The 72089-nt window shown below is 43.5% G+C and overlaps 1 protein-coding gene across 1 annotated transcript; it reads right to left on the bottom strand.

Annotated features, from left to right (window-relative positions):
• Nucleotides 1–50530: 50530 nt before the first annotated feature.
• LOC123748953 (spidroin-2-like) lies at nt 50531–52231 on the bottom strand. The gene has a single exon (XM_045731068.2). The coding sequence runs from the start codon at nt 52229–52231 to the stop codon at nt 50531–50533; it is 1701 nt and encodes a 566-aa protein (XP_045587024.2).
• Nucleotides 52232–72089: the final 19858 nt, after the last annotated feature.

Genomic DNA, 72089 nt, shown 5'->3' with positions numbered 1-72089 from the left:
AAAAGCCTTTGATACAGTACCGCACATGAGACTGCTGTTCAAGCTCGAGAGGCCGGCGGGGGTGGGGGAAAGGTCCTAGCATGGATATGGAACTACCTAACAGGAAGGAGCCAAAGAGTTACAGTAAGGGGCGAGAAGTCGGACTGGCGAACAGTAACAAGTGGAGTACCACAAGGATCGGTGCTGGGACCAATTCTATTTCTTGTATATGTTAACGACATGTTTACAGGCGTAGAGTCTTACATGTCAATGTTTGCGGATGACGCAAAGTTGACGAGAAGAGTTGTGACAGCTGAGGATTGCAGGATCCTCCAAGAGGACCTGGACAGGTTGCAGAGATGGTCAGAGAAATGGCTACTGGAATTCAACACGAGCAAATGTAAAGTTATGAAAATGGGACTAGGAGATAGGAGACCAAAGGGACAGTACACAATGAAGGGGAACAGCCTACCTGTGACGACGCGCGAAAGAGACCTGGGTGTGGACGTAACACCTAATCTATCTCTTGAGGCACATATAAATAGGATAACGACAGCAGCGTACTCTACACTGGCAAAAGTTAGAACATCATTCAGAAACCTAAGTAAGGAGGCATTTAGGGCGCTTTACACTGCCTACGTGAGGCCAGTCTTAGAATATGCCGCCTCATCATGGAGTCCCCATCTGAAGAAGCGTATAAGGAAACTGGAAAAGGTTCAGAAGTTTGCACGAGACTCGTCCCAGAGTTACGAGGGATGGGGTATGAGGAGCACCTGAAGAAACTGTGCCTTACGACACTAGAAAGAAGAAGGGAGAGGGGGGACATGATAGGAACGTATAATACTCAGAGGGATTGACAGAGTGGACATAGACGAAATGTTCACACGGAATAGTAACAGAACGAGGGGACATGGATGGAAGCTTGAAACTCAGATGAGTCACAGAGATGTTAGGAAGTTTTCTTTTAGCATGAGAGTAGTGGGAAAATGGAATACACTTTAGGAACAGGTTGTGGAAGCAAATACTATTCATAATTTTAAAACCAGGTATGATAGGGAAATGGGACAGGAGTCATTGCTGTAAACAACCGATGCTCGAAAGGCGGGATCCAAGAGTCAATGCTCGATCCTGCAGACACAACTAGGTGAGTACACACACACACACACACACTTATATCGTGATGTTTACTCTGGTAGGCAACGGACGACGCTCGTCCCAATCCCAGTAAGACACTGAAGTTGTTACCTTATGGTACATGGATCATTGGTGCTCTAGTGTCCATATGTTCATGGGTTGCTCTAGTATTTATATGTTCTTGGGCTACTCTAGTGTGTATAGTTATTCTTGGAGTTCTCTAGTGTGTATATGTTCCTGGGTTCCCCTATTGTTCCGTAATCCCCGGTCTCCACCTTCCCTTCAGATATATGCCCCCTTTCATATGCCCTCCTCCTCCTCCTCCTTCCCTCTCTTCCAACATCTCCCTCTCCGCCTGTCACCCACTGTCTTCAAACTTCCCTTCCTTATATTTCCTTCTATCGCACTCCAACCTTTCTTACTCTCACGAAAAACGTGTAACGATTATTTTTATTAACACATTTAAGTACATGTGCATTTGTGCAGCTGACACAAATAACTATATGAAGGGGGAGTAAAGTGTGTATCAAGAACTAGCTACGTGATGATAGCTAGTAACTCCCCGTCAGACAGGATCGTTAGTCATAGAGGGCCAGGCATGTGATAAGTAGTCTGCACTGCAAACTGTGGGTGTAGTATGTGGATATCCTCAAGAACACGAGGGTTAATAAATTGCAAAGCTCCAGGTACCTCATGCCCACGGGTCTTAATGGTCTAATAACTGGGCATTCAGTGATGTAGTGCGGGAGGTTATTCCGTAGTTCCTGCTCACAGAGTTTGCAACTGGAGTGCTCAGGATTGGGAGATCCGTCACCTGTAGCCACCTACCACAGGTAACGGTAACCCACCCTGATCCTGGCAACCACTGTGTCGCACAGTCTGGTGGACGTTCGACGTTTTGTGCTGCCCATAGATATAGGTTTCAGATCTGAACAAATCATAGCTTTTTATACTAGTACTTTCAGGTCGTTAGGAGTCAGTAATTTCTTTCCTATCAGACCTGAGTGTTTGTACCAATACAGTTTTGACAGCAGAGATGGGGATACCTAGATCTAATTCAACTTCATCTTTGTTGCACGCTAATTTGGCTGCAATGTCTGTCTCATTATGATGGGTTATACTTATGTGTGAAGGTATCCATACAAAGGAGATTCGAGACCTTTACTCTGTGCAGCAATCAGGTCATTTATAATTGCTAGTATGAGTGAGGTTCTTGCTGTCGATCTTCCAGAAGAAGTTTTCGATTGCTTGAAGAGCAGACTTTGAAACAAAATATTATTCCTCCTCCAATGTTTTTTAATGTGCTGGTAGCTAGTTGAATGCTGCTTGTTCTGCTTGTGTGGAGGTCAGCCAGTTGTTTAACCTGACATTGACAGTCTTTGTGCAAATATTATTTCTATAAAACCTACATGCTGCTCCAGTCCGTCCAGTAGAGGATTGGACTGAGCCGTCGGTGTAGACACAGTGCTCGTAAGGTCTTAAATTCTCGATGGAGGAGGCAATTGTTTCGAGTGTGACAGCTTTGAGAAGAGCAAGATTCTCATTACCTTTCTTGGTGACAGGTGTGTATGATACTTGAATGGTGGCGTACAGATAAAGAGGAATATCAGTTAGGTAGATTCACTCAAAAAGGAATGTTGAGTTTAATGAGATTGTAAGCATTGTTGCTCAGCAAATTATCATAAAAGGAGTGAGTTGGTATGTCGGCACCAGTCAATAGGATGTTAACAGCACTAAATAATTTGTCTCTGAGCAATGCAGGAGATGTAGGATCTCTCATGACTTTAAGACAAAAGGTAGTGTTGACTTGCATTATTCTCTCTAGTATGGTTGGAAGCTTTAGTTCTTCCCTCATGTTGATGATTCTTGTGCATCTTGGGGCACCAAGAACTATCCTCATGGCCTCATTCTGTACTACTTCAAGTTTGTCCAACACAGAGGCAGAGAAGTTAATTAAGTACAAAGCATTACAATCAACGAGAGATCTAACAAACATCATATAGAATAGTCTAGCATATTTAATATTGATACCAATATTCTTACCAGTAAGTGTTCTCAATGGTTTTAGTCTTGCTTTTAACCTACGGTGTAGATCATTTACAATGTCACTGTTAATACCAACTCCAAGGTATTTGTGCTGCCCACACGTTTCAATGTTCTGGTTGTTGACCTTGAAAGCTATAGGGACATGAGTTTTCTCTTGAGGATGCAGAACTCTGGATTTAGTTATAGAGATAACAAGACCACATTCAATGCTTTTAGCAGCGAGTGAATCAAGTTGAGCTTGCAGTCTAGTTTGGGAATTTGCAACAATGCATATGTCATCGGCATAACAGCTGACGGCTTCGTCAGGTAGTGTGGAAATATCAATTGTTAATTTGTGCATCAGAACATTGAACAGTGTAGGACTTAGCACTCCACCCTGGGGTGTACCCAACTCAAAGGGTGCACAAAGTTTACTTTTGACTCCCTTGAAAAGAACTGAAGCGGTTCTGTTACTCAGGTAACCCCTGAGCCATGTCAACAGTCTTCCCTTAACTCCAAAAGAGGCTAGTTGTTCTAGGATTATTTCTCTGTTTGCTGTATCAAAAGCAGTTTGGAGATCAATAAATGCTGCCTGAGAGTTTGGTCCCTCTCTGATAAAATATTCAGCGAGGCAAGTTTGTGTGCTTCTTCCAGGAAGGAAACCATACAGGTTAGGGGCAAGGTGGGGCTTGATTTGAAACATTAGTCTGTCAACTATAATTCTTTCAAGAATTTTACACATGCACGACGTCAGAGAAATGGGTCTGAATTTTTGTAAATTAGGCTTGGTTATAGGTATTATGAATCCCTGTGTCCAGCGGTCAGGTAAAACACCCTGCCTTAGACTTTGATTAAACATTTCTAGCAAAGGGCTATTTGGCAGCTCAGCAAGTACTCTCATGGTGTTGTATGTGATGCCATCCTCTCCAGGAGAGGTAGCCTTACCTTTCTTGAGTGCATTTTTAATTTCAAAGTGGGTTATGCCATAGTTATCATCAGGCCCTATTTCACTACAGGCAATTTCAATATTGAAGTTACGATTTATTTTAGTACTAGCCAGATGGTTTTGTACATCTAGGGGCAGGCTGCTTATACTGGCAGGGCTTGCATATTGCTGAAGCAGCATGTCGACATAGTCTACAGGTGAATGGTGATCAAGTAGACGACTGCTAGGACGAGAAATCTTTTTAATTTTATTCCACATTTGGCATGAGGATGTTGCATGATTGATGCCTTGCAGAAACTGTTCCCAGTGCTGGTTATACACATGTGCCTTTAGCTCTCTAAACTCTCTGCTGGCCTTAAGAATTATGTTGAGGGTGTCAGCTGTTTTATGTGTTTTATACTGCTCAGCGAGGAATAGAACTCTGTCATGCAGGGGCTTAAGGCGTGAGTCAGTGAAACACCTCTGTCCCTTCCTCACTGGTTTGGGTCTTGTGGATTTTACTACATTGTCATAAAAAGCGGTTACTTCAGTGACCAGGTCCTCATATAATGCGTTGACAGTAGTAAAACTATGAGTGTTATACCATTCAGAAATGCGGAATTTGAAGTGCATGTGTAAATTTTCAGGGATATTAATTTTTTGGCAAAGTTTAGGGGTTTGACATTATTGATAGTGTATGAACTGAATATGACAAAGTGATCACTAACTAATTCATGAACAATTGATCCTCCGACAGCATTATCAATGAGACCGTGACCAATGACATAATCAAGCCTGCCACCCCTGAGGTGTGTGACGTTAGAGGAGTCAAAGTTGAACAAGGACAAGTTATTATCTCTTAAGTATTTTACAAAGACTCTGCCATTTCTGTTTGTTTTGGTGTCACCCAGGCTAGTGTGTCTAGCATTAAAATCACCCATTACAATGGTTTGAGAGCTGCTGGTGATTTTTGGAAGAGAAGCTTCCACCATTTGATCGCACCTTACATATACATTAACTTAAGTTAATAAACCCGGTCGCTGTAGCAATCTGAAACTGCTGGTAATATGAGTCGTCACTTTTGTTGTTTTTAACATGTTTACACACTAGGTTACTTTTAACACAGGTACCGAGGCACTGGAACTGCTGAATACGTCGACGGGCAATATAAGCAATATTTCAACATTGACTTCATGAAAATCGTACGGGAGGTGAATGTTATATTTTTTTGTTTACAAAAGTTTGTTTTTCTCTAATACAGTTATGCCTGGTGGTCTCTGGCTGTTATTTTATCATCAGGATGATCCAGTTTAAAGCAAACAAAATTATTTGAATTTAGTGGATAATTTAGCGAGCGAATAATAATGGAATTCGACTCTACAATTCATTAATATTTCGCGCGTGCACCAATACGGCGTCCTGCTTACAGGATCCGTCACTCCCAGGACGAAGCAGTACACCAGGGAGAGTGCGGGAGCCAAATGCTCTTGGCAGAAATAATATTGTTGGAGAGGTCGTTTTGTACGGAGAGGAGGGTGGGGGGGGGGGGGGGAGGGGTTGTTTTGCTGGTCAGATGTTGTGTAGTCAGATGAGCCGCCAGACACATGGGGGTTTTTTTTGTCGGTCTTATTGACAGTCTTAATTATGTTGGTTTTCAAAATGAATTTTTTTCTTTATGCTGGAAAATGAGAGCGAGAATGTTTTACTATTTATTTTATTTTATTTATTTATATATACAAGAGTTCTTACATGTTTGTACAGACACTAGCACGCATTGCGTGTCGGGCAAGAACGTGTGTGTGTGTGTGTGTGTGTGTGTGTGTGTGTGTGTGTGTGTGTGTGTGTGTGTGTGTGTGTGTGTGTGTGTGTGTGTGTGTGTTTCAAACAAACAAATGTATGTGTGTTTGTTAAGCAATGTGTAGCAGAGAGAGAGAGATAGACAAACAGATAGACAGACACAGGAAAAACCCGCTGCATCAGCCCCAACCACCGCAAGCCGGAGTCAAGACCCAGAAATATGTCAGAGTACACAAATAAATCTCTCTCCCTCTTCAACCGTATGCAAATTGTCTCCTCAACATGTGCATCAGGAATCTGAGCCCAGCTTCCCGAGGCTGTGTCAGGTGTATTGTGAGAGAGAGAGAGAGAGAGAGAGAGAGAGAGAGAGAGAGAGAGAGAGAGAGAGCGAGAGAGAGGTAGAGAGAAAGAAAAAAAAGAGAAAAGAAGAGATATAGAGAGATGAGGGAAATTTTAAGGTTTACAAAATCTCATTCAAGAACAGTTAAAGAGAATTAACAAATGATGAAGTGATGTATTCCCTGACTGCTTCAGAGCCAAATATATTTACGCTAAATTCAAATTGTAATTAAATTGTTCTAAAATTCTCTGCATCTAGAGTATTTAAATATATCTAAGAAAAAAATGAAGAGTGAAGGAGGCTACGTGTTCTTTAAAGGAATAAAAAACACCTTTCATTGTGACATAACAATTATGGATGAAGACAGCGACTCTCTCCATTTTCCCTTAACAATAACAGGTGATTCTGTGCTGAAGAGCCAACAGTACGGGGCGCCCGACCCCCTCTGGGAGTTTGCAACACCTGCTGATGTAGATCTGACTAAATGTAAACTCTGTCAGCAGAACTATTCGCATACTTTGCGTCATTATATAACGGAATGTGAACAAATTGCAGAATTCAGAGAACACCATCAATAGAGTCCAAGAAATGTGTAAGTACTTCATTTATAATGATGTTCTGTCAGAAATCTTAGCGAAGTATCCAAAATTTGCTGACTGTAGGTGCAGCCTGCACATGACTGTAAAGCTGCCGCCCAGTTGGGTGGGTGTGCAGCAAGACTAGTAACTGTGTGACTCACCATAGATGTAAAGTGCCTTGTACAGTGACTGTTGTGAGCCTCATATTGAATGACTTGTGATTTAAAAAGATTATTGATATGAATTTGTGTAAATTACTGTGTATATATATATATATATATATATATATATATATATATATATATATATATATATATATATATATATATATATATATATATATATATATATATAAGTATATTTGGGTAGCAGTCTTTCCTGTAGACATATATTATTAAATATGACCGAAAAAGTAAGATTAATAATTCTAACACGAATTTTCTCAATCTTTCGTACATTTCTTTTCACTGTTGGAGGAGATCCAGCCTGTACTCCTCTTGACATACCAGAAAATATCCTAAGGAAACTACTCCAAGCTTGTACTAAAGAGGCACCCTTCTTGAGCCCGGATGGGCACATGTATAAGCAAGTAGATGGGGTCGCCATGGGTTCTCCCCTAGGTGTTCTGTTTGCAAACTTCTACATGGGCACCATCGAGCAAAAAGTCTTAGTCGACATGAACTTGAAACCGGCCATATACTGCAGGTATGTTGACGACATTTTTACACAGGTTCCTGATGTCAGACATCTGCAGGAGCTGAAGGAGGCATTTGAGCGGAGTTCCGTGCTGCGTTTCACTTACGAGATGGAAATGGATGGGAAGCTGCCCATTCTAGATGTAACAGTCATGGAAAAGAGCGGAGGTTTCCACACTGCAGTCTACACTAAGGAAACGAACATAGGAATGTGCCTAAATGCCAAAAGCGACTGCCCAGATAGGTACAAGAGGAGTGTTGTTAACGCATATGTCGACCGTGCTCTCAGCCACAGCTCAGAATGGAAGCAAGTCGACGAAGAACTCTGTAGGGTAAGGCAGGTCCTAGTCAACAACGGCTTCTCCAATGGTTTCGTCGAAGACATCATAAGAAGGAATGTGAAACGCCATGCAACCTCTGAAGAGACAACCAACTCAACACCTATACCCCCTATTAGACTATTTTACAGGAACTTCTTTTCCACAGCTCATAAAACGGAGGAAAGGGTCCTGAAAGATATTGTTAATAGAAACGTTATCCCTACAGACAAAAATCAGAGGATACAACTGACGATTTACTATAAAACCAGAAAAACGGCCAGCCTACTCATGAGAAACTCTCCAGACACAAAACAGAACGCTTTAAAAGAGACCAACGTCGTCTATTCCTTCAAATGCCCTCTTGGGGACTGTAAGCTCCAAAAAACCCAGTATATAGGCAAGACAACAACATCTCTTTCTAGGCGTTTAACGATGCATAAGCAACAGGGCTCCATTAAGGAACATATAATCTCTTCCCACAACCAAATCATCGCCAGAGAAATCCTAGTAAACAACACAGAAATCATCGATAGATACAGCGATAGCAGGCGGCTTGACGTTTGCGAGGCTCTACACATCAAGAAGTCAACACCAGCAATCAACAGCCAATTAATGCACAACTATATTCTACCCACCTCAAGACTCCGCTCCTATATAGAAGCATCAAGAAATATGGACCAATAGGCTTTCTACAATCACTTCTATTCAATACTCATTGTTTCGTGTTCTGTCTTGTGTTGATGAAATTAATACCTTATTAAATACCACCTCACCCCATCCACCTCACTCAAATGTAGATATAAACAAATCGGAGATGTGTAAGTTCTATTCAGTTGTATATGTTTAAACTACAGTCTTTGAAAATGTAATAAGTTTTACGAAACGCGCTCAAGTGTCGCGTCAGACTAGAAATAAAAATGAATTTTGGAGAATTGATTTTTGAATTACCTCCAACAGTGAAAAGAAATGTACGAAAGATTGAGAAAATTCGTGTTAGAATTATTAATCTTACTTTTTCGGTCATATTTAATAATATATGTCTACAGGAAAGACTGCTACCAAAGTATATATATATATATATATATATATATATATATATATATATATATATATATATATATATATATATATATATATATATATATATATATATATATATATATATATATATATATATTGGTGTATACTGGCAGCAGGTTTTCTTTCAAACATGTTTCATTGAATATGACCGCATATTCTGTATTTATTATTTTCTGGTTTAGGGCTTCTATCCCTCTAACTATTTTCTTAGCATCAGGGCTTAATTGAAATAGGAGTTCTCCAAAACTCATTTTCGTACTTTTAAGGTGAAGAAAAGAAGTGATTTACTATAGAGTGTATTACACTAATTTGTATAATTTGCACGACGTTTCGAACCTCCATGGTTCATTCTCAAGTGAACAGATCTTACAATACTAGTTGATTTTATACCCGCATTAGGTCAGGAGAAAATACAATGAAGGTGAAAACATGGGGGGATACATAAGGGATAAACATAGGGGCTGCAGAAGGCTTATTGGCCCATACGAGGCATCTCCTATCTAAACACAAAGATTAATCCAGTGTAATTGGCCTGTTATGTTGGACATTGTCTTCTGTGTTGGCATCGATATGTTCTTGTCTTGTCCTTACTCTCATGGTGGGTAGAGTAAATAGTTCCGTGATTTGGGTGTTCATGGTAGTGTAATACCAGTGTAATAGTGTTACATCACAGTGTAATACACTCTATAGTAAATCACTTCTTTTCTTCACCTTAAAAGTACGAAAATGAGTTTTGGAGAACTCCTATTTCAATTAAGCCCTGATGCTAAGAAAATAGTTAGAGGGATAGAAGCCCTAAACCAGAACATAATAAATACAGAATATGCGGTCATATTCAATGAAACATATATATATATATATATATATATATATATATATATATATATATATATTAGTATATTTTGGTAGCAGTCTTTCCTGTAGACATATATTATTAAATATGACCGAAAAAGTAAGATTAATAATTCTAACACGAATTTTCTCAATCTTTCGTACATTACGCTTCACTGTTGGAGGTAAATCAAAAATCACTTCTCCAAAATTCATTTTTATTTCTAGTCTGACGCGACACGGGCGCGTTTCGTAAAACTTATTACATTTTCAAAGACTTCACAAATACACAACTGATTAGAACTTACGTTCTAATCGTAAGTTCTAATCAGTTGTGTATTTGTGAAGTCTTTGAAAATGTAATAAGTTTTACGAAACGCGCCCGTGTCGCGTCAGACTAGAAATAAAAATGAATTTTGGAGAAGTGATTTTTGATTTACCTCCAACAGTGAAGCGTAATGTACGAAAGATTGAGAAAATTCGTGTTAGAATTATTAATCTTACTTTTTCGGTCATATTTAATAATATATATATATATATATATATATATATATATATATATATATATATATATATATATATATATATATATATATATATATATATATATATATATATATATAAGTTTGTGAGGGTACCACCTCTGGTGCCAATGTGGGGACCCATAGCCTCGGAGAAGAAAATAAAAAGTATTCAGAGGAGACCTTGTGGTTTCTCACTGAACACTAATATTATCTTCTCCTACCACCCCCATTCTTTTGTATGTACACATATATATTTACTTTATTTGAACTTTGTTACAAAAAAGGAGTTACATATGGGTTACAAAGATGGTTGTCATAGGTTGTCGAGTTCCTCCAGCTCCTCAGATGGCGGGCAGGAACCCTGGATGCAGTGCGCATTTCCCCTCTGTATCGCCACACTGAGGCGCTGGAAAAGAAAGCTTGCAGCTCTCGTGTCCCTTGTTGTTTCAATGAGCCTAGAACCCAGTTCCTTCAAAAAACTGGTAGCACTTTTACCCCAGGCGCCGAGCATCTCAGAAGCAATGGGGACAAAATTGTAGTGGTGATCCAGTTCTCTATACTTACGGGATTTGGCTGCTTCCCTGTGGGTGGCAGCGCCACCTGGTTGTGCAACACTGAGGTTAATGTAGGTGTTAGCCAGGGTTGATACGCACGTGTAGTCCCATACCAACTGCTTGCCATTCTTCCAGGGGTTCACTGTGATACCATCCGGGCGACCAATAAGAGCATCAGAGTTACGGGGCGTTAGGTAACGGGGCTCTCTTTCAGCTAGGCATCCAGCTGTGGTGAGGCTCCTCTTGATGATGTCGTTAACTTCACTGTGCCTCGAGTGCCATCCCCCTGTGCTTTGGCAGAGTAGGCCATGGTGACCGTACCTGTCAGCCACCACCTCGCCGCAAATACACCTATATCTGGTGTGGATTGGGGCAGCAAGGCGGAGGGCCACAGCAATTCGGAGGGCGTGTGGTGTGAGACGCGTGCCAGTTGCCGACATTGGGGTTGCTAACAGGAAATCCCCTGCATGTGGTGCTGCTACTGCTGTGAGGCGAGCAATGTCGTGTTGTGTTGTTGCAGCACCCAGGCACTCTGCAGCAACTTGGTCTACAATGGGACCATCCCAGCTGGATTGCTTGTGGGATTTTGGGGATGGTGGTTGAGGTGATTGGCCTGCACGAGAGGCCCACTCTGTGGCACAGCGTGTAAAATTGGGATCATGTACACCTGCCAGCTGATGTAAGTGGGCAGGTAGAATTTCCTTCACAAGGTCGTCGGATGCTGATAAGGAGGACAGGAAGGCTGGAACAGCGATTTGCGTTGCTGTTCGAACTCCGAGGCCCCCAAGTCTTACGGGAAGAGAGGCTTGTTTCCACTGTAGGTCATCGAGAGAGAGGTTAAGGGCTTTTTCTAGCATTGATTTCAGTAACCGGTCATACTCACCTAGTTTTTGGCTACTGTAAGATGGTGAACACCTCAGAAAGTAGGTTAACCTGGGGAGGGACAGACATCTGGTGATGAGGTAGAGTGCATCATGAGCATCAATATCCTCAATCCTCCCATCCATCCTCTTAAGGTCGGCGATTTTCTTATCAAGGACCTCATCGATGGCTTTCAACCCCAGGGGAGCTCCTAGGAGTGTGCTGTCTTCAGGTTTAGTTTTGTGGATATTTGGCAGAAGACCCTCTATTCTCTCTACGATGCCCTGGTTGGAACATATTATTTCACATTTAGAAGGGTTCAGGGTGAGGCCTAAAACTGCACCTTGCTCCTGGATTTTTCTGATGTCCTCCAGGAGGGAGTCTTGGGAACCAGCTAGGGTACCATCATCCAAGAACCAGATGTTAAGCTCGCTGGACAGGACCTCTGTGACTTGTTTGATGACTAAGCAGAAAAGGAAAGGAGCGAGGGGGTCACCCTGTTGGACGCCTTCTCGCGAGTCAATTTCATGTTCGCCAAAAAGTAGCTTAAGATCCATACTGTAGCATGAATGTACAAAAGGGTAGAGGGAAGGGAAATGACTATGAACCGCACGGAGTACAGCATCCCTCCGCACCAAATTGAAGGCATTTTTGAAATCTAGCTTGATAAGGGCCTTTTCGTCTGTGATGTTGGCGATGAAGGCTCGAGCTGCATGGGCTGCCGCCTCACACCCTTGTGGAATGCCAAACCCGAGCTGTTTTGGCTTCAGCATGTTGGCCGCTGCATCACTAACTGTTCTTGCAGCTGCCTTTGCGACGAGACGCCGGAGAGAATTGCCCACAGCTATTGGCCTGATCCCTCCATCCTTTTTCTTTAGAGTACAGAGAGATGCTCCAAAAAAGATAGGTCTTATGGACGCTGGTATGTTGCCAGCTAGACATGTGTTGGTGAATCTGGTTAGTTCCACCAAGAGGTTCTTTGCAATGTCACCCAGTGCAGGGTTGAGCATTTGCTTGAGGTGGTTGGGTTTTAGTCCTGTGAACCCACCTGCTGATCCTGTAGGGAAGGACATGGCTGCTTTATGGAACACAGATTCAGCCACCCAGAGAGGTTCTGCTCCGGTAGCCCCCACTTGTACAATGTCGTCCTCACGCGGAGCCCTGGGTGGGTGTTTCTCCCTTAGGGCTTGAGCTGCTGCGGCATCTCTGTCGGCAATTGAGTCCTCACTGGTGATGACTCGTATTGCGCCAATAGTGTTTCCTTCTTCTATTTTCTTGGTGACTGATGTTCTGATTTTTGATGTCTCGGATATGGCACTGTTGCTCTTCCTGCCGTGGGTGTTTCTCGCGCGAGTGGGAAGGCGCACCTGGTTGTCCTCCCTGGGAAAATCATTTATAGCTTTGATGACTGAGGCAGCTAAGGTTTTGTCTCTCCTTGCAGGGGTGGCTAGACATATGTTGCCAAACATTAGGAGGTTGTGCCATGCTTGGGTCGTTCCAGGAGAGTCGTTGACCTTTCTCAGGAGGGCAGATAATTTGGCTGCTGCATGGGGGCGGGCTGCTTTAGGGATGTGTTGCAAGGTTCTGGCCGATGTTGCTTTGATAGCTTCTAATAAATTTTCTGTGGGAATGAAGGTCTGGGAGGTGTTTTGCCTTACGGGCGGTGTGGGCTGTTGATTGGTGTTCTCCCTGGGAGCGCGTCCAGAACCCAAACACCTGGCTCCGTTGTGGTAATGAATGCGCACATTATCGTCACTCAACCGGATATAGCATACCCGGTCACACGTCTGACATCTACCTTGTCTACCCCTGTTTGATGGCTCATCTTGGCTTGGAGAAGCCTGGCTATCTGTTGGGAGCTGCGACATGGGCGGGCGCTGGGCTGGCGCTGGGCGGGCGCTGGGCGGGAAGGTGGACGGCGGGTGGAGACTGGAGGGTGGGCGGCGGTTGGAGGCTGGGGGGGTGATCAGCTGGCCGTGGCACTTACTACTCAGGTGAGTGATAATACATATACCACCTCTATACAAAGTGTGGGTATACACCCACTACACCATATGTGGGTATACATTGGGTGGGTGGGTAGCGTAGACACACATGGGAGCCTCCCGGCTTCTATGGGCGGGTGGCAAGGTGGCCTCGTGGGTGGGGAGGCGACATGGTGGGGTGGGTAGGAGGTGGAAGAGCAGGTACTTCCCGGCCTGGGCGCTGGGTGGGGGCGGGGGTCAGGGCGACACTAACCTACAACACCTATATATATATATATATATATATATATATATATATATATATATATATATATATATATATATATATATATATATATATATATTTATATATATATATATGTGTATATATATATATATATATATATATATATATATATATATATATATATATATATATATATATATATATTTATATATATATATATATATATATATATATATATATATATATATATATAAATTTATATATATATATATATATATATATATATATATATATATATATATATATATATATATATATATATATATATGCAAACAAGCCTGAATGGTCCCCAGGACAATATGCAACTGAAAATTATGAGGTGATTTGGTAAAATGCTATGCCCAAGATTACTATCCGAGTGCCGGCGGTGGGGTGGTTCAAATAGCCTCGGCTATCACCTCATTTTGTCCGGTCGTGATGGTCAAGTGGATTAAGGCGTCTTGTACATACCAGTTGCGTTGCTTCTGGGAGTATGGGTTCGAGTCACTTCTGGGGTGTGAGTTTTCAGTTGCATATTGTCCTGGGGACCATTCAGGCTTGTTTGCATTTGTGTTCCTCACGTGTGCCCCAAAGAATGAGGTGATTTGGTAAAATGCTATGCCCAAGATTACTATCCGAGTGCCGGCGGTGGGGTGGTTCAAATAGCCTCGGCTATCACCTCATTTTGTCCGGTCGTGATGGTCAAGTGGATTAAGGCGTCTTGTACATACCAGTTGCGTTGCTTCTGGGAGTATGGGTTCGAGTCACTTCTGGGGTGTGAGTTTTCAGTTATATATATATATATATATATATATATATATATTATTAAATATGACCGAAAAAGTAAGATTAATAATTCTAACACGAATTTTCTCAATCTTTCGTACATTACGCTTCACTGTTGGAGGGGGAACTCTCCAGACACAAAACAGAACACTTTAAAAGAGACTAATGTCGTCTATGCCTTCAAATGCCCACTTGGGGACTGTAAGCTCCAAAAAACCCAGTATATAGGCAAGACAACAACATCTCTTTCTAGGCGTTTAACGATGCATAAGCAACAGGGCTCCATTAAGGAACATATAATCTCTTCCCATAACCAAACCATCGCCAGAGAAATCCTAGTAAACAACACAGAAATCATCGATAGATACAGCGATAGCAGGCGGCTTGACGTTTGCGAGGCACTACACATCAAGAAGTCAACACCAGCAATCAACAGCCAATTATTGCACAACTATATTCTACCCACCTCAAGACTCCGCTCCAATATAGAAACATCAAGAAATATGGACCAATAGGCTTTCTACAAACACTTCTATTCAATACCCATTGTTTCTGTTCTGTCTTGTGTTGATACTTTTAATACCCTATTAATATCCCCTCCTGTTCTGTCTTGTGTTAATGCCACATCACCCTTCCCACCTCACTCAAATGTAGATATAAAATCAGAGATACGTTCTAATCAGTTGTGTATTTGTGAAGTCTTTGAAAATGTAATAAGTTTTACGAAACGCGCCCGTGTCGCGTCAGACTAGAAATAAAAATGAATTTTGGAGAAGTGATTTTTGATTTACCTCCAACAGTGAAGCGTAATGTACGAAAGATTGAGAAAATTCGTGTTAGAATTATTAATCTTACTTTTTCGGTCATATTTAATAATATATGTCTACAGGAAAGACTGCTACCAAAATATACTAATATATATATATATATATATACACATGCGTATGTAACATTACAAATTGTGTAACTAGCTTCAAAAGATTGTCACTTGCTTACCTAAACGAACTCTGGGGTTCAGTTCCTGAACCCATTATGTGCCTCTGTAACCCTTTCCACCACCGCCCACGGGATGGGTATGGGGGTGCACAATAAAGAAAGAAATTGAATCGTCCCATTAGTTGAATCAGCCTCCCTCCCTCCTTCCAAGCCTCGCATTTTACATCCCTAAAAATCATCACCAAAAATCACATCTTTTAAGTCCCTAAATGACGATTTGTTGTGACTAATGTATTTACAGTCCCGCGAAAATTGGATTTTTTTTATTTAACTTTATTGGTATATATGAGAGTTTGGAATGTTTTAAAATGGGTTGTTGAGCGGGGGAGGGAAGGATTGATCTTTTGATTACAGGTGGGAGAGGTGGGTGGTGGCGTGGGATGTGGGAGGAAGGGGGAGTGCTTGGTGTCGGGGGAGGGGGAGAGATGGGGGAGGGGCAGGAGAGGGGGATAGGGGTGACAACGTGAGGAGCACTGATGTCCAGTTTCTTGCGTAGTGAGAATATCCACTTCAGGGTGGGAGAGGTAAAGGGAACGAATGGGAGGGGAGAGAATAATGACAAGAGAGAGAGAGAGAGAGCGGGAGGGAGAGGGAGAGATCATGAAATTACACTTATAATAGAACTCAAATTAGAACACTACACCAACAGTCATATGACAATGTCATTCTCCTACACCTGCAACACCTACACCTGCAACACCTTCACCTGCAACATCTACACCTGCAACACCTACACCTGCAACACCTTCACCTACAACACCTTCACCTGCAACACCTACACCTGCAACACCTTCACCTGCAACACCTACACCTGCAACACCTTCACCTACAACACCTTCCCCAGCAACACCTTCACCTGCAACACCTTCACCTGCAACACCTCCACCTGCAACACCTACACCTGCAACACCTACACCTGCAACATCTACACCTGCAACACCTACACCTGCAACACCTACACCTGCAACACCTGCACCTGCAACACCTACACCTGCAACACCTACAACACCTACACCTGCAACACCTCCACCTGCAACACCTACACCTGCAACACCTACACCTGCAACACCTGCACCTGCAACACCTACACCTGCAACACCTACAACACCTACACCTGCAACACCTCCACCTGCAACACCTTCACCTGCAACACCTACACCTGCAACATCTACAACACCTACACCTGCAACATCTACAACACCTACACCTGCAACACCTTCACCTGCAACACCTTCACCTACAACACCTACAACACCTGCACCTGCAACACCTACACCTGCAACACCTTCACCTGCAACACCTACACCTGCAACATCTACACCTGCAACACCTACACCTGCAACACCTACACCTGCAACACCTGCACCTCCAACACCTACACCTGCAACACCTACAACACCTACACCTGCAACACCTCCACCTGCAACACCTTCACCTGCAACACCTACACCTGCAACACCTACAACACCTACACCTGCAACACCTTCACCTGCAACACCTTCACCTACAACACCTACAACACCTGCACCTGCAACACCTACACCTGCAACACCTTCACCTGCAACACCTACACCTGCAACACCTACACCTGCAACACCTACAACACCTTCACCTGCAACACCTACACCTGCAACACCTACAACACCTACACCTGCAACACCTACACCTGCTACACCTACAACACCTACACCTGCAACACCTTCACCTGCAACACCTTTACCTACAACACCTGCAACACCTACACCTGCAACACCTTCACCTGCAACACCTACACCTGCAACACCTACAACACCTACACCTGCAACACCTTCACCTGCAACACCTACACCTGCAACACCTACAACACCTACACCTGCAACACCTACACCTGCAACACCTTCACCTGCAACACCTACAACACCTTCACCTGCAACACCTACACCTGCAACACCTTCACCTGCAACACCTACACCTGCAACACCTACACCTGCAACACCTAAACCTGCAACACCTACACCTGCAACACCTGCACCTGCAACACCTACACCTGCAACACCTACACCTGCAACACCTCCACCTGCAACACCTTCACCTGCAACACCTACACCTGCAACACCTACACCTGCAACACCTACACCTGCAACACCTACACCTGTAACACCTCCACCTGCAACACCTACACCTGCAACACCTCCACCTGCAACACCTCCACCTGCAACACCTACACCTGCAACACCTACACCTGCAACACCTACACCTGCAACACCTTCACCTGCAGCACCTACACCTGCAACACCTACACCTGCAACACCTACACCTGCAACACCTACACCTGCAACACCTACACCTGCAACACCTTCACCTGCAACACCTACACCTGCAACACCTACACCTGCAACACCTTCACCTGCAACACCTTCACCTGCAACACCTACACCTGCAACACCTACACCTGCAACACCTACACCTGCAACACCTACACCTGCAACACCTACACCTGCAACACCTACACCTGCAACACCCACACTTGTATCTCAAATCTTCCAACACTTACACCTGCAACACCTACACTTGCAACTGTACTCTTCCAACACAACTGTATACTGTTGGAAAAGTATATCCGCTACATACACTGTACACCTACATCCGCTACACACCCATACCCGCTACACACTGTACACCTACACCCGCTACCCACCCATACCCGCTACACACTGTACACCTACATCCGCTACACACCCATACCCGCTACACACTGTACACCTACACCCGCTACACACTATATACCTACACCCGCTACAAACTATACACCTACACCCGCTACACACTGTACACCTACACCCGCTACACACTGTACACCTACACCCGCTACACACTATGCACCTACACCCGCTACACACTATATACGTACACCCGCTACACACTGTACACCTACACCCGCTACACACCTACACGCGCTACACACTGTACACCTACACCCGCTACACGTATATACCTACACCCGCTACAAACTATACACCTACACCCGCTACACACTGTACACCTACACCCGCTACACACCTACACCCGCTACACACCTACACCCGCTACACACTATATACCTACACCCGCTACACACTGTACACCTACACCCGCTACACACTGTACACCTACACCCGTTACACATCTACACCCGCTACACACTATACACTTACACCCGCTACACACTGTACACCTACATCCGCTACACACTATATACCTACACCCGCTACACACTATACACCTACACCCGCTACACACACTATACACCTACACCCGCTACACACTATACAAATACACCCGCTACACACTATGCACCTACACCCGCTACACACTGTACACCTACACGCGCTACACACTGTACACCTACATCCGCTACACACTATATACCTACACCCGCTACACACTATACACCTACACCCGATACACACCTACACTCGCTACACACTATACACCTACACCCGATACATACCTACACTCGCTACACACCTACACCTACTCCACACTGTACACCTACACCCGCTACACACTATATACCTACACCCGCTACACACTATACACCTACACCCGCTACACACTGTACACCTTCACCCGCTACACACCTACACCCGCTACACACTGTACGCCTACACCCGCTACACAATGTACACCTAGCTACAACCGCTTCACACTATACACCTACACCCGCTACACACACAATATACACCTACACCCGCTACACACACTATACACCTACATCCGCTACACACACTATACACCTACACCCGCTACACACTGTACACCTACACCCGCTACACACTGTACACCTACACCCGCTACACATTATGCACCTACACCCGCTACACACACTATACACCTACACCCGCTACACACACTATACACCTACATCCACTACACACTCTATACACCTGCACCCGCTACACACTATACACCTACACCCGCTACACACACTATACACCTACACCCGCTACACACTATACAAATACACCCGCTACACACTATACACCTACACCCGCTTCACACTGTACAAATACACCCGCTACACACTGTACACCTACACCCGCTACACACACTATGCACCTACACCCGTTACACACACTATACACCTACACCCGCTACACACTGTACAAATACACCCGCTACACACTGTACAAATACACCCGCTACACACTATACACCTACACCCGCTACACACTGTACAAATACACCCGCTACACACTATACACCTACACCCGCTACACACTGTACAAATACACCCGCTACACACTGTACACCTACACCCGCTACACACTATACACCTACACCCGCTACACATGTACACCTACACCCGCTACACATGTACACCTACACCCGCTACACACTGTACACCTACATCCGCAACACACACTATACACCTACACCCGCTACACACTGTACACCTACACCCGCTACACACTGTACACCTACACCCGCTACACACACTATACACCTACACCCGCTACACACACTATACACCCACACCCGCTACTCACACTATACACCTACACCCGCTACACACTGTACACCTACACCCGCTACACACTGTACACCTACACCCGCTACACACACTATACACCCACACCCGCTACACACATTATGCACCTACACCCGCTACACACACTATACACCTACACCCGCTACACACACTATACACCTACACCCGCTACACACTATACACCTACACCCGCTACACACTGTACAAATACACCCGCTACACACTGTACACCTACACCCGCTACACAATATACACCTACACCCGCTACACACTGTACACCTACACCCGCTACACACACTATACACCTACACCCGCTACACACTGTACACCTACACCCGCTACACACACTATACACCTACACCCGGTACACACACTATACACCTACACCCGGTACACACACTGTACACCTACACCCGCTACACACACTGTACACCTACACCCGCTACACACATTATACACCTACACCCGGTACACACCTACACCCGCTACACATTATGCACCTACACCCGCTACACACTGTACACCTACACCCGCTACACACTGTACACCTACACCCGCTACACACTACACACCTACACCCGCTACACACTATACACCTACACCCGCTACACACACTGTACACCTACACCCGCTACACACTGTACACCTACACCCGCTACACACTATACACCTACACCCGCTACACACTACACACCTACACCCGCTACACACTACACACCTACACCCGCTACACACTACACACCTACACCCGCTACACACTATACACCTACACCCGCTACACACTGTACACCTACACCCGCTACACACTGTACACCAACACCCGCTACACACTGTACACCTACACCCGCTACACACTACACACCTACACCCGCTACACACTACACACCTACACCCGCTACACACTACACACGTACACCCGCTACACACTACACACGTACACCCGCTACACACTGTACACCTACACCCGCTACACACAACACACCTACACCCGCTACACACTACACACCTACACCCGCTACACACTACATACCTACACCCGCTACACACTGTACACCAACACCCGCTACACACTGTACACCTACACCCGCTACACACTACACACCTACACCCGCTACACACTACACACCTACACCCGCTACACACTACTCACCTACACCCGCTACCCACTATACACCTACACCCGCTACACACACTGCACACCTACACCCGCTACACACTCTACACCTACACCCGCTACACACACTATACACCTACACCCGCTACACACACTGCACACCTACACCCGCTACACACTATACACCTACACCCGCTACACACACTGTACTCCTACACCCGCTACACACTCTACACCTACACCCGCTACACACACTATACACCTACACCCGCTACACACTATACACCTACACACCTACACCCGCTACACACCTACACCCGCTACACACAATACACCTACACCCGCTACACACCTACACCCGCTACACACCTACACCCGCTACACACTAGACACCTACACCCGCTACACACCTACACCCGCTACACACAATACACCTACACCCGCTACACACCTACACCCGCTACACACCTACACCCGCTACACACCTACACCCGCTACACACCTACACCCGCTACACACTATACACCTACATCCGCTACACACAATACATCTACACCCGCTACACACAATACACCTACACCCGCTACAGCAACATTACAGCAGACGACAAAAAAACTCACAAATCACCCGTTTATTTCCAAATCTCCACAACGTAAATTAAATGCCTGGCAACGCGCGCTGACTGACTCGGGAATACATTGAGGGAATGACTTTTGGACTGGAATAAGCAGCATAGAATTGACTGAATAGACCAAACCTGCAGAAAGCTCTTGTGTGTGTGTGTGTGTGTGTGTGTGTGTGTGTGTGTGTGTGTGTGTGTGTGTGTGTGTGTGTGTGTGTGTGTGTGTGTGTGTGTGTGTGTGTGTGTGTGTGTTAGTGTGTGTTAGTGTGTGTGTGTGTGTGTGTGTGTGTGTGTGTGTGTGTGTGTGTGTGTGTGTGTGTGTGTGTGTGTGTGTGTGTGTGTGTGTGTGTGTGTGTGTGTGTGTGTGTGTGTGTGTGTGTGTGTTAGTGTGTGTGTATGTGTATGTGTGTGTGTGTGTGTGTGTGTGTGTGTGTGTGTGTGTGTGTGTGTGTGTGTGTGTGTGTGTGTGTGTGTGTGTGTGTGTGTGTGTGTGTGTGTGTACTCACCTATATGTACTCACCTATATGTGCTTGCAGGATCGAGCATTGACTCTTGGATCCCGCCTTTCTAGCTATCGGTTGTTTACAGCAATGACTCCTGTCCCATTTCCCTATCATACCTAGTTTTAAAAGTATGAATAGTATTTGCTTCCACAACCTGTTCCCCAAGTGCATTCCATTTTTCTACTACTCTCACGCTAAAAGAAAACTTCCTAACATCTCTGTGACTCATCTGAGTTTCCAGTTTCCACCCATGTCCCCTCGTTCTGTTATTATTACGTGTGAACATTTCATCTATTTCCACTTTGTCAATTCCCCTGAGTATTTTATATGTCCCTATCATATCTCCTCTCTCCCTTCTTTTCTCTAGTGTCGTAAGGTTCAGTTCCTTCAGCCGCTCTTCATATCCCATCCCTCGTAGCTCTGGGACAAGCCTCGTCGCAAACCTCTGAACCTTCTCCAGTTTCTTTATGTGTTTCTTCAGGTGGGGGCTCCATGATGGCGCGGCATACTCTAAGACGGGTCTCACGTAGGCAGTGTAAAGCGCCCTAAAAGCTTCCTCATTTAGGTTTCTGAATGAAGTTCTAATTTTCGCCAGTGTAGAGTACGCTGCTGTCGTTATCCTATTTATATGTGCCTCAGGAGTTAGATTAGGTGTCACATCCACTCCCAGGTCTCTTTCTCGAATCGTTACAGGTAGGCTGTTCCCCTTCATTGTGTACTGTCCCTTTGGTCTCCTGTCACCTGATCCCATTTCCATAACTTTACATTTACTGGTGTTAAACTCCAGTAGCCATTTCCCTGACCATCTCTGCAGCCTGTTTAAGTCCTCTTGGAGGATCCTACAATCCTCGTCTGTCACAACTCTTCTCATTAATTTTGCGTCATCTGCAAACATTGACATGTATGATTCCACTCCTGTAAACATATCATTTACGTAAATTAGAAAGAGGATTGGTCCCAGCACCGATCCTTGAGGTACTCCACTTGTTACTGTTCGCCAGTCCGACTTTTCGCCCCTTACCATTACCCTCTGGCTCCTTCCTGTTAGGTAGTTCTTCACCCATACTAGGGCCTTTCCGCTTACTCCTGCCTGCCTCTCAAGTTTGTATAGCAGTCTCATGTGCGGTACCGTATCAAAGGCCTTTTGGCAGTCAAGAAATATGCAGTCTGCCCAGCCTTCTCTGTCCTGCCTTATCCTTGTTACTTTATCATAGAATTCTAAAAGGTTTGTTAGGCATGATTTCCCTGTCCAGAACCCATGTTGGTGCTTGTTTACAAACCCAATGCTCTCCAGGTGCTCAACAAGTCTTAGCCTAATTATTCTTTCAAGTATTTTGCAGGGGATGCTTGTCAGTGATACGGGTCTGTAGTTAAGTGCCTCCTCCCTATCACCCTTTTTGAAAATCGGTACGACATTTGCCTCCTTCCAGCAACTGGGCAATTCTCCCGACATAAGTGACTCATTAAAGATCATTGCCAGAGGCACGCTGAGAGCGTGCGCTGCCTCTTTGAGTATCCACGGTGATACTTTGTCTGGTCCAACAGCTTTATTTGCATCCAGTGTTGTCAACTGTTTCATTACATCCTCTGCTGTCACCTCTATATCCGATAGTCTTTCATCTTGGGTAATCTCTTCTAACAATGGGAGCTGCTCAGGCTCGGTTGTGAACACTCCATGGAATTTTGCATTCAGTACCTCGCAGATTTCCTTGTCGCTTTCTGTATATGCCCCTTCTGTTTTCCTCAGTCTTGTCACTTGGTCATTTACCGACATCTTCCTTCTTATATGGCTATGTAGTAATTTTGGTTGCTTTTTCGCTTTGACTGCAATATCGTTCTCATAATTTCTTTCCGACACTCGTCTTATGTTAATGTAATCATTCCTAGCTCTGTTACATCTAATCCTGTTGTCCTCTGTCCTTTGTCTTCTGTACTTCCTCCACTCCCTCCTGCTTCTCACCTTTGCTTCCTGACACTGTCTATTAAACCATGGGTTATTATATTCCCTCCTGCTTTTTTCCTTTATTGTTGGAATAAATCTATCTTCAGCCTCCTTGCATTTCAATATGACTTGGTTCATCATACCTTGCACTGTTTTTCCTCTAAGTTCTTCCTCCCACTGCACTTCTCCCAGGTAGTCCCTTATCCTTCTGTAGTCCCCTTTTCTGTAATCAAGTCTCCTTTCCCGGACCTCTTGTCCTTTGGTCACAATTTTAAGCTCCATCATGTAGTCAAAGACTAGGACACAATGGTCACTAGCTCCTAGTGGTATTTCATGTTCCAACTGCTCGATGTCTTCTACATTCTGAGTGATAATGAGATCTAATAGGCTGGGCGTATCCCCTCCTCTTTCCCTAGTATCTTCTTTCACATGCTGTGTTAGGAAATTCCTGTCAATAACGTCTACCAGCTTCGCTCCCCAGGTCTCCTCCCCGCCATGGGGATTCCTCGTTTCCCAATTTATCTCTCCGTGATTTAGGTCCCCCATGACCAGCAGCTTCGCTCTCATTCTATGCGCTAAAGTTGCTGCCCTCTGCAGTTCATCCATACATGTCTTGTTGCTGTCCTCGTACTCCTGCCTGGGCCTTCTACTGTTTGGTGGGGGATTGTAGAGTATCAAGATTACAATCTTCTTCCCATCCACTGTCAGAGTTCCATGTATGAAGCTTGTGCTTTCATTGGTACCCGGATTTTCCAGCTCATCAAACTTCCATTTCCGCTTTATTAGTAGTGCCACTCCTCCTCCCTGTCTCTGTGTCCTTTCTTTTCTTATCACCTGGTACCCCTCTGGAAAGATTGCATCCGAGATCATGCCATTTATTTTAGTTTCCACTATTGCCACTATGTCTGGGTCTGCCTCACTAACTCTTTCTTTTATCTCTTCTGCTTTATTGGCTACCCCATCAGCATTGGTGTACCAAACCTTGAGACTCTTCTTGGAAACTCGGGTGTCAGAGTTCCCCCTTTCACCAGGGGTCTGGGGGGAACTGGGGGGTGTCTGGGGGGCAAGTGGGGGCTGTGGGGGTGAGTGGGGGGGTGCTAGGGGGGTGCCTGGGAGTGCCTGGTAGGCGAATGGGGTCTGGGCATCTAGGGGGGTAGGAAGGGCATAATGGGTCTGAAAGTTAGGGGTCTGAATAGCATAGGGGGGTTGAGAAATAGAGTGAGACTGAGAGTCAGATAGAGGTTGAGAGGTTGGGGGGAAGAGGGATACTGAGGGCGGAGAGCTGAGATGAGAATGGAGCATGGGTGCTGGGAGTGGAAGAGAGGGTATATTAGTTAGGGGGGAATCGGGGGTAGGTGGGGGTTTTGGGGTAGAAGAGGGGAAGAGGGAGATGGGGGAAGGTGTTAGGGGGTCACAAGGTGAGGGGGTTAAATGTGGGCTGGAGGTGCATAGGAGGGGTGAGGGTTGGGTGGGGTTTGGGGGTGAGTGGAAGAGGGGTGCAGTGGAAGCTGGGATGGAGTAGATGGAATTGAAGTCAATGGGGTAGAAGGGGCAGGGGAGTGGGAAGGGGTATTTGGGGAGGGGGGATGGGAAGGTGGGTTTGGGGAGGGCATGGCTTGACCCACTGGGGTCGCTGACAAGTGTGATGTAGCAGGGGCAGGAGAATCGTTGTGGAGGTGCAAATGTGGAAGGGACAGGGGGGTTGTGGGAGGCTGAGGCAGGGGGGATGTATAGGAGGGCTGAGTTGGGGAGGATGCGACCTGGGAGGTGACCTGGGAGGTGCCCTGGGAGGTGACCTGGGATGTGACCTGGGAGGTGAGACTACCTGAGAGACTATTTCGGTGTCGTTGTTGCCATCTATTTTTGTGGGCTGTTTGCTCATCTTTCGTCATAAACCTCTCTATAAACACATTGTAATGGGTTTCACTTCCTCTGAGTAAATGCTTGCTCCTCATTATGTACTCCACTGCCTCCTCATTGGACAATTGCACCAGAACAGGTCTATTCTTGGTACAATTGTAAGGTCCAACCCGTCGATTGATATCCACCTCGCGTTCTGCCATCTCTGCTCCAATACACCTCAATATCTCGTGCAATTCGTATTTTTCTGTTTCTATTCTCTCTTGTCTTGTTGGTGCCCTAGATTCGAATAATCCATGTATTATAATAGACCGTCTCCTCAGTAATTCATTGTCATGCTGGTAGCCTGTCCCCTGGGGATTCCCCATCCCAACCGCAGTCACTAACCCATCCCCCATTACTCCTCTATCCTTAGCCATGCTGCTAATCCTTCCTAATTCGTTTGTGATACGAGCACATTCCCTCTCCCAGTCCTCTCTTCCCTTCCTAATCTCTTCCTGAACATAGAGCATAAATTCTTGTTTCTGCCTCTCTACCGCATCCTGTATTTGCTGAAATACCTCACTTTTAATCCCCTGGATTAGATCCTCCAACCAATCACTCCTTCTCTCTACAAATTTCCCCTATTAATTTGTCTATAAATCTGTCCTCCTCCTCATCCCTGCTGGTGATTGACCTTGAACCCCTTCTAGTCATTGCAGTAACAATCTAGCCAAAAAGGCGCTCCTCAATACCTTGCACAATCTGCCAACACAATAGGTGAGTGAATCTCCAATCGTCGTCCCACGTGGTGGTAGAAGGGTTCCTGCGAGGTGAGGTCACGCGGTCAAAGGCCGGTGATGTCTGCTGCTTCCACACTGCACAGTATTTCCTCACTATTTTGAATTACGCTAATTAAACTGTTTTTCTTCACTACCTTATGGCTCTGGTCAAAACCCAAGTTTTTTTCATTCACTTGTACATTCACTTATAGTCTTTTTCACTTCGAAGTTGCCTGATTACCCCTCCCACTCCACTAGTGACCCAGGAGCTCCCAACCCACGTCCACCCATCACGATGGTCACAAGACAAGTGTGTGTGTGTGTGTGTGTGTGTGTGTGTGTGTGTGTGTGTGTGTGTGTGTGTATGTGTGTGTGTATGTGTATGTGTGTGTGTGTGTGTGTGTGTGTGTGTGTGTGTGTGTGTGTGTATGTGTGTGTGTGTGTGTGTGTGTGTGTGTGTGTGTGTGTGTGTGTGTGTGTGTGTGAGTGTGTGTGTGTGTGTGTGAGTGAGTGTGTGTGTGTGTGTGTGTGCGTGTATTCACCTAGTTGTACTCACCTAGTTGTGTTTGAAGGGGGTTGAGCTCTGGCCCTTTGGTCCCGCCTCTCAACCGTCAATCAACAGGTGTACAGATTCCTGAGCCTATTGGGCTCTATCATATCTACACTTGAAACTGTGTATGGAGTCAGCCTCCACCACATCACCCCCTAATGCATTCCATTTGTCAACCACTCTGACACTAAAAAATTTCTTTCTAATATCTCTGTGATTCATTTGGGCACTCAGTTTCCACCAGTGTCCCCTTGTGCGTGTTCCCCTTGTGTTAAATAGACTGTCTTTATCTACCCTATCAATTCCCTTCAGAATCTTGCATGTGGTGATCATGTCCCCCCTAACTCTTCTGTCTTCCAGCGAAGTGAGGTTTAATTCCCGTAGTCTCTCCTCGTAGCTCATACCTCTCAGCTCGGGTACTAGTCTGGTAGCAAACCTTTGAACCTTTTCCAGTTTAGTTTCATCCTTGACTAGATATGGACTCCATGCTGGGGCTGCATACTCCAGGATTGGCCTGACATATGTGGTATACAAAGTTCTGAATGATTCTTTACACAAGTTTCTGAATGCCGTTCGTATGTTGGCCAGCCTGGCATATGCCGCTGATGTTATCCGCTTGATATGTGCTGCAGGAGACAGGTCTGGCGTAATATCAACCCCCAAGTCTTTTTCCTTCTCTGACTCCTGAAGAATTTCCTCTCCCAGATGATACCTTGTATCTGGCCTCCTGCTCCCTACACCTATCTTCATTACATTACATTTGGTTGGGTTAAACTCTAACAACCATTTGTTCGACCATTCCTTCAGCTTGTCTAGGTCTTCTTGAAGCCTCAAACAGTCCTCTTCTGTTTTAATCCTTCTCATAATTTTAGCATCGTCTGCAAACATTGAGAGAAATGAATCGATACCCTCTGGGAGATCATTTACATATATCAGAAACAAGATAGGACCGAGTACAGAGCCCTGTGGGACTCCATTGGTGACTTCACGCCAATCGGGGGTCTCACCCCTCACCGTAACTCTCTGCTTCCTATTGCTTAGATACTCCCTTATCCACTGGAGCACCTTACCAGCTACACCTGCCTGTCTCTCCAGCTTATGTACCAGCCTCTTATGCGGTACTGTGTCAAAGGCTTTCCGACAATCCAAGAAAATGCAGTCCGCCCAGCCCTCTCTTTCTTGCTTAATCTTTGTCACCTGATCGTAAAATTCTATCAAGCCTGTAAGGCAAGATTTACCCTCCCTGAACCCATGTTGGCGATTTGTCACGAAGTCCCTTCTCTCCAGATGTGTTACCAGGTTTTTTCTCACGATCTTCTCCATCACCTTGCATGGTATACAAGTCAAGGACACTGGCCTGTAGTTCAGTGCCTCTTACCTGTCGCCCTTTTTGTATACTGGGATCACATTCGCCGTCTTCCATATTTCTGGTAGGTCTCCCGTCTCCAGTGACTTATTATACACTATGGAGAGTGGCAAGCAAAGTGCCTCTGCACACTCTTTCAGTACCCATGGTGAAATCCCATCTGGACCAACAGCCTTTCTAACATCCAGATCCAGCAGGTGTCTCTTGACCTCCTCTCTCGAGATTTCAAACTCTTCCAAGGCCGCCTGGTTTACCTCCCTTTCTCCTAGCACAGTGACCTCACCTTGTTCTATTGTGAAGACCTCCTGGAACCTCTTGTTGAGTTCTTCACACACCTCTCTGTCATTCTCTGTATACCTGTCCTCGCCTGTTCGAAGTTTCAATACCTGTTCTTTCACTGTTGTTTTCCTTCTGATGTGACTGTGGAGTAGCTTTGGTTCGGTCTTGGCTTTGTTTGCTATATCATTTTCAAAACTTTTCTCTGCTTCTCTTCTCACCCTGACGTACTCATTCCTGGTTCTCTGGTATCTCTCTCTGCTTTCTGGTGTTCTGTTATTCCGGAAGTTCCTCCACGCCCTTTTGTTCAGTTTCTTTGCTTCCATACATGCCCTATTATACCATGGATTCTTCTGTTGCTTCTCGGATTTTTCTCTTTGGGCCGGGATGAACCAGTTTACTGCCTCCTGACACTTTTGGGTAACATAGTCCATCATACCCTGTACAGACTTATCTCTGAGGTCTGTGTCCCAAGGTATTTCACTTAGGAAACTTCTCATCTCCTCATAATTCCCCTTTCGGTATGCCAGCCTTTTGATTCCTAGTTCTTTTTGGGGGGAGATAAGTCCTAGCTCTACCAGGTACTCAAAGTTCAATACACTGTGGTCACTCATTCCCAAGGGCGCTTCCATCTTAACTTCCCTTATATCCCACTCATTTAGGATAAATATCAAATCATGCATTGCTGGTTCATCTTCTCCTCTCATTCTTGTTGGTTCTTTGATGTGCTGGCTAAGAAAGTTTCTTGTTGCCACGTCCAGCAGCTTAGCTCTCCATGTTTCTGGTCCTCCATGCGGGTCTCTGTTCTTCCAATCTATCTTCCCATGGTTGAAGTCTCCCATAATTAGTAGTCCAGATCCATTCCTGCTAGCAACAGAAGCTGCTCTTTCTATTATGTTAATGGTGGTCATGTTGTTTCTATCATATTCCTGTCTAGGTCTTCTGTCATTTGGTGGTGGATTATATATGACTACGACTATAACTTTTTTCCCTCCATTTGTTACAGTACCTGCTATGTAGTCACTGAAACCTTCACAGCCCTGAATATCCATCTCCTCAAAATCCCAGCCCTTTCTTATCAGCAGAGCTACACCACCCCCACCTCTTCCTTCCCTCTCTTTCCTCATAACATAATAGGCCTGTGGGAACACTGCATTTGTTATCGTTTTCGTGGTCTTTGTTTCTGTGAGGGCTATTATGTCTGGGTTTTCCTCTAGTACCAGTTCTCCAAGCTCATTTGCTTTATTTGTAATTCCATCTATGTTAGTGTACATCGCTTTGAGGCTCACTTTCTTCTGTCCACTCTCTCAAATCGCCTCCTTGGTGAGTGTTCTGCTGGTGGGGGAGGCTGTTCCATGGGTGTGAGGACCTGTGAGGTGGATAACAGGGTCTCAGAGGATACTGAGATGAGGGGCGGGGGATCCAGTGAAGGGGGAGGGACAGGGAGGGTATGGGGTGAAAGGGGAGGGAGGACAGGAAGGAAAGGGGGGGAGGGAGGATTCGGGAGGAGGGGAGGGGTAGAAGGGTGGGGATTGGGTGTGGGGGGAGGGAGATTTGTCTGAACATTTGAGTGGGGGCAGGGAGGGTTTGGGGTAGGGGGTTTTCTATGCAGAGGAGGGAGGCGGGGTTGTCCTCCCTTCTGGTGTTACTGGGTAGCTGGTTGTGGGTTCCCCCCTCGCCTCTGGGGGTGTTGTGTTGGGAGCTGTGACTTCCTGGTTTTCCCCTCTCGCCCTGCGCCTCTTCCTTGCTTCTGCCGCCACGGCTCTCTCCTCCCTTGTCATGTCTCTCTGGAGGAATACATTTTTGAATTTTCCCACGTTTTTCAGGGAGCTCTTCCTTGATAGGATCTTCTCCTTTGTGTTCTCGTTTGCAAACACTATCTTTATCATTCGGTCTCGGTCTTTGTTGTACCAACCTAGCCTGAAAACCTTCTCAATGCTATGCTCAGCCCCTTCCATGTCTAGTGCCTTTAGTACTTCATTCACTGCTGCTTTGTCCTTGTCATTCCACTCTGTCCTATTAGAGCCTTCCTGCTCTCTAATACCCTGCTCTTTAATTTTTTAAATTTCCTGCTCTTCTGTGTGTGTGTGTGTGTGTGTGTGTGTGTGTGTGTACTCACCTAGTTGTGTTTGCGGGGGTTGAGCTCTGGCTCTTTGGTCCCGCCTCTTAACAGTCAATCAACAGGTGTACAGATTCATGAGCCTATCGGGCTCTGTCATATCTACACTTGAAACTGTGTATGGAGTCAGCCTCCACCACATCACTTCCTAATGCATTCCATTTGTCAACCACTCTGACACTAAAAAAGTTCTTTCTAATATCTCTGTGGCTCATTTGGGCACTCAGTTTCCACCTGTGTCCCCTTGTGCGTGTTCCCCTTGTATTAAATAGACTGTCTTTATCTACCCTATCAATCCCCTTCAGAATCTTGAATGTGGTGATCATGTCCCCCCTAACTCTTCTGTCTTCCAGCGAAGTGAGGTTTAATTCCCGTAGTCTCTCCTCGTAGCTCATACCGCTCAGCTCGGGTACTAGTCTGGTGGCAAACCTTTGAACCTTTTCCAGTTTAGTCTTATCCTTGACTAGATATGGACTCCATGCTGGGGCTGCATACTCCAGGATTGGCCTGACATATGTGGTATACAAAGTTCTGAATGATTCTTTACACAAGTTTCTGAATGCCGTTCGTATGTTGGCCAGCCTGGCATATGCCGCTGATGTTATCCGCTTGATATGTGCTGCAGGAGACAGGTCTGGCGTGATATCAACCCCCAAGTCTTTTTCCTTCTCTGACTCCTGAAGAATTTCCTCTCCCAGATGATACCTTGTATCTGGCCTCCTGCTCCCTACACCTATCTTCATTACATTACATTTGGTTGGGTTAAACTCTAACAACCATTTGTTCGACCATTCCTTCAGCTTGTCTAGGTCTTCTTGAAGCCTCAAACAGTCCTCTTCTGTTTTAATCCTTCTCATAATTTTAGCATCGTCCGCAAACATTGAGAGAAATGAATCGATACCCTCCGGGAGATCATTTACATATATCAGAAACAAGATAGGACCGAGTACAGAGCCCTGTGGGACTCCACTGGTGACTTCACGCCAATCGGAGGTCTCACCCCTCACCGTAACTCTCTGCTTCCTATTGCTTAGATACTCCCTTATCCACAGGAGCACCTTACCAGCTACACCTGCCTGTCTCTCCAGCTTATGTACCAGCCTCTTATGCGGTACTGTGTCAAAGGCTTTCCGACAATCCAAGAAAATGCAGTCCGCCCAGCCCTCTCTTTCTTGCTTAATCTGTGTCACCTGATCGTAGAATTCTATCAAGCCTGTAAGGCAAGATTTACCCTCCCTGAATCCATGTTGGCGATTTGTCACGAAGTCCCTTCTCTCCAGATGTGTTACCAGGTTTTTTCTCACGATCTTCTCCATCACCTTGCATGGTATACAAGTCAAGGACACTGGCCTGTAGTTCAGTGCCTCTTGTCTGTCGCCCTTTTTGTATATTGGGACCACATTCGCCGTCTTCCATATTTCTGGTAGGTCTCCCGTCTCTAGTGACTTACTATACACTATGGAGAGTGGCAGGCAAAGTGCCTCTGCACACTCTTTCAGTACCCATGGTGAGATCCCATCTGGACCAACAGCCTTTCTAACATCCAGATCCAGCAGGTGTCTCTTGACCTCCTCTCTCGTAATTTCGAACTCCTCCAAGGGCGCATGGTTTACCTCCCTTTCTCCTAGCACAGTGACCTCACCCTGTTATATTGTGAAGACCTCCTGGAACCTCTTGTTGAGTTCCTCACACACCTCTCTGTCATTCTCTGTATACCTGTCCTCGCCTGTTCTAAGTTTCAATACCTGTTCTTTCCCTTTTGTTTTCCTTCTGATGTGACTGTGGAGTAGCTTTGGTTCGGTCTTGGCTTTGTTTGCTATATCATTTTCAAAATTTTTCTCTGCTTCTCTTCTCACCCTGACGTACTCATTCCTGGTTCTCTGGTATCTCTCTCTGCTTTCTGGTGTTCTGTTATTCCGGAAGTTCCTCCACGCCTTTTTGTTCAGTTTCTTCGCTTCCATACATGCCCTATTATACCATATACATGTGTGTGTGTGTGTGTGTGTGTGTGTGTGTGTGTGTGTGTGTATGAGTGTGTGTGTGTGTGTGTGTGAGTGTCTGTTATCATGTCTCTCTCTGTTTTCCAGGGACGTGAGGCTGAACTCCTTTAGCCTTTCCTCGTAGCTCATTCCTCTCAGTTCCGGGACGAGCCTGGTGTCATACCGCTGAATCTTCTCTAGCTTTGTCTTGTGTTTAACTAGGTATGGACTCCAGGCTGGAGCTGCATACTCCAGGATTGGTCTTACATAAGTGGTATACTGGGTCCTGAACGATTCCGTACACAAATTTCTAAAGGTAGTTCTTATGTTGGCCAACCTAGCATATGCCGCTGATGATATTCTTTTGATGTGGGCCTCTGGGGACAGGTTCGGTGTGATATCAACCCCCCCCCCCCCCAGATCTTTCTCTCTATTTGACTCTTGCAGGATTTCACCTCCCAGATGGTATCTTGTGTTCAGCCTCCTGCTCCCTTCGTCTAATTTCATTATTTTACACTTTCCTAAGTTGAACTTTAGCAGCCATTTTCTAGATCATTCCTCCAGTATGTCCAGGTCATCCTGTAGTCTCTGTCTATCTTCATCTGTCTTGATTCTTCTCGTAATTTTTGCATCATCAGCAAACATTGAGAGGAATGAGTCTATACCCTCCGGAAGATCGTTTATATATATTAGAAACAGGATGGGTCCAAGTACTGAGCCCTGTGGGACTCCGCTGGTGACATCTCGCCACTCTGATGTCTTCCCCCTCACCATTACTCGCTGTTTCCTGTTGCTTAAGTACTCCCTTATCCACTGGAGCACCTTCCCTTTTACTCCTGACTGATTCTCCAACTTTTTTAACAGCCTTTTATGGGGTACTGTGTCAAAGGCTTTCTGGCAGTCCAGGAAAATGCAGTCTGCCCACCCTTCTCTTTCCTGCCTAATTTTTGTTGCCTAGTCATAGAATTCTAATAAACCTGTGAGGCACGATTTACCATATGCAGGCGATGAGTCACAATAACGTGGCTGAAGTATGATGACCAGACCACACACTAGAAATTGAAGAGACGACGACGTTTCGGTCCGTCCTGGACCATTCTCAAGTCGAAACGTCGTCGTCTCTTCAATTTCTAGTGTGTGGTCTGGTCATCACGATTTACCATCTCTGAACCCATGTTGGTGGTGTGTTACAAAGCTATTTCCCTCCAGATGCTCTACGAGCCTTTTCCTCACGATCTTCTCCATCACCTTGCATGGTATACAAGTTAAGGAAACTGGCCTGTAATTCAGTGCCTCTTGCCTGTCACCCTTCTTGTATATTGGGACCACGTTAGCTGTCTTCCAACTTTCTGGTAGGTCTCCTGTTTCCAGTGACCTGTTATACACCAGAGTGGCACACTTAGTGCTTCTGCCCCTTCCTTTAGTATCCATGGTGAGATTCTGTCAGGCCCAACAGCCTTTGTCACACCCAGCTCCAACAGACACCTTTTGACCTCATCACTGGTGAGGTCAAATTCCTCCAAGGTTGCTTGGTTTGCCTCCTCCTCATGTGTGTGTGTGTGTGTGTGTGTATGTGTGTGTGTGTGTGTGTGTGTGTGTGTGTGTGTGTACTCACCTATTTGTGCTTGCAGGATCGAGCATTCACTCTTGGATCAATGTGTGTGTGTGTGTGTGTGTGTGTGTGTGTGTGTGTGTGTGTGTGTGTGTGTGTGTGTGTGTGTGTGTGTGTGTGTGTGTGTGTGTGTGTGTGTGCGCGCGCGCGCACTAGTGTGTTTTGTTTATAACTTTGATCTCTAGCTCCTGGTCCACGGTGATCAAACTCTAGGATGTTTAATGTAATTTCTCATCTTGTGTTTCTAATCCTTTTTACGATTAATTAATGTGTGCTGTCTTCGTCTCCTCCGTCTCTCCTACCTCGCTTCATTCTCTTAATTTTTGCATTATTCTCTTCGTACAATATTCTCTTCATTATTTTACATTATTCATTTACTTTTTACAGTATGCGTTTGTTTCATCATCATCTTCATTCATTCCAATGAACATTTTTATCATCGAACCTGCCAATATCCCTTATAATCTTGTATTTCGTTATCATGTCTCCTCTGTTCCTTTTCTACCAACAAGCTCTTGGGAGCTGACAAGCGTTAAACTTGTAATGGTTTTTGCCGAGCCAGAAGCGCCCATACCAGACCAATCGAGGCCAATGCTTATTATTTCCACTGAACGTCTTTATCACAATGCTTTTATTTTTATTAAAACACCGTATTTTTGACGCTGATGACAATGGCGTCGATATATCTGTATACTTACGTGTATATATGTAATATGAACCCCCAAGTATGCCTATAAATACCTGTATATGTACGTGCACATGTACAGCAGGTGGCTAATATGCTAGAGGTAAGGCTAGGTTAATATCGCTGGTGTTGTAAGTCAGTGTAATGGGCCGTGGGTATTGTGGGAGGTAATTGGGTTGTGGTCGTGGGTCGAGGCGGGGGTCGCCCTGTCCACTATACACGCCTGTCCCGGGATTATTACCTGAGCGTAATACTGCCTTGGTTGTTTATTGTCCGCCTGTCTTGAAGGTGGGGTCACAAACAGCATGGGAGAGGGAGAGACAGAGTGGGAGGGAGAGACTGATAGAGAGTGAGAGACACGTGAGAAAGCGTGAGAGTCATATGAGAGAGTAACTGACAAATGAGAAAGTGAGACACAATCTTCACAAAGTCCCCATAAAGCTTAACAAAGCAGCCATGAAGCTTAACAAAGCACCAATAAAGCCTCACAAAGCACCCATAAAGCTTAACAAAGCACCCATAAAGCTTAACAAAGCACCCATAAAGCTTAACAAAGCACCCATAAAGCTTAACAAGCCACCCATAAAGCTGAACAAAGCACCCATAAAGCTTAACAAGCCACCCATAAAGCCTAGCAAAGCACCCATAAAGCCTCACAAAGCACCCATAAAGACTAACAAAGCACCCATAAAGCTTAACAAAGCACCCATAAAGCCGAACAAAGCAACCATAAAGCCTAACAAAGAACCCATAAAGCCTCATAAAGCACCCATAAAGCCTAACAAAGCACCCATAAAGCCTCACAACGCTCCCATAAAGTCTCACAAAGCACCCATAAAGCTTAACAAAGCACCCATAAAGCTTAACAAAGCACCCATAAAGCCTCACAAAGCCCGCATAAAGCCTCACAAAGCACCCATAAAGCCTCACAAAGCACCCATAAAGCCTCACAAAACACCCATAAAGACTAACAAAGCACCCATAAAGCCTCACAAAGCACCCATAAAGCTTAACAAAGCATCCATAAAGCTTAACAAAGCACCCATAAGCCTAACAATGCACCCATAAAGCCTCACAAAGCACCCATAAAGCTTAACAAAGCACCCATAAAGCTTCACGGAGCACCCATAAAGCTTCAGAAAGCACCCATAAAGCTTCAGAAAGCACCCATAAAGCTTAACAGAGCACCCATAAAGCTTCACAGAGCACCCATAAAGCTTCACGGAGCACCCATAAAGCTTCACAGAGCACCCATAAAGCTTCACAAAGCACCCATAAAGCTCAACAAAGCACCCACAAAGCTTCACGGAGCACCCATAAAGCTTCACAGAGCACCCATAAAGCTTCACAAAGCACCAATAAAGCTTCACAAAGCACCCATAGAGCTTCACAAAGCACCCATAAAGCTTCACAAAGCACCCATAAAGCTTCACAAAGGCCCCATAAAGCTTCACAAAGCACCCATAAAGCTTCACACAGCACCCATAAAGCTTCACAAAGCACCCATAAAACTTCACAAAGCACCCATAAAGCTCACAAAGCACCCATGAAGCTTCACAAAGCACCCATAAAGCTTCACAAAGCACCCATAAAGCTTCACAAAGCACCCATAAAGCTTCACAAAGCACTCATAAAGCTTCACAAAGCCCCATAAAGCTTCACAAAGCACACAAAGCTTCACAAAGCACCCATAAAGCTTCACAAAGCACCCATGAAGCTTCACAAAGTCCCCATAGAGCTTCACAAAGCCCCCCTAAAGCTTCACAAACCCCCCATAAAGCTTCAAAAATCACCCAAAAGCTTCACAAATCACCCATAGAGCTTCACAAAGCACCCATAAAGCTTCACAAAGCACCCATAAAGCTTCACAACACACCCATAAAACTTCACAAAGCCCTCATAACGCTTCAAAAATTACCCAAAAAGCTTTACAAAGCCCCCATAAAGCTTCACAAAGCACCCATAAAGCTTAAAAAATCACCCAAAAAGCTTCACAAATCACCCATAAAGCTTCACAAAGCACCCATAAAGCTTCACAAAGCACCCATAAAGCTTCACAGAGCACCCATAAAGCTTCACGGAGCACCCATAAAGCTTCACAGAGCACCCATAAAGCTTCACAAAGCACCCATAAAGCTCAACAAAGCACCCACAAAGCTTCACGGAGCACCCATAAAGCTTCACAGAGCACCCATAAAGCTTCACAAAGCACCAATAAAGCTTCACAAAGCACCCATAGAGCTTCACAAAGCACCCATAAAGCTTCACAAAGCACCCATAAAGCTTCACAAAGGCCCCATAAAGCTTCACAAAGCACCCATAAAGCTTCACACAGCACCCATAAAGCTTCACAAAGCACCCATAAAACTTCACAAAGCACCCATAAAGCTCACAAAGCACCCATGAAGCTTCACAAAGCACCCATAAAGCTTCACAAAGCACCCATAAAGCTTCACAAAGCACCCATAAAGCTTCACAAAGCACCCATAAAGCTTCACAAAGCACTCATAAAGCTTCACAAAGCCCCATAAAGCTTCACAAAGCACACAAAGCTTCACAAAGCACCCATAAAGCTTCACAAAGCACCCATGAAGCTTCACAAAGTCCCCATAGAGCTTCACAAAGCCCCCCTAAAGCTTCACAAAGCACCCATAAAGCTTCAAAAATCACCCAAAAGCTTCACAAATCACCCATAAAGCTTCACAAAGCACCCATAAAGCTTCACAAAGCCCCCATAAAGCTTCACAACACACCCATAAAGCTTAAAAAATTACCCAAAAAGCTTCACAAAGCACCCATAAAGCTTCACAAAGCACCCATAAAGCTTCACAACACACCCATAAAACTTCACAAAGCCTCATAACGCTTCAAAAATTACCCAAAAAGCTTTACAAAGCCCCCATAAAGCTTCACAAAGCACCCATAAAGCTTAGAAAATCACCCAAAAAGCTTCACAGAGCACCCATAAAGCTTCACAAAGCACCCATAAAGCTTCACAAAGCACCCATAAAGCTTCACACAGCACCCATAAAACTTCACAAAGCCCCCATAAAGCTTCAAAAATCACCTAAAACGTTTCACAAGCACCCATAAAGCTTCACAAAGCACCCATAAAGCTTCACAAAGCACCCATAAAACCTCACAAAGCACCCATAAAGCTTCACAAAGCACCCATAAAGCTTCGTAAAGCACCCATAAAGCTTCACACAGCACCCATAAAACTTCACAAAGCCCCCATAAAGCTTCAAAAATCACCTTAAAAGTTTCACAAAGCACCCATAAAGCTTCACAAAGCACCCATAAAGCTTCACAAAGCACCCATAAAACCTCACAAAGCACCCATAAAGCTTCACAAAGCACCCATAAAGCTTCACAAAGCACCCATAAAGCTTCACAAAACACCCATAAAGCTTCACAAAGCACCCATAAAGCTTCACAAAGCACCCATAAAGCTTCACAAAACACCCATAAAGCTTCACAAAGTACCCATAAAGCTTCACAAAGCACCCATAAAGCTTCACAGTGCTCCCCTAGGTCATCAAGTTGCACACCCAAATTTGCATATTGCATCCGACGTCCCAAATCTTGCATAGAGGCTCCGAGGAACATCAGATTCACTCATTGGAGTAACAGGTTCTTAATTACTCCTGGCGCAGCAAATGGTTATATATATTACTTTAAACAATAACTTAATCACTGGACTACATACTGCATTATATGCAAAAAAAAGAACGAGAACATAAGACAGCAAAAGTCAGGAGACAGTAGAGAACCAGGACAAAATACGACACTTTATGGGACATATTCACAGACTTGGACAAAAATATGGATAAGTGACAGTGTTCCTTTTGTGGGAACCGACCTGTGAGATTTATATTTATTTAATTTATATGAATTTATATTTACGTTAATTTATATACTTCGATAGCAATTTGTATGATAATGAGTGGACTGTATTTCTGCAATAATCTCAATCTCACAAATCGATCCTCTACACATTAGGGGGGGTTTATTAGTTTATATATATATGCAGCCAATCAAACTACAGAATTAGACTACATTCATTGAAGAGGTTCCTTATCTTATAGTACAGCAGGTTAGTCCACCAGGTATAACTAGGGTGTAGACACCAAATTATCCTCTTTGAGGTAGCTTCCATATCACCCAGTAACTGGTGCACAAATCTTGCTTCCTCGTCTTGACCTGTCAAAAGTGCGCTAGCTGTGAAGCCAGAATCCTATATATGACAAGTATATCAGAGAAAATACTGTACATGGAACATTAAAGACCTGGCTTAATTACCTTTAGTTTGAGGCTTCCACGTGCTCTAACCGGCTCACCCTATATAATGACATTAATGGCCACAAATGAAGATACATGGGTTTCGGAAAGAACACTTAACTTGAATTTGTAGACAGCGTGTTGAAAATGGTACACCTTTGGTTTCCATAACACTACGTCCAAGTAAAATTAACAGGAGCCGAATTTGCTCCCGTGTGAGCCTCTGGTCTCGTACAAAACAATGGCTGTTTAACACTCCATACTATTGACGTTACTGGCCGACATTGTCCAGATATGATAGGAGCCGAATTTGCACCACACGTCTCGGAGGTGACACAACAATGGCTGCCCTCCTTCCTCACTCTGACGCCTGGCTTACATTGTCCACATGTCAGAAAGTGATAGAAGGGTCACATTTACTCTACTTTAATAGTGATAATTAAGTTAATTTATATAAGATGTTTTATGATGGTAAAGTCCAAAGACTAATGTATTTAAGAATAATTCCCAGCAGAATAGCTGGTGAATTATAATAGTATGTGGTGATGATATCCCGTTTTCTTTAGACGGTAATTCCACTACAAGTTACGTTTTCTATGGTTAACTTGTTTATACAACACAGCTATTATCTGTATGATATTAAATGGTGTCGGATTTTCCGACATAATTCCCCAGGGGGCTGCTCACGGGTCGAAGTCCTATTTAGAACAGACGAACACCGATACTCCTCCCTCGAATTATTTGATTAATTTGATGTTAGTAGTTAGTAATCACACATTTGTGTGTCTGTTCGTACAGGACGGATGTCCCGTACTAGAGTTGCAGGGGTTAGAAGTCTAATGCGATTTCATTTCCCTGTCAACTCTTGAAAGGCTAATATTCAAGCCTTATTACATATTATTTAACCCAGAAGACTGGATGTGATCAAGTACTACAGTCAAGTATGATTCAGGGACTGCAGTGAGATCAGTGACATTAGATATAACTTGAAGTTTGTTCAGGTAACTAGTCACTGATATATAAACACTGAGGCCCATGGAATACATCTTGATTAAATAATAAATGTATCAAATCAGTCATCAGATTTATTGGGGTTTAATTCAGTTAATTGATTCAGAAGATTGAATAGCTCATCATTAAAGTAAAGTATGGTTCTGAGACTGCAGTGGGTTCAGTGACATTGGTCGCAGTGACTTGTAGCTGTTTTAGGCTACTGTTCACTGATTTGCCACTGAGGCCTCATGAACTCATCTTCAGCTTTAAATGATGATACTAACATCAACCTCTGTTACTATAGTCAGCTGTAATCTCCTTAGTATAATGCTACTGGAGAAATATAATCAGCTGACAAATTTAGATTTCTACTGGTATTGTTTATCTGCAGGCATAGGTCTCAGGCTTGATACTGGACCTGAGAGTAATTTACCTCCTGCAGAGTTTAACATGGTTATACCCTGATATTTAGTAGGGCTACCGATGAATCGATGACAATAGTCTGTCCCTACAAGGAGACCGAAGTCAGTGAGGTGATCAGACTTAATATTATCTGCCAATTTTATTCCTCTATTTCTCAGGAATTTGGCTGTTGCTCTCAGACCTTGAACTTGTAGGTCTACTGGTATTTTGTCCACCACAATGGCTTGTACTCGACAGACGTACCTGCCTAAACGTACTGATGGTTGTACCACCTGGTAGACTTGAGGTCCTGCATCTGTTACAAACCCTGAGATGTTGAATGACGTCTGGGCTACAGGCCTTAATTGTAATTCATCTGCCAACTTTTTAGTGATATATGTTCTCTGGGATCCTTGGTCAAACAACCCACGGGTATGGACCTTGGCCCTCTTATTCAGGATGGTAATTTGGGCAGTAGGCAAAGTCGTATTACCTTTAGACTTTGCCGATTGGACACTGTTTGTTTGTTGCACCTTGCAGTACTGTACTGTGGTGGGAATGCTATCTTCCACCTTGGGGTTTGGAGACGTTGTTTTGGTGTCTCTGCACAATGCTGCATGGTGCTGACCTTTGTTACACCTATTACAGGTGTGTAATTGGGTATCACAGTCCTTGATGTTATGTTTCCTGAGGCACCTCGTGCAATGTTGCAAATCTTTGAGTCGCTCAACACGGGCGTCACTATCAGGAAAATTAGGGCAGTGGTACATTGAATGTTTCTCATTGCAGAACAAACATGTTCCATAGCTTCCAGTACCCTTTGGTGTCACGTTCTTGGGTGACACAGTAACAATAGGCTTGGAGGGTCCCACTGCATATTCGCCCACACTGCCACTGTTCCACTTTGGTGTTGAATTATATTGTCTAGATTGATTTGGAGTACCTTTGGTACTCTGTGGTTTACTATTATTGGTTTCTGAGGGTTTACTTGGTGGTTTTAATTTGTCATGTGTTCGTAATTGATGAACTACTGACTTTAAACCTTCAGATATTTCATTCATGGATAAGATGCTTTTATTGTAATGAGCACTCATTTGTCTCAATATGTCCCTAGGTATTTTCTCCTGGACAATTATTTTCAAGACCCACTCAGCCCCGTTTGTATCTGCTGTCAGGCTGAGGGCATTGATCAATGATTCTATCTCCAGCTTGAAGACTTGGAGTGAATCAGCTGAAGCCTCCGGTGGGTGTAAATGCAACAGCTCATGAACTAAATGTGATGTTCTTACTTCTGGATCAGCATAATTATCCTTGAGGAGTTTTACTGCCAGATCATAGCCGTCATTAGTTAATCTCAGATGGGATACTACTGTTTTAGCCTCACCTGATAATTGGCCTTGCAAATAAGAGAATTTACTACTCTTTGGTAAAGATTGTTTTGAGTCTACAAGGTCAACGAATTTGTTCCAAAATTCGTCCCAATCTTCCTCATCTTTTCCTGAGAAAGTGGGTAAATTAATTGGAGGGAGTCGAGCTTCTGCTTGACTCGTATTAGATACAACTGTTGTTGTTGTTGCTGTTGCCTTGTTCTGGGCAATTAATTTGACATAAGGCTGTAACGTGGCCTGAGTGTGATCTTCATAATTCGCTAGATCAACCATAATGTCGTCTATTTCTGTTTCTGATAAATTAGTGTTGGCAAGTTCAGCCACATATGTTGCTATTTGACATTTGATTTGCTCAAATTTACCTGCAGCTGCTTGATAATAGCTTTCCAGGTCAGCATAATCAACTGGTGATTGTTGTGACAAATCTTCACATTTCTTGATCTGTCTTGTTAAGTGGCCTTTAAGACCTGCAAGGGTTCTTTTCATTCTTCCTGTATTATCCATACTGGCTAGTTGGTGAAGCCTTTTGGGACTTGTACTTGGGCTGCTCATAATACTGAACAAGCACTGATGGAAGCCTAGGGTAAATTCTGCACTCACTAGGCAATAATCCTACCTCTACTAGAGGTTAGCACTTAAAATTAATACACATTATATATATACAATCATACACACTAATGATTTGAGTGATAAACCAGTGTCACTGGAAGTACCTTTAGGTTAGCTCTTCTATATCACCCTAGGATGGTAGAGACACTAATTAATCACTCAAAGGTGTAATGATCATAAGTAAATTATTATATATACACAACTCAACTCGAGTTGATAAAAATTACACCCAAAACAGGGTCTGGACCATTCATTAATGGTGTTAGGTTATCAATATAGTACAACTGACTATGGTAATAATGGGACTAGGATGAACGATAATAGTTCAACTAGTCATATCCTACCCTGTTGTGGGTTGGCAAATAGTAAATATTATACTGTGATCACTAGTGCAATATATATTAAATAATTCTCTATTTTGGAGAAATAATATACACAATTATTGATAATAGCCTCTTAATTGCTTCTATGAAACTTCTAATATTATCTAGAAGTATTAAATATTATTAGTGACCTCGCGAAATTTACTCCACAAAATTCGTAGATAATCTCTCGCGAAATGTAACACCACGAAATCCGTGAACAATCTTGGGAGGACACAGCCACTAATTTGGCTGGCTTCTATATTAGCACTGTCATTTCACAGAATAACACGCCACCAAATATCTGTGGGTGTACATGAAACCGCTGATGAGGCAGATCTGAACTGAGGGAGGCTCCTGAGCTCCCTCGAGGCTACGCTTCCGTCTTTGACTGGCTGGCCTTTGTTTAAATAACACTGCACTAGTATATTTAATGAATCCACTGGTTAACTGGTTCATCTGGTACTAAGATGACCAAATGTGGGTTCAAAGAATCAAATAATCCGTCATCCGGTTCGAAGATGACCAAATAATGTGGGAACCGACCTGTGAGATTTATATTTATTTAATTTATATGAATTTATATTTACGTTAATTTATATACTTCGATAGCAATTTGTATGATAATGAGTGGACTGTATTTCTGCAATAATCTCAATCTCACAAATCGATCCTCTACACATTAGGGGGGGTTTATTAGTTTATATATATATGCAGCCAATCAAACTACAGAATTAGACTACATTCATTGAAGAGGTTCCTTATCTTATAGTACAGCAGGTTAGTCCACCAGGTATAACTAGGGTGTAGACACCAAATTATCCTCTTTGAGGTAGCTTCCATATCACCCAGTAACTGGTGCACAAATCTTGCTTCCTCGTCTTGACCTGTCAAAAGTGCGCTAGCTGTGAAGCCAGAATCCTATATATGACAAGTATATCAGAGAAAATACTGTACATGGAACATTAAAGACCTGGCTTAATTACCTTTAGTTTGAGGCTTCCACGTGCTCTAACCGGCTCACCCTATATAATGACATTAATGGCCACAAATGAAGATACATGGGTTTCGGAAAGAACACTTAACTTGAATTTGTAGACAGCGTGTTGAAAATGGTACACCTTTGGTTTCCATAACACTACGTCCAAGTAAAATTAACAGGAGCCGAATTTGCTCCCGTGTGAGCCTCTGGTCTCGTACAAAACAATGGCTGTTTAACACTCCATACTATTGACGTTACTGGCCGACATTGTCCAGATATGATAGGAGCCGAATTTGCACCACACGTCTCGGAGGTGACACAACAATGGCTGCCCTCCTTCCTCACTCTGACGCCTGGCTTACATTGTCCACATGTCAGAAAGTGATAGAAGGGTCACATTTACTCTACTTTAATAGTGATAATTAAGTTAATTTATATAAGATGTTTTATGATGGTAAAGTCCAAAGACTAATGTATTTAAGAATAATTCCCAGCAGAATAGCTGGTGAATTATAATAGTATGTGGTGATGATATCCCGTTTTCTTTAGACGGTAATTCCACTACAAGTTACGTTTTCTATGGTTAACTTGTTTATACAACACAGCTATTATCTGTATGATATTAAATGGTGTCGGATTTTCCGACATAATTCCCCAGGGGGCTGCTCACGGGTCGAAGTCCTATTTAGAACAGACGAACACCGATACTCCTCCCTCGAATTATTTGATTAATTTGATGTTAGTAGTTAGTAATCACACATTTGTGTGTCTGTTCGTACAGGACGGATGTCCCGTACTAGAGTTGCAGGGGTTAGAAGTCTAATGCGATTTCATTTCCCTGTCAACTCTTGAAAGGCTAATATTCAAGCCTTATTACATATTATTTAACCCAGAAGACTGGATGTGATCAAGTACTACAGTCAAGTATGATTCAGGGACTGCAGTGAGATCAGTGACATTAGATATAACTTGAAGTTTGTTCAGGTAACTAGTCACTGATATATAAACACTGAGGCCCATGGAATACATCTTGATTAAATAATAAATGTATCAAATCAGTCATCAGATTTATTGGGGTTTAATTCAGTTAATTGATTCAGAAGATTGAATAGCTCATCATTAAAGTAAAGTATGGTTCTGAGACTGCAGTGGGTTCAGTGACATTGGTCGCAGTGACTTGTAGCTGTTTTAGGCTACTGTTCACTGATTTGCCACTGAGGCCTCATGAACTCATCTTCAGCTTTAAATGATGATACTAACATCAACCTCTGTTACTATAGTCAGCTGTAATCTCCTTAGTATAATGCTACTGGAGAAATATAATCAGCTGACAAATTTAGATTTCTACTGGTATTGTTTATCTGCAGGCATAGGTCTCAGGCTTGATACTGGACCTGAGAGTAATTTACCTCCTGCAGAGTTTAACATGGTTATACCCTGATATTTAGTAGGGCTACCGATGAATCGATGACAATAGTCTGTCCCTACAAGGAGACCGAAGTCAGTGAGGTGATCAGACTTAATATTATCTGCCAATTTTATTCCTCTATTTCTCAGGAATTTGGCTGTTGCTCTCAGACCTTGAACTTGTAGGTCTACTGGTATTTTGTCCACCACAATGGCTTGTACTCGACAGACGTACCTGCCTAAACGTACTGATGGTTGTACCACCTGGTAGACTTGAGGTCCTGCATCTGTTACAAACCCTGAGATGTTGAATGACGTCTGGGCTACAGGCCTTAATTGTAATTCATCTGCCAACTTTTTAGTGATATATGTTCTCTGGGATCCTTGGTCAAACAACCCACGGGTATGGACCTTGGCCCTCTTATTCAGGATGGTAATTTGGGCAGTAGGCAAAGTCGTATTACCTTTAGACTTTGCCGATTGGACACTGTTTGTTTGTTGCACCTTGCAGTACTGTACTGTGGTGGGAATGCTATCTTCCACCTTGGGGTTTGGAGACGTTGTTTTGGTGTCTCTGCACAATGCTGCATGGTGCTGACCTTTGTTACACCTATTACAGGTGTGTAATTGGGTATCACAGTCCTTGATGTTATGTTTCCTGAGGCACCTCGTGCAATGTTGCAAATCTTTGAGTCGCTCAACACGGGCGTCACTATCAGGAAAATTAGGGCAGTGGTACATTGAATGTTTCTCATTGCAGAACAAACATGTTCCATAGCTTCCAGTACCCTTTGGTGTCACGTTCTTGGGTGACACAGTAACAATAGGCTTGGAGGGTCCCACTGCATATTCGCCCACACTGCCACTGTTCCACTTTGGTGTTGAATTATATTGTCTAGATTGATTTGGAGTACCTTTGGTACTCTGTGGTTTACTATTATTGGTTTCTGAGGGTTTACTTGGTGGTTTTAATTTGTCATGTGTTCGTAATTGATGAACTACTGACTTTAAACCTTCAGATATTTCATTCATGGATAAGATGCTTTTATTGTAATGAGCACTCATTTGTCTCAATATGTCCCTAGGTATTTTCTCCTGGACAATTATTTTCAAGACCCACTCAGCCCCGTTTGTATCTGCTGTCAGGCTGAGGGCATTGATCAATGATTCTATCTCCAGCTTGAAGACTTGGAGTGAATCAGCTGAAGCCTCCGGTGGGTGTAAATGCAACAGCTCATGAACTAAATGTGATGTTCTTACTTCTGGATCAGCATAATTATCCTTGAGGAGTTTTACTGCCAGATCATAGCCGTCATTAGTTAATCTCAGATGGGATACTACTGTTTTAGCCTCACCTGATAATTGGCCTTGCAAATAAGAGAATTTACTACTCTTTGGTAAAGATTGTTTTGAGTCTACAAGGTCAACGAATTTGTTCCAAAATTCGTCCCAATCTTCCTCATCTTTTCCTGAGAAAGTGGGTAAATTAATTGGAGGGAGTCGAGCTTCTGCTTGACTCGTATTAGATACAACTGTTGTTGTTGTTGCTGTTGCCTTGTTCTGGGCAATTAATTTGACATAAGGCTGTAACGTGGCCTGAGTGTGATCTTCATAATTCGCTAGATCAACCATAATGTCGTCTATTTCTGTTTCTGATAAATTAGTGTTGGCAAGTTCAGCCACATATGTTGCTATTTGACATTTGATTTGCTCAAATTTACCTGCAGCTGCTTGATAATAGCTTTCCAGGTCAGCATAATCAACTGGTGATTGTTGTGACAAATCTTCACATTTCTTGATCTGTCTTGTTAAGTGGCCTTTAAGACCTGCAAGGGTTCTTTTCATTCTTCCTGTATTATCCATACTGGCTAGTTGGTGAAGCCTTTTGGGACTTGTACTTGGGCTGCTCATAATACTGAACAAGCACTGATGGAAGCCTAGGGTAAATTCTGCACTCACTAGGCAATAATCCTACCTCTACTAGAGGTTAGCACTTAAAATTAATACACATTATATATATACAATCATACACACTAATGATTTGAGTGATAAACCAGTGTCACTGGAAGTACCTTTAGGTTAGCTCTTCTATATCACCCTAGGATGGTAGAGACACTAATTAATCACTCAAAGGTGTAATGATCATAAGTAAATTATTATATATACACAACTCAACTCGAGTTGATAAAAATTACACCCAAAACAGGGTCTGGACCATTCATTAATGGTGTTAGGTTATCAATATAGTACAACTGACTATGGTAATAATGGGACTAGGATGAACGATAATAGTTCAACTAGTCATATCCTACCCTGTTGTGGGTTGGCAAATAGTAAATATTATACTGTGATCACTAGTGCAATATATATTAAATAATTCTCTATTTTGGAGAAATAATATACACAATTATTGATAATAGCCTCTTAATTGCTTCTATGAAACTTCTAATATTATCTAGAAGTATTAAATATTATTAGTGACCTCGCGAAATTTACTCCACAAAATTCGTAGATAATCTCTCGCGAAATGTAACACCACGAAATCCGTGAACAATCTTGGGAGGACACAGCCACTAATTTGGCTGGCTTCTATATTAGCACTGTCATTTCACAGAATAACACGCCACCAAATATCTGTGGGTGTACATGAAACCGCTGATGAGGCAGATCTGAACTGAGGGAGGCTCCTGAGCTCCCTCGAGGCTACGCTTCCGTCTTTGACTGGCTGGCCTTTGTTTAAATAACACTGCACTAGTATATTTAATGAATCCACTGGTTAACTGGTTCATCTGGTACTAAGATGACCAAATGTGGGTTCAAAGAATCAAATAATCCGTCATCCGGTTCGAAGATGACCAAATAATGTGGGAACCGACCTGTGAGATTTATATTTATTTAATTTATATGAATTTATATTTACGTTAATTTATATACTTCGATAGCAATTTGTATGATAATGAGTGGACTGTATTTCTGCAATAATCTCAATCTCACAAATCGATCCTCTACACATTAGGGGGGGTTTATTAGTTTATATATATATGCAGCCAATCAAACTACAGAATTAGACTACATTCATTGAAGAGGTTCCTTATCTTATAGTACAGCAGGTTAGTCCACCAGGTATAACTAGGGTGTAGACACCAAATTATCCTCTTTGAGGTAGCTTCCATATCACCCAGTAACTGGTGCACAAATCTTGCTTCCTCGTCTTGACCTGTCAAAAGTGCGCTAGCTGTGAAGCCAGAATCCTATATATGACAAGTATATCAGAGAAAATACTGTACATGGAACATTAAAGACCTGGCTTAATTACCTTTAGTTTGAGGCTTCCACGTGCTCTAACCGGCTCACCCTATATAATGACATTAATGGCCACAAATGAAGATACATGGGTTTCGGAAAGAACACTTAACTTGAATTTGTAGACAGCGTGTTGAAAATGGTACACCTTTGGTTTCCATAACACTACGTCCAAGTAAAATTAACAGGAGCCGAATTTGCTCCCGTGTGAGCCTCTGGTCTCGTACAAAACAATGGCTGTTTAACACTCCATACTATTGACGTTACTGGCCGACATTGTCCAGATATGATAGGAGCCGAATTTGCACCACACGTCTCGGAGGTGACACAACAATGGCTGCCCTCCTTCCTCACTCTGACGCCTGGCTTACATTGTCCACATGTCAGAAAGTGATAGAAGGGTCACATTTACTCTACTTTAATAGTGATAATTAAGTTAATTTATATAAGATGTTTTATGATGGTAAAGTCCAAAGACTAATGTATTTAAGAATAATTCCCAGCAGAATAGCTGGTGAATTATAATAGTATGTGGTGATGATATCCCGTTTTCTTTAGACGGTAATTCCACTACAAGTTACGTTTTCTATGGTTAACTTGTTTATACAACACAGCTATTATCTGTATGATATTAAATGGTGTCGGATTTTCCGACACCTTTTAATGCTAATTGTTAATAAAGAAGAGACAGTGGATACCGCGAGTACATTTGACAGTTGATTACTGGCAATAAGAGAGACTGTTGCCAACTCTGCTATTACCTCTGCACCATCTGCTAGTATTACACAAATAATAATACCAACCAGTGTAAATAGCCACACTTGCATAGATTAAATCATAAATATATTTAAGTCTTAATGCAATAATCTTTTTTGTTCAAACATTTCGTTTGAACAAGTGAACTTATTTTAATATAAGGTACAAAAAAGTATAATTAATTATACATTTTTCCCAAATATTTGGGTACAAACGAGTGTATCAGATCAAAGTGGTTCTGTACACACGTGCCTCCATAAACTGTTGGCAAATATAGACTGTTTTAAGCTTAAACGAGCACCTATTATATATAGAAAACACTGATACAAGCTTAAGCACTTATTAGATATAGAAAACACTGATATTAGCTTAGACAAGCCCCTATTAAATATATAAAACACTGATATAAGCTAAGACAAGCACCTGTCGGGAAGATAATTTTTTTTAGGCTTGCATTAATCGGCAAATAAAGATTACTTGTATGGTACCTGTGGCCCGTAGCCGCCTGCAGCCTGTGGCCCGTAGCCGGCTGCAGCCTGTGGCCCGTAGCCGGCTGCACCCTGTGGCCCGTAGCCGCATGCAGCCTGTGGCCCGTAGCCGGCTGCACCCTGTGGCCCGTAGCCAGCTGCAGCCTGTGGCCCGTAGCCGGCTGCACCCTGTGGCCCGTAGCCAGCTGCAGCCTGTGGCCCGTAGCCGGCTGCACCCTGTGGCCCGTAGCCAGCTGCAGCCTGTGGCCCGTAGCCGCCTGCACCCTGTGGCCCGTAGCCAGCTGCAGCCTGTGGCCCGTAGCCGGCTGCACCCTGTGGCCCGTAGCCAGCTGCAGCCTGTGGCCCGTAGCCGGCTGCACCCTGTGGCCCGTAGCCAGCTGCAGCCTGTGGCCCGTAGCCGCCTGCAGCCTGTGGCCCGTAGCCAGCTGCAGCCTGTGGCCCGTAGCCGGCTGCACCCTGTGGCCCGTAGCCGCCTGCACCCTGTGGCCTGTAGCCAGCTGCAGCCTGTGGCCCGTAGCCGCCTGCACCCTGTGGCCCGTAGCCAGCTGCAGCCTGTGGCCCGTAGCCGGCTGCACCCTGTGGCCCGTAGCCGCCTGCAGCCTGTGGCCCGTAGCCGCCTGCAGCCTGTGGCCCGTAGCCGGCTGCACCCTGTGGCCCGTAGCCGGCTGCACCCTGTGGCCCGTTGCCGGCTGCAGCCTGTGGCCCGTTGCCGGCTGCACCCTGTGGCCCGTAGCCGCCTGCAGCCTGTGGCCCGTAGCCTGCTGCAGCCTGTGGCCCGTAGCCTGCTGCAGCCTGTGGGCCGTAGCCGGCTGCAGCCTGTGGTCCGTAGCCTGCTGCAGGCTGTGGGCCGTAGCCGGCTGCAGCCTGTGGCCCGTAGCCTGCTGCAGCCTGTGGGCCGTAGCCGGCTGCAGCCTGTGGGCCGTAGCCTGCTGCAGCCTGTGGCCCGTAGCCGGCTGCAGCCTGTGGGCCGTAGCCGGCTGCAGCCTGTGGGCCGTAGCCGGGTGCAGCCTGTGGCCCGTAGCCTGCTGCAGCCTGTGGCCCGTAGCCGGCTGCAGCCTGTGGGCCGTAGCCTGCTGCAGCCTGTGGCCCGTAGCCTACTGCACCCTGTGGCCCGTAGCCGGCTGCAGCCTGTGGGCCGTAGCCGGCTGCAGCCTGTGGCCCGTAGCCGGCTGCAGCCTGTGGGCCGTAGCCGGCTGCAGCCTGTGGCCCGTAGCCGGCTGCAGCCTGTGGGCCGTAGCCGGCTGCAGCCTGTGGCCTGTAGCCTGCTGCAGCCTGTGGCCCGTAGCCGGCTGCAGCCTGTGGCCCGTAGCCGGCTGCAGCCTGTGGGCCGTAGCCGGCTGCAGCCTGTGGGCCGTAGCCGCCTGCAGCCTGTGGCCCGTAGCCTGCTGCAGCCTGTGGCCCGTAGCCGGCTGCAGCCTGTGGCCCGTAGCCTGCTGCAGCCTGTGGCCCGTAGCCGGCTGCAGCCTGTGGGCCGTAGCCGGCTGCACCCTGTGGCCCGTAGCCTGCTGCAGCCTGTGGCCCGTAGCCTGCTGCAGCCTGTGGCCCGTAGCCGGCTGCAGCCTGTGGGCCGTAGCCGGTTGCAGCCTGTGGGCCGTAGCCGGCTGCTGCCTGTGGGCCGTAGCCTGCTGCAGCCTGTGGCCCGTAAACTCTGGTTGTAGCTTTATAGTCCGTAGTCTTTAGCTCCATGCATTTAGCTAACGTCAATTTTGAGGTGCATCTGCCTAACCCAGAACGCACGATCATAGAAGACCATTTATTAAATCCATCGCTCATTTGCTCGAGGAATCGGTGTTATTAGCTTCACTGAATCAATGGAACTCCGACGCTGAAGTCGGCAGCGTCCAAAATACGACTCAATAAATGTGAGGACAGGCTTTATAGTCAGAATGAAAAGAGCCAACCAAAACAGGGTCGACAAAACGGTGCCGAGACTGTGTTGAGACTCTTGCGACTCCCATCCACCAACCAGAGCAAACATGTTTGCTCACGCACGTATTTACTCGTATATCTTGGCAAATCCGAGCGCTGAAGGGTTATACAGAGTGGCTTTCGGTGTTTAAGACCCGGCTGTGGACGTTTACAAAGCCTTAGGGAAAACGAGAATATTGTTTCTCAGAGAAAATGATAATAGGGTTTTTAGGGGTAGCTTTCATGGTCGTTAATTTTCCCTCTGGATAGGTTTATCTTGTCCACAATGAAGAGGTTATTTTATATGTACTTATATAATTGAATTGCCTATTATATTTATTTGTAAATGGGACTCATAACTTATCCCTCAACTGTCTCCAGACAGTTTAAAAACAAAATTGTTTTGTTAAAAAAAAAATAGATTACAATTAACTATCATCATCAGTAATTTTACCTCATTTCCTTGTTTTGATTGCATAAAAATATTCAGTAATTGTAGCTAGCTTGTTCGTGATTTACTGTTTTTCTACCTGTTTGTCCAAGGCTGGAAGGCAGACGCTTGGGGCTAATCTAACCCAACTTTGCTTTGCAGGGGGAATCTTGTGCGGTTCTGGGCCGTCATGGATGGCCTGTCACTCAATCGCACCCTTCCTCAGAGTGCAATTTTCATGTGTGAATGTGCTACATCTACGGATATGCTTTCCGTAGGCTTTTAGTATCACTGCTACCTTATTCACTCTTGTGTTGATGATATCCTCATAATGCACCCAGAGTCTGCCAGTGCAGCCTACTTATTACATGCCTCTGTATCACTAACCATCCTGTGTGATGGGGATTTTAGCGTCACGTAGCTAGCTTGCGCAAATGTACATGTACCAAAATGTGTTAGTAAAAAAAAATTGCACTAGCATGTGTCACGGGGGGTGGGCTGGAGCTCTGCTAGCAAGGGGACTGCAAGGGGCTCAGGAGACAGAGTACTCAGTCTCTCTGAATCATGTGACTCACCAGAGTCACTTGGTCCCACAGGAGAGGACCATGTATTACCCACCACCGCAGGTCTTCGCTCCCACCACTGAGGTGCCACTGATTCACCCTGGGAGCCCTTCAGTCAACCACGGAGAAACTGCTATTAACATTTCCGGCCTAGACCCACGGAGGAGGGAAGGAAGACTCAGGCTTACCGTTAACAACACTCTCCCTGAGTCTTGCCTGTCAGACAAAAAGTTGCAGGAATTCCTTTCCCACCTGCGTTTCTCTTATCTTAACAAGGTCGCCTGCTGGGTTGATAATTCTACACCCCAGCAATGCAGTTCAGTGGGTGTATACTATATTGCCTGTTGCCAAAGTGTTGCTACTCCTACAGGATTGACACAAGACCGCCAGCTTAGGGTACACTTTCATAAATGTCTATGTCGCCCTATCACTCTCCAGCCACTAAGAAAGTTCTATATTAAAACTTACTGTTCACTGGGTGGGGCTATAATATCCCTCGAGTATGCTCATAGAGATAACATGGAGGCACACTTAAACACAATGGTAAAAATATGTGATATTTACTGACATAAGCTACATGATCATATATACAAGTAATAAAGATACAGGAATACATATAAAGAATAAATGATCTTGAGATCGTTGGTAACTCTTCACACACGATCTCTGGCAACTCCATCAGCTGGGCAGATTCAAAGGGGTCTCACACCCTCTCACAGAGGGGGGGGGGGTGCTTCACCAACGTCGGCCACCGCCTCTCCACCTGCCTCATCGTCCACACACACTGTTCTCTTCGACAGTCCTGGACACAAGCTGCCCTGCAGCCTATCCTAATATTAATGCACCAATGTTATACTGAAACATGCATAGATAAATATCTTGGCCTATCTAGCCTACTCAACAAGGTGTAATGGGAGGGAAAATTAATCTACGGTCACTATTCCTGGCTCACGACGCCTGTCCCTCGATGGTGTGAGGTACCCCACTCTTCTTGAGCCGCTCCTTGACGATCCAGTAAGGTGTTGCAAGTCTTCAGGTGTCGTGAAGCCGTCGCGTCGTCGCCGTGCCACTCCCACAGATTCAGATATCAAAATCCTGGTCCAACCAGTGGTCACTGAGCTAATCACTGTGTACACACACTCTCGTTCCTTCCACAAGGCGTTGCTCCTTGTCTTAGGAACGGTGTCGTGTCGTTCCTCTAACGTTCTCAGTGGGTATGACCCGATCATACCAGGCCTGCCCGCCACACCATCCAGACCCTCAAGGGTTAGGTACCTGGTTGATGGGGTTCTGGGAGTTCTTCTACTCCCCAAGCCCGGCCCGAGGCCAGGCTCGACTTGTGAGAGTTTGGTCCACCAGGCTGTTGCTTGGAGCGGCCCGCAGGGCCACATACCCACCACAGCTCGGCTGATCCGGAAGTTCTCTTAGAAAACCGTCCAGTTTTCTCTTCAAGATGTCCACGGTTGTTCCGGCAATATTTCTTATCGTCGCTGGGAGGACGTTGAACAACCACGGACCTCTGATGTTTATACAGTGCTCTCTGATTGTGTCTATGGCACCTCTGCTCTTTACTGGTTCAATCTTGCATTTTCTTCCATATCGTTCACTCCAGTACGTTGTTATTTTACTGTGTAGATTTGGGACCTGACCCTCCAGTATTTTCCATGTGTATATTATTTGGTATCTCTCTCGTCTCCTTTCTAGAGAGTACATTTGGAGAGCTTTGAGACGATCCCAATAATTTAGGTGTTTTACCTCGTCTATGCGTGCCGTATATGTTTTCTGTATTCCCTCTATTTCAGCAATCTCTCCTGCTCTGAAGGGGGAAGTAAGTACTGAGCAGTACTCGAGACGGGACAACACAAGTGACTTGAAGAGTACAACCATTGTGATGGGATCCCTGGATTTGAAAGTTCTTGTAATCCATCTGATCATTTTTCTGGCTGACGCGATATTTGCTTGGTTATACTCCCTAAACGTTAGATCGTCGGACATCATTATTCCCAAATCCTTGACATGCTGTTTTTCTACTATGGGAAGATTCGATTGTGTTTTGTACCCTGTATTATGTTTCAGATCCTCATTTTTGCCGTACCTGAAATTTATCACTGTTAAACATCATGTTATTTTCTGCTGCCCAATCGAAAACTTTGTTGACATCTGCTTGTAGTTTTTCAACGTCTTCAGCAGAGGTAATTTTCATGCTGATTTTTGTGTCATCTGCAAAGGACGACACAAAGTTGTGACGTGTATTTTTGTCTATATCAGATATGAGAATAAGGAACAGTAGCGGTGCAAGGACTGTTGTGGGGAAACTCCAGGCAGCTAGTCTCTTTTTTTAAATTGAATTTAATATGATAAAGTTATGTCTTATTTATTTTTCTTAGTAAGTAAGAATTAATTGAGTGAACTGTATATACTTGTAAACTGCCTGAAATTATCTCCCACACTAATGGGAGGGACAATTGGTAGCCTAAACCACCTTGATATGGCTCCTTAAACTACCAATTGTTTACCTTTTATTATTATAATATTATACCACATGTGGTGGTTCACTTATCATCATACCACATATGGTGGTCTAAGCTACTAGTAATAATTACTAATTATGACTACTAATACTGATATAAATGGCTTAGCTGTGCCAGTAGTGGGGGCCTGCTAAGGCATTTTGTTGTTGCATCCAGATTGGGTGTGGCTCTGTGCCTCCTTGTGCCACGTAATGGCGGCTGGTTGGAAGGACAAGGCTTGGCAAACAAGTAGTTAATAATGTGTATGAACCAACTGTCTGCATAGATTCTTGCTGCTCCTCTCACAATTTACCTGTATGGAATGCAAGGAATTAATCAAAGTTCCCTAAACATATCAATTACAGGTATGACATGAAGTGTGAGGACTGTAATGGAGTACACGTACATTGTGTTTTGTTTTCTCATGTATTATGACCGACTTATATATAAATGAAAATATGTGCACACTATAATTTCAATTACAATACTTGATAAGCCGGATACGGTCGTTGTTGTGATGTTGATAGGCTGTGTTGCTGGTTGTTGACACATAATTGTGGTGTCTAGTTGTTTCACCAGCCCTGGAGCCAAGTACAGCGTATGGCTGTTTTGTTATGGTTCTGGAGCGGGAGCGTTGCTCTCAGTGAAGCCAACGCCCTGATGCTGGTTCATCTCTCAAAGTAATTTTACATTAACAAGGGAACCTAGCTACCTTACGGTGTTAATAATTATATTCAGTCTTATTGATTACTTTTTTGTTAAATCTAGATACAGAACTATTCTATAAACAATACTTAATAATGTAAATATACGATGACATCCATGACATCACGGAGTCGATGACGTCACGGAGTCTCCCATTTTCCATTCTGAAGGGATTACAGACTAAGGGAGACTGTATTATATGTATGTGTGTATGTGTGTGTCGGATTCCCGTAATAATTCAGGGGGGGGGGAAAAAATACGGGTCGAAGTCCCAGTAAGGACTGCGATCACTTTATTCTTCTCCTTCAGAATTATAGTGCTGCTTTAATTTGAGTTTACATTGTTGAGCAGCAGTCCGTTGGGGACATTTGTCCCGTACTGGCATATCGGGTGCTGGAAGTCGTTGCACGTCTTCTTTCCTGGCCAGTTCTAAAGGTACTAATTTCTCTAAAGTTTTGAGAGTAGTGTTGCCTCGGCATTTTACTTTCACTATTCTCAAGATGCCCTGGCTGTCTGGATGAACAGAGACTATTTGACCTATAGGCCACTCTGAGTGTGGTCCATCACTATCCACCAGAACTATGTCATCAGGGTTCAAGTTAATTCTGTTATAGGGATTGTTTGCCCCGTAATGATACTCCCTGAGAGCTGTAAGGTATTCACAAGTCCATACGTCATTCCACCGACTTATCACCCTTGAAAGATGTTTGAAACGTTGAACCAAATCACTTTCTTTGACATATGAAGGATCCTCTGGTTCCTCGTCCGTAAGGGACACAAATGTTTTGAGAGGTCTCCCATACATCAGATGAGGTGGACTTAATGGTTCACGCTACAAAACATCATCAGAGAGGTAGGTAAGTGGTCGGAAATTAACTCGTTCTTCTATCTCTATGATTACTGTTTGAAGCTCCTGTAGGTCAATCCTTTGGCGGTGTAGGGTTTTCCGTAGAGAAGGTTTCACCATACCAATCATGCGTTCATAGAAGCCTCCGTGCTCTGGGAGGTATGAATTTCCAATGGCACTGCCGTTGTGTTAGGGCCGTGCGTACCTTTGGGTGTGTCCAGATTTTCCTCAGACATGCTTCTCCTGCCACCAAGTTTGACCCATTGTCTGAAATCATTAACTTAGGACAAAATCTATGTGAAGCAAACCTGCGGAAAGCCTGTAAGAATGCTTCGGCACTCATATCGGGAGTCACTTCTAGATGGACTGCCCTTGTTGTGGCACAAGTAAAAAGACAGATATAGGCCTTTACTGGTTTCTTGTCTTTAGTGCCTGTCAGTGTTAGTGCTCCTGTGAAATCTACTCATGTTGTCTCAAAAGGATGAATATGTACAACTCGTTCCTTCGGAAGTGGAGGAGGGCCAGGATATGGACACACTCTGGCATCGTATCTCCGGCAAACAACACAGGATTTGATTATTGCTTTTACTGTCTGTCTACCTTGGGGTAGCCAGTACTGTTGTCTTAAGTCCGTGAGAGTATCTAATACCCCACTATGCAGAGTGCAGTATTTGTGTATATGTAACACAATTAGTTTGCTTACTATGTGGTGACGAGGGAGCAATATTTGATTTTTTGCTTCCAGATCTATGTCAGCATGCTGTAAGCGTCCTCAGCATCTTATTAAGTTATAATTATCAGTGTCTAACCAGAGACCCAGATCATGTTGTAACTTCTTAGGAACATTGTTAATTTCTGTCCCGAATGTGTCGGTCTGAGCTCTTTTGACCCAGTACCTAAGGGCACTAGGGAATTTATGCTTGATTCCTATTTTCTTTAGAAAATCAAACACTACTTGGGTGACACCTATAAGTTTGTTCAGTTCAGAGTACCGAGCAGGATCAATTACCAAAGTCCGAGGTAGTTCCGGGTTCTCAGTGGGAACAGTGACATTGGTCACAATGACTTGTGGCTTTTGTTCAGGCCACTGGTCGCTGATTAGCCACTGAGGTCCATTGAACCACATCTCTGCCTTTGTTAATTGGCGTAAAGTCAGGCCTCTGGAGAGATAGTCAGCTGGATTCTCTTTAGTAGGTATATATCTTAGTTTATACCCTGCTGACAACTCTCGTATTTCCTTAACGCGGTTACTCACGTAAGGATTTTTACTGTTATTGTTTTTAACCCACTGTAGCACTGCCTCATTATCTGACCATACTACTGTTTCTTTAAAGTGGATGTGGCTTAAGGCCTTGATCAGATAATGAGCCAATCTTACACCTAGCAGTAAGGCTGTTAATTCCAGTTGTGGCAGTGATCTTTTCTTTAAAGGTGCCACTCTGGCCTTTGATGTCACCAAATTGGCTTGCCCATTTGAGACCAGGTAAGCTACTGTACCATAAGCCTTTCCTGAGGCATCACAAAATACATGCAGCTTAATTGGTTCCTTTTCATTTACTACTGTGTTTCTAGGGAACTTGACAGACTGTAGGATTCTTAAATCTTTCACTAACCCTTGCCATTTTTCTTGTAGGGCAGGTGTTAGAAGATCATCCCAGCCTCTCTTTTGTTGCCAATATTCCTGAATTATCTTCTTCCCATTAATTAGTATTGGACTTAATAAGCCTAATGGGTCGAAGGGTTTGCTGACTTGTGATAGCAATTTTCTTATGTTAAGTTAGTGGTATCTGTCTCCACTGACTTGATTGTCAGCTGATCGGTTGTTGTGTTCCATTGGACACCTAGCACCTTTGTCATCTCGGGTACTTGGTAGTCGGGAAATTCAATTGCGATCAGTTGTTTTAATTTGTCATTGTTAGAGACCCAAGACTGGAGAGGCATATTGGCTCCCATTAATTCTCGATTGGCCTCATGGTATATGTCCAACAGTTTACTTTCACTGTTGGTTGTTCCTTGAAAATTATCCACATACAGGTTTTCGCTAATTTCCATCTTGTTCGGGCTATTGGACTTCTTCAAGTGCGTATCCAAGGTAGCTTGAAGCAGAAATGGAGAGGACGTGGCCCCGAACAAAATAGACGCAAACCGATAAGTGATTATTTCACAGTTCAGATCGTTAGGATCCTTAATCCATAGGAACTTTGTGTAGTTCCGGTCTTCTTCTTGAAGACCTACCCTAAGGAAAGCCTTACTAATGTCGGCCGTATATGCATAAGTCCCTATACGAAACTTTAACAGCACGTCATAAAGCCTTTGTGTTAGGCTAGGGCCAGTTTGAAGTCAGTCATTTAATGAAACACTATTCTGCCCCATCTTAGCACTGCAGTTAAATACTATCCGTAGTGGGGTAGTAGCAGAATTCTTCTGTACAGGATGGTGTGGCAGGTAGTGTCCTTCCTTTGGGTTATCATTTGTTACAACTTCGATAAATTTGTCATCGAGCTGCTTCTGTATTATTTCATGGTACAACTTCAAGTTCTCAGGTTGTCTTTGTAAGCGCAACACCTGTGATCTTAATTGGTTTTGTGCCATAAAGTAGTTGATGGGTAGCTGAGGGTGATTCAGCCTCCATGGTAACCTGACCCAGTACTGATTATCTCTGTAGATAACTGAGTCTAGGTATTGTTTGTAAGTCCAGTCATCATCTGGGCTAGGTTGTTCAGGGACAATGCTGAGAGTTGCCAGATCCCATAATTTATGTACTGGGGGATCATGCTCATCCTTGGACATGTCTCTGAGTTGCAGTGGAGACTGGTCTCCTAGTCATGCAACCATTACTGTGTTGGCATGTTGGTGGTCTACAGGTGCGGGTTGTTTTAGCCGTAATACTGGGCCTGTTAGTAAATAGCCACCTGCAGATGGTAACATGTTCATACCATGGTAATCTTCCTTTGCTATGATAAACTTATGGTAGACATCTGATCCCATAAGGATTCCAATATTGGAAAGGTTGTCCGATGTAATTTTATCAGCCAAAGGAATTCCCTTTTCTTCCAGGAATTTGGCTGTTGTTCCTAGACCTTCTATATACAGGTCTGTTGGGAATCTATCTACTACCAGTGCTGGTACTTTTCGTACATAACCTCCTAATCGTACTTTGGGTCGTACTACCCTGTAAGCTCGGGATCCTGAGTCAGTCAGGAATCCTGCTATGTTTATTCGTGTCTCCTCTACAGGTTTAAGTTTCAGTTTATCTACCAACTCCTTTGATATAAAGGTCAGTTGGGACCCTTGATCAAATAATCCACGTACAGTGGCCTTGTTCTTTCCATTTCTAATGATCAATCGTGCAGTAGGTAGTGCTGATTTATGGTTAGACCTTGTTGAGAAGACACTTATGTCAGGTAACACAGTACAAAGCTGTACTGAAGTGGTAGTTCCTTCCTCCTCCTGTGGTTTGGCAGACTTTGTACTTGTGTCCCCACAAAGTGCTGTATGGTGTTGACCCTTATGGCACTTATTGCAGGAGCGTATTGTAGTTGTGCAATTGTCGGAATGATGTTCCCTTATACACTTGATACATCTCTGTAATTCCTTGAGTCGTTTTATGCGTGTTGCACGATCAGGGTAGCGTCTGCAATTGTACATGGAATGTGATTGCTCACAAAAGACACATGGTCTCCAGACGTTAACAGTATGTTGAGGAGTCACCGTTTTGGGTGACACGTTAACTGTAGGTTTGGAGGGACCAACTGCATATGTTCCTACACTGCCCTGATTCCACTTTGTGGAGGGGGAAGTTGTTTTAGCTTTGTTTGGAGTACTGTTTGTACTCTGTTGTTTACTATTAGTAGTAGACGAAGGTTTAGATGTCGCTTTTCCTTCTGGATTAACTCTTTCTCGTTCTATGATGGTTTGTAAACCCTTGGTAATCTCCGGTACTGTTAGGGAGGACTTACCTACAAAAACAAACAACTTATCCAGTATGTCCCTTGGTAATTTTCGTGTCATATGGACTTGAATTATCCAATCTGATTCATCCAAGTTCACTTTATTTTTAAGTGCCTTGAGCATGGACTCTAGCTCCAATCTGAAGGCTTGGAGTGAGACTGCAGTATTATTTGGAGGTTTAATGTCTAACAGTTTCAGTGTTAGAATTCTGATGGTCCTTTCTGGTTTAGCGTAATTATCTTTCAGGAGTTGTACTGCATTGTCATAATCGTCATCTGTGTGATTCAGATTAGAGACCACCTGATACGCTTCATCCTTCAAGGCACTCTGTAAGTATGTAAACTTTGTCGTTTTTGGCACATTGGCATTAGAATCCACAGAATCAACAAATTTGCTCCAGAAACCGTCCCAACTCTCGTCTTCTGTTCCAGAAAAAGTTGGGAGACTAAGTGATGGCAATTTGACTTCTGGTGCTGTCTGGTTCTGGGAAGTTGTGGTTGCAATATTTATATTGGCTTTATGGGCATTTATGATATCATCAATGTGTTGCAATTTTGTAAACATTGCATCCTCATAATCTGAGTTTTCTTGTAGTATGTTGTTCATTATATCTTCATCAATACTGGTAACGTTAAGTAATTCTTGATATTTCATCATTTGTTGCAACACATGGTGATATTTGTTCTGTGCAAGTTTAAGATAGTTTTCCAGTGCTGCATAATTAACTGGAGTTTGATTACTCAAGTCTTCACATTTGCTAATCTGTCGTACTAGATGCCCTTTCATATTGGTTAGGGTTAATTTTACATTTTTGACAGTAGACATCTTGGAAGTACTTGTTAGTCGTGTAGGACTAGTGTCTGGACTATTTATGGCACTTGTATTAGTAGACCCACTAGTTTCCGAACTAGAGCTACTTATCATTTATTTAAATATACACTGTATAATCATACACACTATAATTTGAGTGGTAGACCTGAATCAATGCTGGAATCCGCAAGTTAGCCCATCTTTATCACTCTTGGTTGGTACAGAGACACAGGTTAACACTCAAAGGTGAAATGATTATAGTTAAATTATGCCTATAGTTATATTGATATCATGTTGACAACACAATTTGGGTTGTCTTAAATACTGCATAAAAATATGTACTTGCTAGGTTGTAATATGTGTTCAACTCTAGACAAGTGTAAAATTCTTACCCTTACACCAGGTTAGCACAATAAATTAGACTAGGTTGCTGTACACCACCAGCCTAAAATGTTCTACCCTTGTGCAAGAATTAGTTGTAAATAATGTGGCATGCAGTAATTGTTACGGTAATGGCAGTGATAATGCAATATTAATGTTTATACTTAAAATTACAAGTGATTTATAAGTAAAGCAGCCTCTTATCAACCTCTTGTAATGAAATGAAAAAAGCACAATTGTTCCTTTGGTACTGCCAGAACAATAATAGTGCTTGTTGTAAGTTCTGTTTGCTATGAGATTGAAAAGTTAGGCTAGAAAAAATGCAAAAATATAGCAGTGTCTTCCTGCTATAATGTATGTAGGTAATATTGCACTAATGTTATGTATAATATATCTAGGTTCGAAGGACCAAAATAATGTGGGAAACTCCAGGCAGCTAGTCTCTTTTTTAAATTGAATTTAATAAGATAAAGTTATGTCTTATTTATTTTTCTTAGTAAGTAAGAATTAATTGAGTGAACTGTATATACTTGTAAACTGCCTGAAATTATCTCCCACACTAATGGGAGGGACAATTGGTAGCCTAAACCACCTTGATATGGCTCCTTAAACTACCAATTGTTTACCTTTTATTATTATAATATTATACCACATGTGGTGGTTCACTTATCATCATACCACATATGGTGGTCTAATCTACTAGTAATAATTACTAATTATGACTACTAATACTGATATAAATGGCTTAGCTGTGCCAGTAGTGGGGGCCTGCTAAGGCATTTTGTTGTTGCATCCAGATTGGGTGTGGCTCTGTGCCTCCTTGTGCCACGTAATGGCGGCTGGTGGGAAGGACAAGGCTTGGCAAACAAGTAGTTAATAATGTGTATGAACCAACTGTCTGCATAGATTCTTGCTGCTCCTCTCACAATTTACCTGTATGGAATGCAAGGAATTAATCAAAGTTCCCTAAACATATCAATTACAGGTATGACATGAAGTGTGAGGACTGTAATGGAGTACACGTACATTGTGTTTTGTTTTCTCATGTATTATGACCGACTTATTTATAAATGAAAATATGTGCACACTATAATTTCAATTACAATACTTGATAAGCCGGATACGGTCGTTGTTGTGATGTTGATAGGCTGTGTTGCTGGTTGTTGACACATAATTGTGGTGTCTAGTTGTTTCACCAGCCCTGGAGCCAAGTACAGCGTATGGCTGTTTTGTTATGGTTCTGGAGCGGGAGTGTTGCTCTCAGTGGAGCCAACGCCCTGATGCTGGTTCATCTCTCAAAGTAATTTTACATTAACAAGGGAACCTAGCTACCTTACGGTGTTAATAATTATATTCAGTCTTATTGATTACTTTTTTGTTAAATCTAGATACAAAACTATTATATAAACAATACTTAATAATGTAAATATACGATGACATCCATGACGTCACAGAGTCGATGACGTCACAGTCTCCCATTTTCCATCCTGAAGGGATTACAGACTAAGGGAGACTGTATTATGTGTGTGTGTGTGTCGGATTCCCGACAACTGTACCTTGAGGTACGGAGCTTTTAACATCGCTTGGACTCGATTTTATCTGATTGACTGTTACTCTTTGTGTTCTGTTCGACAGGAAATTGAGTATCCAGCGTCCTACTTTTCCAGTTATTCCCATTGACCTCATTTTGTGAGCTATCACCCCATGGTCACATTTGTCGAATGCTTTTGCAAAGTCTGTGTATACAACATCTGCATTTTGCTTTTTTTCTAGGGCTTCTGTGATTTTGTCATAGTGGTTGAGTAACTGTGACAGACAGGATCTTCCCGCTCTAAATCCATGTTGTCCTGGATTGTGCAATTTATTGTTTTCCATAAAACAAGAAATTTGATTCCTAATCACTCTTTCAAACACTTTTATTATGTGTGATGTTAGTGCAACTGGCCTATAATTTTTTGCCAAGGCTTTACTCCCCCCTTGTGCAACGGAGCTATATCTGCAGATTTAAGTGCTGCTGGTATCTCCCCTGTATCCAGGCTCTTTCTCCATATTACGCTGAGTGCTCTCGCTACTGGTACTTTACATTTCTTTATGAATATTGAATTCCATGAGTCAGGCCCAGGAGCTGAGTACATAGGCATATTGTCAATTTCTCTTTCAAAATCTTCCGAGTTTGTGGTAATATCCGTTATACTATCTGCAGCTTGAATGTCATTCATAAAGAAGCTGTCTGGGTCATCAACTTTCATGTTGTTTATTGGTGTGCTAAATATAGCCTCATACTGGCCCTCTTAGAATTTCACTAATCTCTTTGTCGTCCTCTGTGTACGTACCTTCATTTGTAATTAACGGTCCAATACTGGTCGAGGTTTTGGATTTTGATTTTGCGTATGTGAAAAAATATTTCGGATTTTTCCTTATCTCTTCTATAGCTTTCTGTTCCAATTCCATTTCCTCAGACTCATATGATCGCTTCAACATTTGTTCTATTTCTTCGATCTCCCTGCTTAGGCTTGTTTTCCTTGCTTGTGATAGTTGTGTCTGCCAAAGCATTTCCGTTATTTTTTTCCTTCTCCTGTACAGTCGTCTGCGTTCTTTTTCTAGAGTGGTCCTCTTTCTGCCCCTCCTCACAGGCACGTGCTTCAAGCAGACCTTGTATGCTTCAGCTGTCAGTTGAGCTATTCCCTGTGTGGGAGTTTTGTCGCTTAAGACCGTCTCCCATTGAATGGTTGCAAGGTCTACATTTATTTTTTCCCAGTCAATCCTCCTATTGTTGAAATTGAATTGATTGAATATTCCTTCTCGCTTGTTGGGTCTCTTAGACCTACTACTGTTATTTATGCTAGTTCGCACTTCAATGAGCTTATGGTCTGAGTATGAAGTATCTGAGATTGTGATGTCTCTGATTAGTTCATCATTGTTTGTGAATAACAAGTCTAGTGTGTTTTCGTTCCTAGTTGGTTCTGTGATCTGTTGATTGAGCGAGAATTTGTCACAGAATCTCAAAAGTTTTCTGACCTGTGGGTGGTTATTTCCCGGGTCATTCCCTGCTATGATATTTGTGTTTGCCATTCTCCATCTTAGACTTGGTAAATTGAAATCTCCAAGGAAGATAATATCTGGAGCTGGGTTTGCTAGGTTGTCAAGTATGTTCTCTATTTTGTGCATCTGCTCTGTGAATTCCTCAACCGTTGTATCTGGCGGTTTATATATTAGAATAATAATTAGGTTTAGTTTCTCTACCTTAATTCCAAGTACCTCTGCCACCTCATTAGTTGAGTTTAGTAGTTCTGTGCATACCAGGTCTTCTTTAATATACAGACCTACTCCTCCATTTGACCTAGTTTTTCTATCACATCTATATAAATTATAATTTGGAATCCAGATTTCACCATCCATGTAATCTTTCGTATGAGTTTCCGTGAATGCCCCAAATATTGAGTTTGACTCTAATAGGAGGCCATTTATGAACTTAACTTTATTACTTGACTTTGGCTTTAAACCTTGAATGTTTGCAAATATGAATGATTGTCCATATTGTGTGTCACTTCTGGAAGGTTTTGGTAGTTCTCCCTCCTCTCTACCCTGACCCAGGGTGTGTTGTTGTGGCAATGGTTTGTCCAGTTTTGGAAGTGATACTGGGGAGTGTGGTAGTCTCTGTGTAGTTGGGGGGGTGTAGTATGTGTGGGCTTGATGACGAACCGGAGTCCAGTCTTGGGCATTTCCCCCTCTCCATCCGTGCTCCTGCCACGTTTCTGCCTGTCTGTTTCTCCCTCTGTTTCTGCCTGCCTCTAAAAAAATTTCAGGGCTATTATATTGGACTTCCTCTCTTATATAGCGCTGTGTACCTCTGACGTGGAAATCAGACAATGAAGATCGTAGCATTTCCTCTCATTAACGGAAAGGTTGCATAGCTTAGGGTGGAAATATCTACACTCTGTATCAAAACGACATCTGCCTTTTCCTAACCAGTTTTGGCATTTCCGTGGGTGCATGAATGAGCAGTCCGTGCCTCTGGGCCCATATCTGCACTGTCCTTTTGCATAATTCCTGCAAATATTTTCATCTGTGATTGTATTATTCTTGTTTGTACCCGTGCACGACTTGGCTACCTCTGTGTCTTTTGTTCCAACTTTCTCGTTTCTGCATTCATTCTCGGTATTGCCCTTATCTTTCTCCTTGTTGCTTTCGTCTTTCTCATTTGTGTTCTCATTCGTCTCATTTTTTCTCTCCTTATTTATGTCACCAGTTTGCTCTACAATATAGTTTTCTTCATTTTTGCCTTCAATTTTGTGTACCTCGACACTATGTCCTTCTACATTGCTACTTTGACTCTCTAAATTCTCAGTCCTCAGGCGGCGTCCTCCAACGACGTCGCCGACCGATTCCTCAAGTCTTGGCACTTCTCTGCCCATTAGACTTGATTTCTTCTTGTTTCCCAGAAGCACAGGGTCTCCAGTAACAATGGTGGGCTGCGATGACTAACTATAATCCACCGAGAGAGACTCCCAGAGCCTCCAGTCCGTGAGAGGTGATCGACGCACGACCTCTCGCCTCCCAGCCCCTCCGCCTCCACAGTCAGGTCAATGGTGGAGGTGAGAGTCAGTCTGGGGAGAAACTGGAGGAGGGCTCCGTAACAATGTTAATTTGTTGTAATTATATGGTGATGAAGATAGTGAGTGGTGAAGGTGGTTATGGTGATGATGATAGTGAGTGGTGAAGGTAGTTATGGTGATGAAGATAGTGAGTGGTGAAGGTGGTTATGGTGATGAAGATAGTGAGTGGTGAAGGTAGTTACGGTGATGAAGATAGTGAGTGGTGAAGGTAGTTATGGTGATGAAGATAGTGAGTGGTGAAGGTGGTTATGGTGATGAAGATAGTGAGTGGTGAAGGTAGTTATGGTGATGAAGATAGTGAGTGGTGAAGGTGGTTATGGTGATGAAGATAGTGAGTGGTGAAGGTGGTTATGGTGATGAAGATAGTGAGTGGTGAAGGTAGTTATGGTGATGAAGATAGTGAGTGGTGAAGGTGGTTATGGTGATGAAGATAGTGAGTGGTGAAGGTAGTTATGGTGATGAAGATAGTGAGTGGTGAAGGTGGTTATGGTGATGAAGATAGTGAGTGGTGAAGGTGGTTATGGTGATGAAGATAGTGAGTGGTGAAGGTAGTTATGGTGATGAAGATAGTGAGTGGTGAAGGTGGTTATGGTGATGAAGATAGTGAGTGGTGAAGGTGGTTATGGTGATGAAGATAGTGAGTGGTGAAGGTAGTTATGGTGATGAAAATAGTGAGTGGTGAAGGTGGTTATAGTGATGAAGATAGTGAGTGGTGAAGGTAGTTATGGTGATGAAGATAGTGAGTGGTGAAGGTAGTTATGGTGATGAAGATAGTGAGTGGTGAAGATAGTTATGGTGATGAAGATAGTGAGTGGTGAAGGTAGTTATGGTGATGAAGATAGTGAGTGGTGAAGGTAGTTATGGTGATGAAGATAGTGAGTGGTGAAGGTGGTTATGGTGATGAAGGTGCAATTTCCACACACCTGCCCCCTCACCCACACACCTGCCCCCTCACCCACACACCTGACCCTCACCCCCCAAACACCTGTCCCCTCACCCACACACCTGCCCCTCACCCACATACCTGCCCTTTATACACACACCTGCTGTGGGATATTTGGGTTTGATTCTGATTAATTAATAATTAAAATAGTAAATTAAATTACGAAGGACCACCCGCTTTTAAAGTAAAGAGGGAAACTGAGAATTTCAGATCATTAGATAAAATTCTAGAGAAAACCAGTGACTATGGATATGACTAGAAAGTATGATCGTAAGAATAATTAATGGGCTGTATTATTAAAAAAAAAAAACCTCAGACACCTACATTGGGGGGTTATTACTGGAGGTCAGTACGTCCAGGAATCAGTGTGGTTCGTTCACTAATTCAATTAATAATAATCTAATCCTATAAATAATGCTGAATATAATATTATTCATACAAAGAAGAACATGAATATGAGCATAGTAATGAGTTACAGTAAATCACACATTATGTTGAACATTCTGAATATATCAAATTGCTAAAATATAGGAAAAAAGAAATAAGCCTTAGCTTGTAGTAGGTTCCTTTAGATAACTCTGGAGGTCCTCTTAATCTCCAAGTCTGGTACACTGACGAATGGCACGGTTAACATGGAGAAGACAGCATGAGGAATTCGTCTCTCGAGCTGCAAGATAAATAACTACCAGTAGCAATTGATTTAACTACTCAATTCATATTCAAGATTATTGATATCTACAGATGGAATTCTAATCACCTGTTATTAGGTGTTATCTTGCCGCGTGACGTGCAATCACCCCGCTATTAATAAACTTATAAATGATGCATCAAATAAAAGGTACTTAGCTGTGGGCACTGTGTAAGTATTAAGATTGCCGTAATTTCGCATCCCAGGCTCCGGTGAACCTATCCTGGATTGATGCGTTTCAAGCTGGCTGATCATGTGTCGTCAGGAACCAAGTCTAAGGTCCCTCTTTAACACCAGCACTAGTTGAAGATATTATCTGCAAGGTCGTTCACGCCTCACAGTGGCGGCTTTCATCTGTGGATGGACACACTTGTCCTATTTGCTGGACAATGGCGTCTTTTGTGAGTACGGTAAGCGTAGCTTTGCCTCCTTCCGGCCCTGCACGTGTCCGCTTCCCGACTCAGGATGGCGTCCCCCAACCCACGCCCAGTCGACGTTCACAACACAAATTATTGTCTTGAACATTAATATTTCTCGCATTCGCGCTTGAAACTCTAAAGACTGGACGGGTTTATTCTTTAGAGGAACTGAATATTATTATTTAACTATTTAAGAATAGTAAAGATATAAGGGAGAGGAATTAATGTCTCCCCATAGCATTCATTGATGACGTTACCTCTATTGCGAGGTAGACGTTTTGATTCTAAAGCTCTATTCGGCTTTTAGTTAGAGAACCATTCGTCTGCAATCAGTTGCCATACAGAATGCTTTAATTATGGAGAATCGTATTTAATTCTCACACAAATTGTATATAATGTGTTTTACTGTAAAGAAATCTGACGCAATACTGGCGTCAGGTGACGTGAGAATTCTAGCCTAATGCACAGATGAATTATTAGTACAGGAGAATTCTACGAGTTGTTAATTTTACTTAATACAATATTTAATATGGTTAGTAATAAGTAATGAGAATACAACAATGCTGTATTGGATGTTGGAAATATCCAACATAACTCCGGGGGGGGATTCCTAGGGTCGAAGTGTACTGTGTTGTACTGACCTATCCCGAAGTGATATTAAGATTAATACATTAGTATGTTAGTATGTTAGTATGTTAGTACACACATAACGAACGTCCCGAATTTATCAAGGACTTACAAGGACTTGAGTCTTGCTATTTACATGTCAACTGAAACATGTTGTTTGTAGCCTACACAATATTTATAGAATTCAACTCTCCCAATTTAAACTAACAGAATCTACGGTGATGCGATATCTTGGGTCATAGTGACGTGTAATGTTTCGTTACGTGATATCACATCGTAGTTTCATCACGGTTGTCTCAGTGGGAAGTGAAAGAAATTACTCTTGTTCAGAGTTGTAAAAGGCTTGCAGTTTCCCTTAGTGGAAACATGCATGAAATTGAAACATTAAATGATTAAGTTATCGGTAATCAGGAACACTCTAAAGCTCACAATAAACTCAACAACTAGGGTCACAGTGACATGTAATGGTGTATTACGTAGCTGCTGAATCGTATGTAAACTCAGAATAAGTTCCTAAGAACTGATAACATTATTGTATGATTATACAGTAAAGTATTATTAGTCATTTAAGATCAAGGAGACTATGACACTACAGCAAGGTCACTGTCTAGGGTCGCTGTGACTTGTAACTATTGAGTTACTAGACAATAACATCACGCAGCATCATGATCACCTCAAAATCAAATGAGGAAATTGAATTTAATGTGCACTGCCGTGCAGTAGTCATGCTGACTGATGGTACAACTAATTTGCTAACTAGCTAAAATAATAGAAAAGTAGAGAACTGAAAAGTTTATTCATTAAATCAAGGAAAATTCTGAGTCGACAGTGAGATTAGTAGCCTAGTCATTCTGACTTATGAGCTAATTAAATGGCAGCTCATAGGCTTGACACTGTAAACTGTTTAATACGAAATCACCTTTACATGAATTTGGGTTTATTAAATCAGTCTCTATAAGTATAGTCAACTGTAATTAATGGTGAGTACAGATTAGGTTAGTACTCAGTTGACACTACTAAAGTCCCTAAACCTACCTAAATAAATGGTTTGAATTTCTAACCTACCTAAGTAAGGGACTAAGCTAATTATGAGCAAAAATGTACTTGAATTAACATTGTGAGCAGTATTGAGCTCATTAACAGGTCGAGTTATATTAAACTCTTGAACATGGTGAGCTACAGTGAGCTCGTCAGCAGTGCTGACAAGGTGAGCTACATTGAGCTCGTTAACAGTGCTAACAGGGTGAGTTACAATGAACTCGTCAACAGTGTTGACAGGGTGAGCTACATTGAGCTCGTGAACAAGTTGAGCTACATTGAGCTCATTAACAGTTAACAGAGTGAGCTATATTGAGCTCGTTAACAGGGCGAGCTATATTGAGCTCGTTAACATGGTGAGCTATATTGAGCTCGTTAGCTAGTGCTAACAGGGTGAGTTGCAGTGAACTCGTCAACAGTGTTGACAGGGTGAGCTACATGGAGCTCGTTAGCTAGTGCTAACAGGGTGAGTTCAGTGAACTCGTATTAACGAGGTGGAGTTTTGTCATTCAGTTATCATGGCGAGCAATATTAAGCTCGTGCGCATGGTGAACGAGCACTCATATTATTACGTTAATTCTAAGGTGAGCTATATTAAGCTCATGAAGCATGTTAATTAACAATGCTAATGTTTAACGGTAATGCCTTAAACATATTAGTTCTCTGGAAATTCACTTACCTATTAGTAAGTTTGCAAGTTTGTTCGTGTTGCGCTCCTACACTAAATAAGCAGAAACGAAAGAAAAACAACTCAAACAATTAATGCAAGTATTTATCACTAACTCTTAGTGCAGAAAACATGGTATTAATGTTTTCTTGGTAAACCTTTAAGCGCAAGTATAGTGGACCAGTGGTCCTAGTGAATTTGTAATTACTGAAGTGGCTTGATGACTTCTTAGAATTACTAAATTCAGGAAATGCCAGTGACATTGAGTGCTAGATTCTCTAGCCTAACATTATTAATTCCTAGGGAGTACTAGATTCTCTAGCCTAACATTACAATTTAACTAGGAAGACTGAGTGTGGTCAACTACTACTTGTCGAGAATAATTCTAGGTCTGCAGTGAATTCAATAGTTTGGTCGCTGTGACTTGTACTTGTTTGAGTA

The sequence above is a fragment of the Procambarus clarkii genome, chromosome 1, assembly GCF_040958095.1.
Source record: "Procambarus clarkii isolate CNS0578487 chromosome 1, FALCON_Pclarkii_2.0, whole genome shotgun sequence".
In the NCBI taxonomy this organism is placed as follows: Eukaryota; Metazoa; Arthropoda; class Malacostraca; order Decapoda; family Cambaridae; genus Procambarus; species Procambarus clarkii.
The sequence above is the reverse complement of the archived record's forward strand: the minus strand, read 5'-3'. Positions and strand labels throughout refer to the sequence as shown.

Coding starts and splice junctions, on each gene's coding strand:
- LOC123748953 (XM_045731068.2), bottom strand. CDS start 52,231: ATGGAGCTAAAGACTACGGACTATAAAGCTACAACCAGAGTTTACGGG.